Source organism: Somniosus microcephalus, chromosome 26 (assembly GCF_052327205.1).
Source record: "Somniosus microcephalus isolate GS21.2 chromosome 26, FLI_Smic_1.0, whole genome shotgun sequence".
In the NCBI taxonomy this organism is placed as follows: Eukaryota; Metazoa; Chordata; class Chondrichthyes; order Squaliformes; family Somniosidae; genus Somniosus; species Somniosus microcephalus.
Window position 1 is genome coordinate 18759151 of NC_141012.1, and position 72089 is coordinate 18831239.

Consider the following 72089-nt stretch of genomic DNA (forward strand, 5'->3'; position numbering starts at 1 on the left):
ATTACAGCCTCACTATCATCTTTCTCTGTGTCAACTAAACAAATCTTGCTTCAAAATAAAATACATTCCTTCCTTTTTCGTTTTATCACCCCACGTTCAATCTCTTCCCTTCTCTTCTTTCAGTCTTTTTTGAAATCCATTCTTTACCGCTCTTTATTTAAGCCTTCACTACTTTTGTTTCTTCCTTTCACTTTTTTATTTACACTGTCTGAGCTTTTCCTTCTTTCCCAGCTTTTTTCCTTTTTACCTACAGCTTTATAGATTCCTCCTGTATCTACATTGCTTTCCGTTTCATTCTAACTCGACTTCGGCCAATTTTAATTACGCCTCGATCATCAGCTCAACCCATTACAATCTGCCAGATATCTTCTCCCTTCCTATTTCGATCATCATGACTTGCAACTCTCAAGTCAGCTCTTCAATACAGAAACACATTGCTGATTGTATTATGAAAAAGAATGCCTCCATTTCCAATGCCCCTGGGTGACTTCTTCTGTTGACTTCAAAACTCAATTTGTTATTTTAACTGTGTTAGAAATGGCAACCACCAAAATCAACATTCAATTTCTACAAATGACCCACTTTGCCATGATGGACTCTTCAACTAAAGGTGTGATGCTTAGTCTGAAGCTCCAAGGAAGACAGTGCTAGGATAGTGTTGATAATCTATCAAGGATCACAACTCCAATTGAACACTTTTTTTGGAAAAAGGAAACAAATGCAATAGTAAATCATTTGTCTCTCTTACCTAAATAACAACAGAAAATGCTGGAAAAACTCAGCAGGTCAGGCAACATCCGTGGAGAGAAATATCGAGTTCAACAATTTCAGATCATAAGCTCGGCCCCCATTTCATTTTTTCTTGTAATTTTTCCACTCCTTTCCCCCCCCCCCCCCTTTCCTTTTGTTTCTCTCTCACACCTGGCAGCTATCTTTTGCCCTGCCAGTACACTTTACACCTAATCTCAGCCTATTACCATCTCGTCTAGCTTCGAATCTCTTTTACTTCTTTTGTTTCTTTTATTCTTTTGTCCGATCGCAGCCCTGCCTTCGATCTAGTTTCTTTTCTTTCCAGTTTTGAAGAAGGGTTCGACCCGAAACGTCAACTCAAATTTCTCTCCACCGATGCTGCCTGACCTGCTGAGTTTTTCCAGCATTTTCTGTTGTTATTTCGGATTTCCAACATCTGCAGTATTTTGCTATCGTACTAATGTCTCTCTTACCTAGTTGTGTTTGAAATATACCTTGAGTTTAACGTCTGACTGACAGTAACATCCATACATCCACTTTTATTGCAAGATAAATGATGGTTTCCTTTTCCTCACAGTAAGACATCATCAGAAGTCCCATTCTTCAAAGCTATTAGCCTGTGCAAGAAGCCAGGACATGTTACAGAAGAAAGCCTGTATACTTTGGCCACGATTTTGCCGGCACTCAGAGGATGGGCTCGGAGGTGGGTTCACTGTCAAAATTGAAATTATTGACAGTGGGTCGGGAACCCGCTCCGAACCCACCTCCATGTAAGTTTCCAAAGTGTCGGGTCTGCAATTTCAGAACAGACCCGACACCAAGCGGCGGGGAGGCATTTAAGATAGTTAAATGCTTGTTAATCGCTTGTTTACTACTATTTTGCCAGCCTATTTCTATTTTACCACTTTTTTAACGAGATTCACATCGTTCAGAGATCACGTCAGGTAAGTAGGTCGGGTTCTCTATCTCTCCCCATTGCTGTGAATAGGTGACAGCTGCAAAAGTGGTATGAAAGCTACCATTTTACAGCTGGTCACTTTCCAATGTCAGAAGCTTGAGCCTTGAGGACTTGGAATACACTTTTGAGCTGTATGCAGTTTGGAAGTGTTTGGAGTAAACGCTCTATCCACTGTCACCTCCTTGGAGCAAGCTCTCTCACCACTGACAGATCGCTTCTGTCATCGCAACTTCAGCTGCCATCTATTCCAGCAACATCGGTGCCCTTGAAAAAATCTCACCTTGATCCTCTGAATTCCTCCACGATCAGCCCCAACACCAACATCACCAGGCACACCAACATCATCAACAACAATACCAACCTGCTCCGCAATCACCTGATGCTGCACAGGACACAGGGCATCAGCACCCGACAACATTGCTAGCTGGGAGGCCAGGGATGGCATCACCATGGCCAGATTTACTTCACTTGACGCTGTACAACATCCTGGCTGCTACATGATGCGCCAGGTTAACACCACCCCACACCAACACCATAAAGCATCCCTACAATGTCCAAGCCATTCCTTTCACGATAATCACAATTGGGGGTGGGGGGTGGGGGGAAGTATGTCTCAACATTCACTGGAACTCACTATGACATTTCCAAAGGTGAGCACAGATTTGTCCAATAAGGTTAAGTGTTGAAAATATAGATTTCAATGTTTGACTACACATTAACGGAAACTCCACATGAACCTTGTCTAAACCATCCAAGTGCCTACCCTTGTGTGTTGTTAGTTCCTCTGTTTGCAGTAGGATGAGGGTGAATGTGAGGGGTGGCTAGTGAGATGGGGAAGTGATAATGCAGATAGAGAGGGATGGGTGGAGGTGAAAGGTAAGTTGGTGTGAGTAAGGATGTGCAGGGGTAGGGTAGGGAAGGCAGAGTGATGGGGATATGATGAGTGGCACAGCAGGATGTGGTTGAGTGTGGCTTGGCAGTAGCATTTCGTGATCTACTGAGATCATTGAAAGGTTTGCACCACTGCAGCCTGGTCCTCCTGACGACATCCCTGCTTGTGTCCTCCTGTGCAATGTACAACCAGCTGTGTTGCTCTCCTGGGGAGGTGTCTTCCACCCATGGGAAGGGAAGAGAACCACAGTATGTGCTGTGACTCCCTCCATATGGAGCGAGTCATGGGAGAGCCTGGGTGCAGTCGTGCACCTTTCTGCAGTGCTTGTCAGTGTTTGCAGCACCTCAATGCTGCAGAACACTGACAGCAGAACTGTCAAGGTCAATTTGGACATGGCCCCTTTAAGGAAACCGGCTAATGATGCGTCATCAAATGATGTCATCAGACCCGCTTCCTATTAATTGTCCAGGAACCTCGCAGAGCAGGCTTAACAAGCCCCATCAGTGGAAAATCACTTGGAGAGTGCGGGCTGCAGTAGGCAGCGGGCTGGGACCGTGACACCGACCCCGGCCGCCCCAGACCCGCCTCGGTCGATGAAATCTCGACCTTTATCTTTGCTCAAAATAAATTTGGCTTTGTGCAGAATAAGTAGGCTTTAAATAGATAGAACATACCAGCTGGAGGAGGGGAGGGGAGTAAAAATGTTTACTTCAGATAGGAATATCAAAATAGTAAGTGCGAGAAGGGGAACACCATTTGACTCCAGTAACCGACTGGTTTGTCTGCTTTGAAAACCAATTGGGGAAAAAATGAACAGTAAAGGTTTTTCAATTATAATTAGAAATGTTTTAAAGGCCATGAATAATAATTGAAAATGCTGTTTTGGCCATTTATATGGTAAAAGGGCATACATGATAGAGCAGTACAGTAATTAAGGAAGAAAGCACATCAGCTCCAGGTTATTTCTGTTTTCATTAAATCGCGGGTCTCTAATAAAGTTTCCACAGCTCAAAGCACGACACAAATAAACCCCACAGATGTGTCACCGGAGTGTAACACAATCTACTGCTTATTGACCAATAATTCCTGTTCCATAAATCAGTGCTTCACTTTGGACTACTTCTATTTAGACAAGGTCGTCGATATAGAGAAACATTTGAAAGGGCTGTTCAATAACTCCTCGGGGCAAAGGTTTGTTTCTGAAAAGCTAAAAGAGGCTGGGCACTGAAGTTTTTCTTTCTTGTACTGCATGAACACTAGCTCCACGACAAGGTAGGTTGCTGTAATTTCTTTTTAAACAAACGATTTAAGTTTAGGAACTCCAATGTTTATTCTGTCCAAAGCATGTCATAAATAAATGGAACAAGAGTGATATATTTGTTGAAACGGGAGGCACTTGTATCTCCGAGATTTACTGTGTAGCACTGAATACAATCATTTTTATGAATTTTCTGTGTTATTGTAACAGGCAGCTGATTGAGAACAAATAATATATTTTTCGCTCTGGCGGAACCCTTGACCCTTTCATGTTTTGTCAAGGCTATACCCAGACACAGAGGTAGCAAACTTTCTAATATGTAACTTAATATCTTAGTGAGAAAACCAACACATTTCAGAAAGAAGAAAGGAGCCTGAAAAGATCTCGCCCCTAAAACTTTCACCCAGGAAACAGGCAATTAAACTAATAGTCCTGTCATAATCTGACAATAATGGTACAGGAATCCCTCCCCAACCACAGAGGATACGTCCCTGAAAACCCCCATGGTTAGTAAAACCGCGGTTGGCAAATTCAGTATAAATATGTATAAACACAATAAAAAAGAATATAAACAGCCTATAAAAAGCATAAAAATCATGTTATTTACCTTATTCCTAAATCCTGCAAATCCATTGGCAGGATAGGCGCACCAACGTCAGTGTTCTTGCTCAGGCCAACATCCCCAGCATCGAAGCTTTGGCCACGCTCGATCAGCTCCGATGGACGGGTCACATTGTCTGCATGCCCGATACGAGACTCCCAAAACAAGCGCTCTACTCGGAGCTCCGGCACGGCAAGAGAGCCCCAGGTGGGCAGAGGAAATGCTTCAAGGACACCCTCAAAGCCTCCTTGAAAGGCGTAACATCCCCACCGACGCCTGGGAATCCCTGGCCCAAGACCGCACAAAGTGCAGGAGAAGCATCCGGGAAGGCGCCGAACACCTCGAGTCTCTTCGCCGGGAGCAAGCAGAAGCCAAGCGCAGGCAGCGCAAGAAGCGCACGTCAACCCAAGCACCCCACCCGCCCACCCCTTCAACCACCGTCTGCCCCACCTGTGACAGAGACTGTAGGTCCCGCATTGGACTCATCAGTCACCTGCGAGCTCATTTTTAATGTGGAAGCAAGTCATCTTCGGTTCCGAGGGACTGCCTAAGAAGGAGAAGAAATTAAAAACCGCGGATATGCGAATTTCACTGCCGTGGTTGGCGAAAATTGTCGCAGGGTGGAAACAGTGTATACGTGAAATCCGCGTATGGCAAAACCGCAGTTGGGGCGGGATTCCTGTATTCTATTCAGCAATAAATTTTGGGAGTTATTTTTACAACCCCGCATTACAAAAACACCCACTAAAAAGAACCCCAAGACCCAGATGGCATGGTGAAATCTTAGCAATCTATGGGCATGCTTTACTTTGGTCTTCAATTGAAATGATGCAACTAGACATCCATAAACAGGTGAGGGAAAGAGGTCAAAGGGGACAACACATTTTTCACATTATTACTGCTCTTCTGAACCTTAGTTCCTTTGCAAAACAGACAAAGGCAAATTTGAAACAAAAGAAGAAGAAAAAGGCTCATTAAGGCTTGAAAGGAGACATTTGAGCGGGGACCTTGCAGAGGAATATAAGATGGTAAGCGGTATAGAAAAAGCAAACCACGAACATTACCTCAGCCAAAACCATGACAGTCGTGCAAAAGTCATAGATTCAAACTGTTGGAAGGCAAATTTAGTAACAGGAATTCTTCACCCCGAGAGTGATGAACATTTGGAACGAACATCGGACAGAGTAGTCAAAGGAAAGCTATTTCGAATCTTTTAACAGCAGTTGGTTGCAGTAATGGGGGAAACTGTAGCTCTGTTCTGGTTGGATGGTCAAAAATGGACAAAATGGTCTTTCTCATCCATATACCTACATTTTAATCTTGTGACAATAAAACCTGCCTATCCTGAGAAAACTATGCAGAATTATAAAGAGGAAAGGGGAGGGTAGTGGTGTTCCACATGAATATCTACTTGGACCTTTTTGCTTTCTCATGTACACAAGTGGAGTTTGCGGATGATGCCAAATCAAGGGCATAAAAACAATAAGGAAGAATGAAGACATAGACAGCTTATTGGTGTGGGAAGATAGATGACTGATGTAGTTCAATGCAGAGAAATGTGAAGTAGCACAATTGGGTGAATTGAATAGCGAAACTAAACATGCCTTAATGGTAAGACTCTCGACAGAGGGGAGGAACAGAGGGGTGCAGATACAAAGATGTTTAAAGTTAGGGGGGCAAGTAGAAAAAGCCTAAATAAAGCATATGGAATTCTGGATTTTCAGCAGGGACATTCAATTTAAAAGCACGGAAGCAATGTTGAATTTGTGCAAGATGTTAGTTGGGGCATAGTTTGAGCATTACACACAGTGTTGGGCATATTAGAGCCATGAAAAGGGTACAGTGAATATTTACTGGAATACCAGCAACAAGAGATTACAGGTGTGAAGAAAGGTGCAAAGAAACAGGGCTTTTCCCACAGGAACGCTGAAGGTTAACAGAAAGAAGGACTTACATTTATATAGCACCTTTCACGACCACCAGACATCTCAAAGTGATTTACAGCCAACGAAATACTTTAGGAGTGTAGTCACTGGTGGGAAACACGGCCGCCAATTTGCACACAGCAAGCTCCCACAAACAGCAATGTGATAAAGACCTGATAATCTGTTTTTTGTTATGTTGATTGAGGGATAAATATTGGCCAGGACACTGGGGATAACTCCCCTTCTCTTCTTCGAAAATAGTGCCATGGGATCTCTTACATCCACCTGAGAGAGCAGACGGGGCCTCGGTTTAATGTCTCATCCAAAAGACGGCACTTCTGACAGCGCAGCACTCCCTCAGCACTGCACTAGAGTATCAGGCTAGATTTATGTGCTCAAGTCCCTGGAGTGGGACTTGAAACCCACAACCTTCTGACTCAGAGGCGAGTGTGCTACCCACTGAGCCATAGTTGACAGGGATCTAATAGAGGTTTTTAAAACTATGAAAGATTTTGAGAAAGTTAATGGCCCAGAAATTCGGGTCGGGGGCTTCCCGCGGGTGCAAGCCCCCGACCTGCACTTACCTACCGCGCCGGCCGTTGAGCTGTGGGCCCGTGTGGGATTCCGATCCTGGGCCTCCTCCAACTGCCGGCGCGCAGTACTTGCGTATCCCAGGGGCGCAGTTAGTTCAAAGCATCCCCTGGGATCACGTGGGCCATGGAGAGCCAAGAGTAGCAGGGAATGCTTCATTCATAAGTTTGACAGGAAGAGCTGTCAAACCTATAAACACTATAAGGCCCAAAACATCACTAAAACCTCAAATACATTTTTTTTTAAATCACATTTTTAAAATAAACTATAAATTACGTAAAATAACTATTTTAAACAATAATTTAAATTTTTGAAAAAATTAATTACATTTTCTAACAGGGCTAAAGATAAACTTACCTTTCTTTAAAGTATTTAAAAATAATAAACCTGTGGAAAAAATGTTTTAATTTTAATGAATTCACCACTTACCTTGTTAAAAGCAGGCCTTGCGCCTGCTTTTTACATGTGTAACTCCTGGAGACTTACCCTCCCGGGAAAACCTGCAAAAAAAACGTAAGTTCCAGGTGTACGCGCTGCCTCTCCGGCGCATGCGTTCCACCTCTGAACCATTTCCTTTAAGGGAACGGAAGTTCCGGTTTCCCACGCATGCGCAGTGCATGCACGAAACCGGCACTTCCATTGGGCTTATGGGTGAGTACCCCATGCGTACTCACCCGTGGAGACCCGAATTTCTGGGCCAACACTGAAAGACTGTGTCCACTGGTAGCAAAGAGGCATAGACTCAGGATTATTATTACAAGAATGAAGGGAGAAGTTAGAACTTTGTCACCCTGAACATGAACTACTCTAATAGCTTTTGAAGCAGAGACTAAACAGGATTGGATAAATATTTGAAAAGGAAGTATACACTCTTTAAGGGCCAGATTTTGCGGTAAAAGTAACGGTGGGACTATCAGCACTCACCGTTATTAAAGTGCAAATTGGACACCAACTTCCAGTGACCGCACATGGGCAGTTAAACATGGAAATCAGGAAGTTGCTGTCCATGTTGTCCTGCTCCTCCAGAAGCTGCGCTATACCGGTATCTCACTGAGAGACTCGGCATTGAAATACATGGAACGACGTGAAGTTGCTGTCCTTACATGATAGATGCCAGAAAAGGTTCGGGCTTGTCCATTCCAGGGTAAGTAAATTTTAATGGCGTGATAAGTCTCAATTCTGCCAAACAACCTCCCTGGTGCTGAAGATGAACTTTTATGAGTGTGGAATCTCATTCCTTCAGATTTTAATGATTGTTGGAGATTTTTTTTTAAATTAAGCAAAAAAACATTTTTGTAACTTTTTCTTTCTGTTTCTTTTATCTCTCTCTCTTAATCCCATCTTTCTTTCCCTCTTTATTTTGCTTTCTGTACATGATTTGGCATTGAATTAAATATTCTAATTTACACTTCCTGGTTCAGACTCTGCTCTGCTTATTAAAAATTCTGCCATCTGATTGGTTAAGGAGATACGCAGTTGCTTGTCCTGTTCACACGGGTCCGAGATCCCCTGTAGAGGGCGCTGCATCAAAATGACTTTCTAATCACAGCGGGCCAGTAATTCCGGTCCCAACGCGTGAGTACGGACGGGGTACTCACGCGTGGGCCCGTTGGAAGTGCCGGATTTCAGCATGCACAGCGCATGCGCGGGAAACCGGCATTTCCTGTCCTCTGAACCAAGGGGTTCAGAGGACAAACGCGTGCGCGCAGGAGTCTGCGCGTGCGCGCTGAAATTCCTTTTTTTCCACAGGTTTGCGCGTGTGTAAGGGCCGTAAAAAGGAGACGTAAGGACTTCATTCTTTAAGGTAAGTGGTCTATTGCTTAAAATTATAACATTTTTTCCACAGCTTTATTGTTTTTAAGGACTTTACAGTAAGGTAAGTGTAGTTTTAGACCCGATTTTTAAAAAAACTATTTTTTTCAAAAATTTGATTAATTGTTTAAAATAGTTTTTTTAAAGTTATTTATAGTTTATTTAATTATTGGGATGTTTTTTTTAATTTTATTTAAAGTTAAACTAGTCTTTTGGGCACCCGTAGTTTTCATGAGTTTGACAGTTCTTACTATCAAACTCATGAATGAAGTTTCCCCTCCCCTGATTGGCTGCACAGTGCTCACCTGATCCCAGCCGGCACATCGCACTAACTACGCCGCTGGATCAGGTAAGCACAGCGCGCCGACATCTGAACCGGGCCAGTGACAGGAATTCCAAGCAGGCCCAGGCTTCAGATGTCGGCGCGCCGGGTGAGTGCACATCGGGGGCTTGCACGCGCGGCAAGCCCCTGAACCTAATTTCTGGGCCATTAAGTTCCAGTGCAAGAGCCCATAGAAAGTCCATGGGAAGTGCAAGTGTAATGAACACCTTTGGGTGATGCTTGTTTATCTGGGTAGATTATAAAGGTTTTCTTATGAATGGTTTTGCAACAGAGCATGTGCAGATAAGCAGTGTCTGCAATTATTTGAGTTTTGGGTATTTGCACAATTATGTGTCAGTCTTAATTCATTCATACTCAGATCAACTGATCTTCTCAGACATTTGGTACAATTTCACTTGCCTTACAGATAAAAATGTATTGTTTATTTCTGTCTATGAATTTCTGTTTGGAACTGACCAATATATCTATATATATATATGGCAGAGCAAGGTTCCATTGAGATAACTGTGGAAAAGGATCGGCCCTTTTAAAAAAGAAAAATGGCACATTGAACAGTGAATATCCTGTTTGCCTCTATGTCCCCAGAACAACTATAACTGAATTCTACCCACTATCAACTGGATGACACATCGCCATTTTGTTTCATTCCTAATGTATGTGAGGTCTAAGGGAGCTGCAGGAAAAGCTTCGGATCTGAAAATAGATGTGAAACTTGACTCGCGGCACTGCTGTGTCATAAAGCAACTTTAAAATCAGGTTACACTCCACTGCACGTTTCTAAAATCAGATTAGACAAGATTGGTTGGTAAATTGGAAATGCCCACATTGATTGGGAAATTTATACTATTACATATCCAATTTTCTAATGTTTGCAAGTGTCAACAAAGAACGATGCACTAAGTAATGTCGTACCAGCAACAGTTGTAGGCAGCAGCTTGCGGACTGTTGAACCCGTTTGCTCTGTTCAGTGCAGGCTACCAGCATTACCATACTCCTGTCGATTCAGCAGTACACACTGAGACTGAACTTATAATCGTCTACCCCATGCTGTCAGACTCATGCTGGCAGATTGGCGAGCAAAACAATTTGATTTTAGGAGACTGTCAAAAATTATTTTAGCATAAACTAATCTGTTTGGTGTTGTGTATGTAATATGTGTGCTACTTTGAACCTATGGACAGGACTGCACTACTTGTTGGGCGTAGTGATACGCAGTACCACTCCTGGCCATAGGGGTATAAATAGTACTGTGGGTACTGATCCCCCTCAGTTCCCGCCTGTGGGCATGAAGTAAAGACCTATGTATAGTCCCTACCTCCAACCAGTAAAGACCTGTTTGAGTTATACGTTTAAGTCTTTGTGTTAATTGTTCAATACAATACACATACTTAACACTGGCGACGAGTCGGTTCGAACCCTGCGGCAGTTATTCCACGGCGGCTTCGTCCAAAGACAGGACGTTGAAGAGAGGTTCCAATCCTCAACACCCCACTGAAAACTGAAGGGCAGCAGAAATCCTGACAGCTTCCAGCGACTGGAAGCGACAGGCATTAGGACCCTGAAGCCTCCATAACCTCGTGGGTAAGCCAGAGCCCGGGAGGGCGCGAGCGGGTAAGCCAGAGCCCGGGAGGGAGCGAGCAAGAGCCGCCGAGCGGGTGAGCCAGAGGCTGGGAGCTGCTTCAAGCGGGAGGCGCTTAGCGGGCCAGCGATCGCACCGGTGATAAGGGCTGAGAACCGTTTCGGGCGGGCGGCGCACCAGCGATCGCACAGGAGATAAGAGCCGCAGTCGGGCTGAAAGTCAGCGACGAGAAGCGCGGGAAAACCGCCATTGAAGTGGGCGGGCAGAGCGAGAAGCGCGGGAAAGCCGCCATTTTTCGCGGGAAAACCGCTGGGGAAGAAGGCAGAAGCGGGAAAACCGCCATTTTGTGGGCGGAGGACGACGGCAAGAGCGGGAAGCCGCCATCTTGGATAACAGTAAAAAAAGAAAATCTGAGAAATTGCAAATCTGATAAAGTACTACAATGCCTAAACACGGGAATATTAGCAACTTTGATAGTGACATCGAAGATTGGGCCATATATGTTGAACGAGTTAAAAATTATTGTAAGGCCAATAAAATTCGTGAGGCTGATAAAGCACTAACATTATTAAATTTAATGGGTGCGAAGACATACGGGCAATTGAAACACCTGTTATCACCAGATGAACCGGCGGATAAGACGTTCGATGAGATTGTTACTGTCCTGAAAGATCATCTAAACCCCACGCCACTGATGCTAGCGGAACGATTTAAATTTTATGACAGAAGGCAGCTACAGCATGAAAGCAATGCTGATTATTTGCTGGAATTGCGTAAATTAGCGAAATATTGCCAGTTTGGAACGGGACTGACAGAGGCACTTCGAGACAAATTTGTGTGTGGTTTATTTAAACAGGATACACAAAAGCGACTGCTCGAGGAGAATGAGCTGACGCTTGAGAAGGCGGTCACTATGGCAGCAGCACACGAAGCCGCAGCGAGAGGCACGGCAGTAATGCAGCTACGGTCACCGGAGCTCAGTGCACACAAATTGGGTGTGAGTTCTGGCAAATGTTATCGTTGTGGAAAGACAACGCATGATCAGAACCAGTGTTGGTTTAAAAACCAAGAATGTAGAACTTGTGGTAGGCTTGGACATATAGCTAGAGTATGCAGGTCAGGGAAGAAGACCAGCAACAAGAAGTCACCGCAAGGAAAATACGCAAAGGTACACAAGGTGACCGAACAGGAGTCCGATTCAGACGTTAGCAGTAATGAACTGGCTAGCTTAAGCTGTAATGAACTGGCTAGCTTAAGAGTACTCAACGCTGGTAAGGGTGCAGACCTCCAGACAATTTGGGTCACTCTTCAGATAGAAGGAGTCCAAGTAAAACTGGAATTGGACACTGGATCGGCATTGACGGTCATAAATAAGAAAGATTACGGAAAGTTATTTCAACATATTCCCCTACAGGATACGGGGATTATATTGAAAACATACACGGGGCAAAGAGTGTACCCCATCGGGAAAATAGAGGTTGCAGTGGTCCACAAGGGCGAAGACAGTCAAATAATGGACTTATATGTGATATCTGAAGGAGGTCCTCCACTACTAGGACGGGAGTGGATTAGGAAAATGAATATGGACTGGCATTTCCTACAAACAATAACGAGTGAGAACTCGGTGAAGATAGTCGGCCCAGACTCTGGAACGGATGATGGTAAGCCCAACTCAGGTGCAAAAGACAAAGTTTCAGCACAGAATTCCACTGAGCAACAACAACATAGTTTAACTGTGGATTCTGAGTCTGGCAAGTCTACTGATGTGCCCATTTCTGAGGGACACCGGGCTCGAACTCAACTCCATTTCAAACTACAACAGCAATTAGAACAAATGCTTCGCCGTTTTGAGCAAGAGTTGAATGCAACGAAAGAGTTCTTTGATATAGAGTTGGAGAATCTGGAAAGACAACAGAAGCAGCTGATGGAGAAAATGGAGCAGGTGCACACAAAACGTCTGATGTCAGAGGAGTTAACGGTCAGCCAACTCCTGCATATGCTGAAGGACAGGACTCTGAAATGGGAAAAACTTGAACATGAACTTCAATATTCAAACGAAAGGGGTTCGGAGCTCTCAAAGGTTATTGGAAGAGCTGAGGTGGCAACACAGACTGAGATGACTGCAACAGAGCAGCCCTTGGATGCCAAAAGTACGCTGACTCACGTCAACGTAGAACAACAGACCGCTGAAACAGCTGCTCCGGTAGAGGGATTGCATAGTCCGATCAATCAATCTCCAAAGGAAGTTGAAGTATTAAAATCACAAATGAGGTCACTAGTAAACGACTTGCTGAAAGCCCAGAAAAAGCTGGATGCAGAGGTACACATGAAGAAGTCTCTTCAGGAAAGATGTCTGGATTTGGAACAAGAGCTGGCTAACGTCCAGCTGGGTATGGAGGAAATAGACGACCCTCTCACTGGTCTAGCTCAGGACGACACCGAATATTACGATGTCCTGTCCTGCCCAGCTTGTAACTTCGACTCCCAAAGTGCAGAAATCATGGAGGAGCACCAAAAGTCTACGGAACATCGGGAGAAGCTGGCTCTACGACGGAAACAGGAGGAAGAGAAGGAGGAACTGCGCATGCAGCTGGCAGCTGTGGCAGCTGACAATGGAGCCCAGAGAGTCTCCAAGAAGCAGAAAAGGAAAAGTAAAAACAGAAGATGACCCATCTGAACCATTATCACCTCTACCAGATCACACACGTGGTCCCTCCGAACGGAGCCAATTCAGTTCGGAAGTTCAAACTGTTAAATCCATGGAAGGACTATTGAATGAGTCACTCCAGCAACGTGAACCGACTACACCACAGAGATTGAATCTGTGAACTGTTTTCCGCAGAGACTGAATCTGTGATCTGTTTTGACATGAAGTTATCTATGTATCTATGTTATTCTGTTATGTAAACCTGAAGTTATATATGTATATATGTTATTACGTTATGTTAAATGGGGAGATGACTGTAAAGCTAGGAAGGGAGGAATGTTGTGTATGTAATATGTGTGCTACTTTGAACCTATGGACAGGATTGCACTACTTGTTGGGCGTAGTGATACGCAGTACCACTCCTGGCCATAGGGGTATAAATAGTACTGTGGGTACTGATCCCCCTCAGTTCCCGCCTGTGGGCATGAAGTAAAGACCTATGTATAGTCCCTACCTCCAACCAGTAAAGACCTGTTTGAGTTATACGTTTAAGTCTTTGTGTTAATTGTTCAATACAATACACATACTTAACATTTGGTATAAATAAGAACAAATGAAAACATTAATTTGATTATGTTTCAAATACACAACCGTGAAACGAAAGATAGGATGAAAAGTCAAAGGTGTGTAAATGCTGCAAATAAAAATCATGTAAAACATCCAAAAAAGTGTCAAACAAGCAAGTGGAAATCTTGCAGGAACCTATGGGTGAATCAGGATTTCTTTCTGTTTTTATGCACATATATAGTGCAGTCCACAAATGGCACAACTTTTTGCCATTTCTTGTGTGTGCTCATTTACTTATTTGCGAAGTGTGATGGAAGCATTGTTACAGGGGTATCCGCATTCTGTCGTCCCCACTAATGAAATTGTTTTCACAAAATCACTCGCAAGAAAATTATGCTCGGCTGCCATTTGGTTTGGCAGCTGGTAAATCTACAAAAAAAAGGGCATTTAACCCACACATCACGTAAAGAAAAAATATGACATGATGGGTGAACAGCTATTCCTACGTCTTAATCTTCTTAACCAAGATTGCATGTTTAGAGGATCTGAAATTTGTCAAGGAAAGAATGAACTTGCAATTATGTGGAGCCTTTCATATCCTCAGAACTTGGTAAGCACTTGATAACTAATGGATTACTTTTAAAATGCAATCACTGTTTTATGTAGGCAATTGAATATGGTATGATGGTCACAAGAAAACCTGTGAAGTGTGCTGTGGACTCCGCTGACATCCTGTGTAAGCTGACGAGAATTGCTAAGTGCCAAATGATTTTATGACTATAACAGGGACAATTTATTTCATGCTTCAATGCCAAGAATGCCTTGGTCGTGTTGGGGTGCAGAATGTGACTTAAAGAGCCTTTGCAAAATCCTTAAAACAGAATACGTTTTCCGAGTTGCCCACTCAGAAGATTGCAGGGATGCAATGCAACACAAACAGATCTCTTACGCAGATGAGACAAAGCAGCAAGTTGGACAAGCCCTTTGGCCCATCGTGCCTGTGCCGGCTCTTTGAAAGAGGTATGCAATTAGTCCCACTCGCCCTGCTCTTTCCCCATAGCCCTGTAAATATTTCCTTTTAAACTATTTATCCAATTCCCTTTTTTCTGCATTCCAGATCATAACAACTTGCTGCGTAATTTTTTTTCCTCATATCGCCTCTGGTTCTATTGCCAATTACCTTAAACGTTGTCTCCTCTGGTTACTGACTCTCCTGCTGCAGGAAACAGTTTCTCCTTATTTACTCTATAAAAACTCTTCAAGATTTTGAATACCTCTATCAAATCTCCCCTTAACCCTCTCTGCTCCAAGGAGAACAACCCCAGTTTCTCCAGTCTATTTATGTAACTGAAGTCTTTCATCTTTGGAATCATTCTCGTAAATCTCCTCCGCACCCTCTCTAAGGCCTTCGCATCCTTCCTAAAGTGCAGTGCCCAGAATTGAACACAATACTCCAGCTGAGGCCTAACCAGTGTTTTATTAAGGTTTAGCATAACTTCCTTGATTTTGTACTCTATGGGCTGGATTTTACCAGCTCTGAGGTGGTGGGTCTGGAGGCGGGACTGCTGGGAAAATCTCCAAATATGGGAACGGGTTCCAAACTCGCTCCCAACCCGCCTCCAACCAATCTTCCTGGGAGTCGGGTACCCGACTTTAACAAAACCGGCAGATGAAGCGTCATGCACTGACATCATCTGACACCGGCTTTCCCTTAATTGGCCGGCAAGCCCGCAGGGCGGACTTAACAAGGCCAATCAGGGCAAAATAGCGTCTGTTCATCAGACGTCACTGGGGGTGGGACTAGAACCCAGAAGGCAGCAGTCCCGCCCCCAACGCGTCTTGGTGAGTAAAATCCAGCCCTATGTCTCTGTTTATTAAACCAAGGATTCTGTATGTTTTTTTTTTAAACAGCCTTCTCAACTTGTCCTGCCGCCTACAAAGATTTGTGTACATGAACCCCAAGGTCTCCCTGTTACTGCACCCCTTTAAAATTGCACCATTTCGTTTATATTGCCTCTCCTTATTCTTCCTACCAAAATGAATCATTTCATACTTCTCTGTGTTAAATTTCATCTGCCACTCGTCTGCCCATTTCACCAGTCTGTCTAGGTCTTCTCGAAGACTTACTATTCTCCTCACTGTTTAATATTTTTCCGAGTTTCGTGTCATGGGCAAACTTTGAAATTATGCCCCATATACCCAAGTCCAGGTCATTATCACAAAGAGCAGTGGTCCCAACACCAACCTCTGGGGGACACCGCTGTACACTTCCCTCCAGTCTGAAAAAAACCAACCATTCACCGCTGCTCTCTGCTTTCTGTCCCTTAGCCAATTTCATATACATGCAGCCACTGCCCCTTTAATCCTATGGGCTTCAATTCTGCGAACAAGTCATTACATTACTGCATCACGGTTAGTCAAAATGCATCAATAAGGTTTAAACACTGATTTATAACACAACTCTTCTCATGTATTAAGGAAAAGAAATGAAATGCATTGACTAGACTCTGCTGGCAGTAATAAAACCTGACTTTGAAAATATTGGTGGTGTAAGTAAGTTAGAATATCAAAAAATGGCAGATTTAAATTAATGGGATCTGTTCACAATAACTGGCTAAAATTATTATTTATAGCTAGGGCGTAGCATGTGATTACCAAGTCTGAATATAGTGTGAAGTAAAATTATGAACACTCTGAGTATGCTTCTCCATCTGTCCATTCGTAAAATAATTCATGCAATATTTAATCCGATCTTATGTAGTTGTACTTTTGCCAATTCAATATCTTTCATCCATTCAGTCTCTTATTGGTTATATTTCCTGCAGGCATATAAATCAGGAACAGGTCTGAGTAGTTTAAGTGATAGAACATGTTATATCTATTAACAGTTTTAAGGTGTGATAGTCAAATAGTAACCTTTAAACTATTTGTAGAGTGAGTTTTTAATCCTACATTTGCAAACAACACCTTCGATTTCTTTTTCTACTTTGCATTTTTATTCATGGATTTGCAGCTTCCGTGAAAAATGAAATGGAATCACAGGATACAATCTTAAAATACCAGCAAGAATTTCAGAAGATCTTGTAATCCCAATGAATAAAAAAATTACATATTCAGTCACCATAAACCACTCAAACTCACTTAAATCGGAAGAATTGCAGAATGTGATCCTCAAAACACCGGTAAAAATCCTGGCATTCCCTGGAATAAATACGGAATTTGATTTATTAGGCACAAGCATGGCAGGATTAGCAGCTGCCTGACTAGAGAAGTGCTGACCTGACCGAGACTTCAGGGGCCAGCCTAGTTTTAAGGTCGCAAGCTACGAGCCCATATTGGACCCGATGCTCGGAGCTCACCAGAGACAGGGTGCGCCGCTGACAAAGAATAATGGGAGGCGGGCAGCATTTACCTTTAAAAGTCAGTGACTGCTCTGGGAGCAAAGAAAGGCTGTAGGTCATTGTAAAAAGTTTCACAAAGGCTGGGGGCAGAAGTGGTTGGTGATGACCAAAGGCTGGCATAATAAGTGCAGTAGCAGAAAACAGAGGCTGTGCATTAGTGATGGAGTGCAGCAGCAACACTTGAACTCTGTATTTGATGGATGGCGAAGTGAAGGTCTCTGCATGAGATGGGTATGAGGATGGTCGACCTGCATGCCGGGCAGGAGGTAATGGTCAGGTCCATTGCTGTGTGTACTACTTACATAGAATAGATGTGGACGATGATGGCACATCTTAAGTAGGGTGCCAAGATAAGTATTCCCAATGGTTCCACTTACTAGATACATGGCACATTTATTATTTTCTCATGCCAAGGTCTGAAGAACCTTACAGCTTCTTCATTGAATGGCTAGCATATTTCTTACAGCGTCACAGATAAAAGCACAACAACACAACCTAGCTGTATGAAGCATGGTCGCTTGACGGCACTAAGGATATATTTGGCACATGTCTAATCACTGTATATGCTCCTTCATCTTGCAGCATGTCAAGGGTACTTCTCCACATGCACAATAAGATGGTAACTACTACAGGGGAACAGGCCTAAACTGGAGGTGGGCTCAGAAATTACCAGCCTTTGATTCCTTTGGAGGTGGCCATTCTGGATGACTTTGCCAAAAAACCATTGAGGGGTTAAGAGAAGGTGAAGGTGCAGACACCCTCCATGCCATGGCCTAACATCATCCAGCTCTTATGATTTGCTCCTCCTTCCTTATGCACCCCCATGTACAGATGTACACATAACCGCGCACACAACTCTGTTGGAGGTACCTACTTGGAGACAGCGTAGCAACATTAATCATTTTTTTTCTGTTATGATAAACTTGCCAACATTACCAGGGGGACAGCACCTACTCACCAACCTTTGCAAGCACCAACCACTGCTGCACAGATCCTGGAGGATGCAGTTGGTGAGCTTGAGGAGGTAGCACCAGGGAGAGGAAAAGTGCACAACAGAGGAAGAACATGTGGTGATGGCAAAGAAGGAGCAGCATCCTGTTACCCAGATGGCAGTCAGCAATGACCGCCCGTACTTTGTGAAATGCGGCGGCGCAGTGAAGTTGCGAAACCAAGTCATGTCCTTGTTGCTCTTCAATGGGGAAAAGAGTTGAAAGTGCTGGCAGGCTGACTAACACTCGTGACCCATTTTATACATTAGCAGCTACAGCAGTGCTAGCTTGAGAAAAGCTGGAGGCTGAAAAGCTGAGGGTGGTGACGAGCTAGACTATGCTACAGGCTGGTTGCTGTTGTCCTTACAGCAGATGACAAAGCTCAGTGACTGGCTTCCTGCTAACCCAGTGCCTGTGGAGCAGGTTGGCCTTTGATTATTTTCAACTAGTTGTGCCAAGGTATGGATGGCGGCATACTGGCAGAGGGGGCCATGTTGCTTGCTGATTTGCCAGGCATGTCTTCTTTCATTTTGTGTCACTTCACTAATGAAATACTACATCTGGAGCACATTCAAAACAACCTCCTGTAAAGTAAAAAAATCCTGTAGAATTTTGCAGCCTGCATCTAAATGTCTCATCATTCCCGAGCTCATGTGAAAGTTGAAGAATTCCATTTTATGTGCCCCCTTTTTAAAACAAAACCTCTTCCTGTTCTGCTTAAGGCCTTTAAATAATTTATTGACAATTTGCTTTCTAGATACTTGGCCGGCAATGGACTAATGTTTAGGGGATGTTAAAACTGAACTTACCATAATAAGCCCACTGACTCCCACAGCTACCTGGACTACACTTCCTCCCACCCCTCTTCCTATAAGGACTCTATTCCATTATCCCAGTTTCGCCATCTCCGCTGCATCTGCTCGGACGGTGCCACCTTCCACACCAGTGCTTCCGACATGTCTTCCTTTTTCCTCAACCAAGGATTCCCCTCTACCATGGTTGACAGGGCCCTCAGCCGTGTCCGTTCCATTTCCCACACTTCTGCTCTCACCCCTTCCCCTCCCAGAACCACGATAGGGTTCCCCTTTCACCCCACCAGCCACCACATTCAACGAATCATCCTCCGCCATTTCCGCCACCTCCAGCGTGACCCCACCACCAAACGCATCTTTCCCTCCACTTCCCTTTCAGCATTCCTCCGCTCCCTCCGTGACACCCTGGTCCACTCCTCTATTACCCTCAACACCCCTTCCCCTTCCCACGGCACCTTCCCGTGCAATCACAGGAGATGCAACACCTGCCCTTTTACCTCCTCCCTTCCAAATGTCCAGGGCCCCAAAAACACCTTCCAGGTGAAAGAGCGATTTACTTGTACTTCTTGCTATTTAGCTTACTGTATTTGCTGCTGACGATGCAGTCTCCTCTACACTGGGGACCAAACATACATTGGGTGACCACTTTGCAGTTCAGTTTGTAAGGGTGACCCTGAGATTCCGGTCGCTTGTCACTTTAATTCTCTGCTCCACTCCCACTCTGAGCTCTGTCCTCAGCCTCTTACACTGTTCCAATGAAGCTCAACATAAGCTCGAGGAACAGCACCTCATCTTTCGATTAGGCACTTTACAGCCTTCTGGACTCAACATCGAGTTCAACAATTTCAGACCGTAATCTCTGCCCCTATTTTTCAGGCGGCAGGTGTTGATGATTCTGCCATCCCCATTTGCAACATTTAACCACTTCCTGACTTCCACCTGATCACAGACTGTCCCTTTTGTTCTTTCCTTCCCCTTCCGCTTTTCCCTGTCCCTGCACCTGCTTAAAATCTGTTACATCTCTAACTTTTTCCAGTTCTGATGAAGGGTCACAGACCTGAAACGTTAACTCCGTTTCTCTCTCTACGAATGCTACCTGACCTGCTGAGTGTTTCCAGCATTTTTTGTTGTTACCATAATAAGTAATTAAAATAGTGTGCCCCAAAAATAATTCCATCAATTAATATTAATAAAAACATTGAAAAATCTTTAATAAAGGCAACACAGTATTAAAAAGGTGCTGTAAACATTGAAAAATAGTTCCCAAACTTTTACGAGCTCCATGACATACCGAGCATTTCCTGGTTCCAATTCAAAATGGGCTTTGAAATGAAAAAATTTCGATCCCAGCACAAATGTTGAAAAATTGCCTCAGATATCCATTTTCTGTTTGCTTTCTAGGGTCTTAATGAGACTATGACATAAAATGTATGCAAGTACTCTCGTACACAAATTGAAGCCAGCGAAAATGTGTGGGCAGAAGGAATCGGGTGCAAAGCTTGTCCAAGGGATAGTCCCCTGATTTTCCAATCTCCCACTCTACATCTGCATCGCTGGTGCACGGGATCGGAGAGTCTACACCATTCAGTCAGTGGCTCCAAAAATTGTGTTTAAATAACTGCTTCAAAGTTCATTGTTTTGTTATTTTCTTTAATTAAAAGTAAACATAATTAAATTGAACGTGTACATTTTTGGTGTATTTGTGACATAAACTAATTTTCTAGTCTGCTGTATACATTTTAAAAGAATATGGGGGAAAAATTCAGTTGGTAGCGCCACCCATTAGCGCCTTAAGAGGGCGCTAAGTGGGGCGCAAACCAACTAGCGCCTGGGCGCAGCACTGCCCACGCCTCCCGCAAAATTCAACGGGAGGTTAGTGGTGGCGCTAACCGGTAGCACCTTGCAGCGCTGGCGATGACGTCATTGGTGTGCACAGCGTCCCGCTCACGCCCCAGCCACGATTTTTGGGAGCGCCCCCTGATTTACCAACAGACTCTATGTCTGACAGGGTCAGGGGGGCATACCTGCGGCCGGGGAGGCGCAATTTAAAGGCGAGGTGCGGGGCGGCCATTTTTGTTGCTGGCCGCCTGCCAGCACCTGCCTGCGCTCCCGTCCCCGGCCTCCTGAAACCACCCCCGCGGAGTGCCAGCTGCGCTCCAAGAGCCCGGCACTTCTCGAGTGCCGGGCTCTTTTGCCTGCACTCCCGATCCCCGGGGGCCCAGCTGGGCCCCAGGTCGCGCTGCACAAGGCCCCTCTCCTTTAAGAAGGGGAGGAAGGCCTGCAATACTGCGGCACGATGTGCCGCAGCGTGTGGCGCTGCGGCACATAACGCCGCAATATTGACTCACAGCGCCCCAAGAGGGATGCAGGGCGCTTCCAGTAGCGCCCCACTTCCCTCTTGGGGCGCAACCACTCAATTTCCGGCGCGGGGGCGCTAATTTTTCCAGGGCACTACTTTTAGCGCCCTGGCGAAGTTAGCACCTCAATTGGGGCGCTACTCAATTTTTAGCCCTATATTTCCTCTTCGAATTTCCGGCAGCAGATCTTTCACAGAGTGCTTGCAGTGGCTTAGATCCTCCTAAACAAGACTATGTAACTAGTACTGTGCCTTCACTCTCTGAGATTTTGTTTGAAGTACTTGTGGAATGTGTCTCTGAAGTTGATGTTTTAGTGATATTAATTTTGTTCTCAAGGCGAGAGATGTCAGCAGTCGGAGATGGAATATTTTTTCAGGTCGCCCGCTGTGTTACCATCCGCCACATCTAAGCCAGCACAGTCCAGCTCCTTCTACTCTGTCCCGCTAATGTGCTTTGACCCTTGCCTCACAAGAGCACAACTGATGAGATCAGTCAAAAACTCAGTTCACATAGGAAGCTTGAAACCAGCAAAAAGAGAAGGGCACCATTGTTATCAGTGTGAGCTGGATGCAAACTCAGGCCTGAAGAGAGCACTCAGATGTACAGCACCATTTAAGTCATTGATGTGCCTCAATAATTCCGAGACTCGAAGTTAGCAGAACAAAAACAAGGCTTTTATTAACTTAGAAAGTAACACGTAAGAGAGAGAGATGTCTTCCTTCTGGAGACTGAGGCCAGACTGAAGCTAGCTTACAAACGGGGCCAGGTATGGGCGGAGCCCTACACACAGCACATTCCAGCACATTCCAGTATACAATACAGCACATTCCAGTACACAATACAATGAGGTCTGGGGGAAGGGAAATGACACTGAAACCGATCTCAGTCACAGGCAGTGGTGAATGGAATATTTCATCACATTCACCCCTTCTATAGATTTAGTCTGTTCGGGGGTTTGATAGTCCTCTGCGACCGACGTGGCTGTTGCGGTGCCGCGGGTGTCGGCTGGGTGTCCCTGGTAGCCTCCTGGGTCTCTGCCGGGGGTGCCGCCAGGGTTGTTGGAGGGGTAGTTGGTGGGGGTGCCATTGGTCGGTGTTCTTCCGGGGGTGATGAAAGAGTAGTGGGTGGGTAAGAGTTGCTGTGATCGTCGTTGCCGCTATTGCCGTGGTTGTTGTCGATGCCGGCTGGGGCGACGTCTTTTATGGACACGGTGTCCTCCCTTCCGTCGGCGTGCCGGACATATGCGTATTGGGGGTTGGCGTGGAGTAGGTGTACTGGCTCCACAAGAGGGTCCGTCTTGTGGCCCCTCACATGCCTTCGCACGAGTACCGGACCTGGGGTGGAGAGCCATGACGGCATGGATACGCCTGAGGTGGATTTCCGGGGAAAGACAAACATTCGTTCATGAGGCGTGGTATTAGTGGCCGTACACAATAGCGACCGTATCGAATGGAGCACATCCGAGAGGACTTCCTGCCAGCGGGAGATAGGGAGGCCCTTGGTCCTTAGAGCTAGAGTGACTGCTTTCCATACTGTCCCGTTCTCTCGCTCCACTTGGCCGTTACCCCGGGGGTTGTAGCTGGTGGTACGGCTCGTGGCGATCCCCTTGGACAGCATGTACTGGCGTAGCTCTTCACTCATGAAGGACGCCCCCCTATCCGTATGGATGTAGCTCGGCATACCGAACAGGCAGAACAGGCTGTTGAGGCATTTAATGACCGTGGCGCTGGTCATGTCTGGGCAGGGGAAGGCGAATGGGAACCGGGAGTATTCGTCCACAATGTTCAGGAAGTAAACATTGCGGTCGACGGACGGGAGGGGGCCCTTGAAATCTAAGCTGAGCCGCTCAAAGGGCCGTGTAGCTTTGATTAAGTGGGCTCTATCTGGGCGGTAGAACCGAGGCTTGCACTCAGCGCAAGTGCGGCAGTTCCTGGTCAGGGACCGAACTTCCTCAATCGAGTAGGGTAAGTTACGGGACTTTATGAAGTGGAACAGCCGCGTGACCCCTGGGTGGCAGAGGTCGTTGTGGAGGGTCTGTAGCCGATCCCCGGTGGCGCTGGCACACATCCCTCGTGAGAGGGCGTCAGGGGATTCGTTAAGGGCCCCTGGCCGCTAAATGATGTCGTACTCAAAGGTGGAGAGCTCGATCCGCCACCTAAGAATCTTATCATTTTTAATCTTCCCCCTCTGTTTATTATTGAACATAAACGCTACTGACCGCTGGTCGGTAAGTAGGGTGAAGCGTTTGCCGGCTAGGTAGTGGCGCCAGTGGCGCACTGCCTCCACGATGGCTTGGGCCTCCTTTTCCACGGAGGAGTGTCTGATCTCGGGCCCTTGGAGGGTCCTCGAGAAGAAAGCTACGGGCCGCCCCGCCTGGTTGAGGGTGGCCGCCAAGGCGAAGTCAGATGCATCACTTTCCACTTGAAATGGAGTGTTCTCGTCCACTGCCTGTAGCGTGGCCCGCTCAATATCCTGCTTAATGCTTTTGAAGGCGGCGTGGGCCTCAGCAGAGAGCGGGAAAGAGGATGCTTTCAAGAGGGGGCGGGCTTTGTCGGAGTAGTTGGGGACCCATTGGGAATAATAAGAAAATAACCCCAGGCACCTTTTCAGGGCTTTGGGAGTGTTGGGCAGGGGCAGCTCCCGTAGGGGGCGCAATCGGTCGGGGTCTGGCCCGATTTCCCCATTCTCCACCACGCTGCCTAGTATGCAGAGGCGCGTGGTGTTGTAAACGCACTTGTCCTCGTTGTAGGTGAGGTTGAGTTTCTGTGCGGTTTTCAGGAACCTCTCGAGGTTCGAGTCGTGATCCTGCTGGTTGTGACCGCAGATGGTGACGTTGTCGAGGTAGGAGAAGGTTGCCTGCAAGTGGTGGTCATCGACCATGCGGTCCATTTCCCTCTGAAAGACCGAGACCCCATTCGTCACCCCAAAGGGGACTCTGAGGAATTGGTAGAGGCGTCCGTTCGCCTCGAAGGCGGTGTACGGGCGGTCCTCTGGTCTGATAGGGAGCTGGTGGTACGCTGACTTGAGGTCGATGGTGGAGAACACCCGGTATTGGGCGATTTGGTTCACCATTTCTGATATGCGGGGTAGCGGGTAGGCGTCTAGTAGGGTGTACCTGTTGATCGTTTGACTATAGTCGATCACCATCCGTTTCTTCTCGCTACCCCTTACCACTACCACTTGGGCGCGCCACGGGCTGTTGCTGCATTCAATAATGCGCTCTTTCAGGAGCCTGTCTACCTCGGTCGCGATAAACCGCCTGTCCTCCCAGCTGTACCTCCTGCTTTTGGTCGCTATTGGCCGGCAGTTAGGGGTAAGGTTCGCGAATAGCGAAGGCGGCTTTACCTTTAGGGTAGCCAGACCGCACACTGTGAGGGGCGGCTGGGACCCACCGTACTTGAGCGTGATGCTTTGGTGGTTGCACTGGAAATCCAGGCCCAAGATCACGCTCGCACATAGGTTCTTCATGATTAATACTTTAAAATTATCATATACAGTTCCGTTAACGCACAATTGTACCGTGCAGTAACCCAGAATGGTCGATGTCTGGGTTTTATCAGCCATAGAGATGGTACCCTGAGTAGGGACCACCTTTAGGGAGAGTTGTTGTGCCAGTTCTGGGTGGATAAAGCTCTCCGTGCTTCCACTGTCAATTAAGCATTTAACCCGGCACCCGTTTACCTCGATGTCCACCATTGATCTGGATAGCGGGTGCGGCCTGGTCTGGTCCACTGTGACCGATGCCACTGTAGGGCCCTGATCGATACAAGATGGCGTCCACGCTGTCTGCTCACAAGATGGCGGACCCCACAAGGTCGGGCAAGATGGCGTCCAAGATGGCCGCTCCCACGGCGCACACACGGCGGTGGCGGGTTTTCCGGCGGTTGGTTTTCCGGCGGGGTTCCCTCTGCACACCTTCCCGAAGTGCCCCTTCTTACCGCACTTAAAGCAGGTGGTGCCTTTCGCCGGGCACAGGTTTCTGGTATGCTTTGGCTGCCCGCAGAAGTAGCAGTTGGGTCCCTGACGCGTCGCGGCTGTCGTAGGGCTTCTGGGGGGAGAGCGGGGCCCAGCCGGTGTCGGGCTGTCGGGCGGGGAAGATGCCTTCCAAGGTGGCGGCGCCCTCGGTGCACACGTGGCGGCGTGGACGGCGCGGGCTGAAGAGTAGGCGTCCGAGTTTCTCTGGGCCACATCCAGGGATCGCGCGGTGTCCGCAGCCTGTTTCAGGTCCAACCCCGTTTTTTCCAGCAGTCTTTGCCGGATGTAAGTGGAGCTGAGGCCTGTGATGAAGGCATCGCGAACAAGCTCGTCAGTGTACATTGCGGCTTTTACATCTCGGCACTTGCAGTCTTTGCCAAGCATTTTCAGGGTGCTTAGGAACTCCTCCACCGATTCCCCAAGTCGCTGTGCGCGGGTAGCGAGCAGGTGCCTAGTATACACCTCATTCGTAGGCTGCTGGTAATGCGCCTTTAAGATGTCGCAGGCGGCCAGGTACGTCTCGGCGTCTTGGATGAGGGTGTAAACCCGGTGGCTTACCCAATTCCGCAGAATTCTGAGTCTCATCCTCGCAGCGTCCGTAGCGTCTTTGACGGCTGCGGAATTGTCCAGGAAGAATTCCATACACTCAAACCAGTGTCCGAAGCGTGCTGATGCGTCCGGAGCATGTTGATCCAAATCCAAACGTTCGGGTTTCAGGAGTTGATCCATAGTGTTGAAAAATAAGTTAATAAAATTGATGTGCCTCAATAATTCCGAGACTCGAAGTTAGCAGAACAAAAACAAGGCTTTTATTAACTTAGAAAGTAACACGTAAGAGAGAGAGATGTCTTCCTTCTGGAGACTGAGGCCAGACTGAAGCTAGCTTACAAACGGGGCCAGGTATGGGCGGAGCCCTACACACAGCACATTCCAGCACATTCCAGTATACAATACAGCACATTCCAGTACACAATACAATGAGGTCTGGGGGAAGGGAAATGACACTGAAACCGATCTCAGTCACAGGCAGTGGTGAATGGAATATTTCATCACAGTCATCCTTATACTTATGCCCTGAAGTGTGACGGAAGTTTAGTAAATCATTTATCTCATTCTATACGATTTAAAATGGTTGAGTATTCAACAATAGCACTAAACGTTTGACTTACAGATTGGATGGACAATCATCTCAATTAGGTAGGCTAATAGAACTGATACTTCTTAAATCCACTCAGCAAAATGACACAGTTCATAAAAGTAGAACAGTGTACTTTTGGAAAATGATAAACTTCATTTGTTACTCATGAGCAATGCCCCCCTGCCAAGCATTTGAAACAGCTACTATTAAATTCTGCATGATGACTAAATTGAATGTTTTTCAACAAAGCACAGATTCTCCTGCATCGAGTTCTTGCCTCAGTGGGGTGGTAAATACATAAATGTTTCCACGGCAAAGTCTTTCATTTCCCTCGCTAAATCCTTTTGTCAAAGGTTGTCGAAGAATTCCCTGCTTCACATTGGGACAATTTAAATTAGCGCCATCTGTGGGACACAGCCTCATCTGAGCTCAAGCGTTGACTGCCTCTTAAAGATTTATCAAAAATATAATTACATTTGTTTCAGTGAATAATCAGAAATTGTTTCAGAAAGTTTCAATGCCGAGAACAGGGATATTTAATGTCATTTAAAGAGCACGATGGAGGAATCAAGCTTGCAACACATTTTTTTCCGATGCTCTCCCCGACTCACCTGAAGGTATCGTCTCCTCATGGGATACGGCGCCATGACCGCAAGCAATCATTACATACAATTTACAGCACAGAAACAAGCCAATCGGCGCACTGGTAATAGCCAGTGTTTATGCTCCACATGAGCCTCCTCCCACTCTATTTACTTCATCTCACCCTATCAACGTAGCCTTCTATTCCTTTCTCCCTCATGTGCTTAACTTTCACCTTAATTGCATCTATGCTATTCACCTCAGTCACTCTATGTCGTAAGCGAGTTCCACATTCTAACCACTCTCTGAGTAAAATCAATTACTCACTTATGAGCCTAGGCAATGAGCGTTGGCAAACTATTTAATCATGGGAGGTGGGGGGACATAATAGTTGAGCCAGGTCCACTCTGCACTTTATAGCAGGGGTCACTGGTTATCGTTCAGGAAGTGTGCCCTTGACTGAATTTTCGCTTCGTATGAGAAATTAGGTCAATTGCAACCGAGATCAGCTAACTCAGCACACAACTGTGATCACATCTGGGACCATTCTGCTCTGTGTGGCAGAGCACAACATTCCCCATTGGCCCATTAGGGAACTCGCAAAGCATATTTTCACCACTGGGAATCACATCACCAATGAATGGCTCATGCTTTGCTGATTTGGTTTATGAGTTTCCACATAATTTGGACCCATAAAGGAAACGGTTTAATTTATGAGGTAACGCTGCAGCAAAAGTTATACGGTAGAGCCAAAAAGTAGAAACCGTACACATAAGTGCCGTATAGGAAGTGATTCTTCTTTTCCTCCTCAGTGGCAAACTCGACTGCCCAGCAGAAGACAATTCAATATACTTAACAAAGAATATGAAGAGACTTGGGGGGTCTGGAATGCTTATACAGTACACTGTAACTCCTATGTGACTATCACCATTACTTGCTTTGTTTATTCTGAGCAAACTATTGACACTTACCAATGTTAAACAGGATTCAAACGGAAAGAAAGAACTTGCATTTATATAATGGCTTATTGAGTCCTCTAGGTCCTCCAAAATGCTTTATTTTTGAAGTCATATCTGGTTGTCCTATGAGGAGAGAGAGAATGAGTAGATTGGGCCTATACTCTCTGGAATTTAGAAGAACGAGAGGAGATCTCATTGAAACATATAAGATTCTGAGGGGGATTGACAGAGCAGATGCTGAGGGGTTGTTTCCCCTGGCTGGAGAGTCTAGAACTAGGGGACATAGTCTCAGGATAAGAGGCCGGCCATTTAAGACTGAGATGCGGAGGAATTTCTTCACTCAAAGGGTTGTCAATCTTTGGAATTCTCTCCCCCAAAGGGCTGTGGATGCTGAGTCGTTGAGTATATTCAAGGCTGAGGTAGATCTTTGGAATCTAGGGGAATCACGGGATATGGGAACCAGGCTGGAAAGTGGAGTTGAGGTTGAAGATCAGCCGTGACCTTATTGAATACTGGCTTCCATGGAAGCGGCGAGGAGGAGGGTATCGGGAGCGTCTACTGAGAGGGAAAGAGAGAGGTCGCGACTTTCCTTGTGGGGCCCAGAGAAGCACTCTTGCTCCTCCTGACCGCACAAAGCAAAGTTTTAGACTCACCAGGACAGCTTCTTCTGTCTTCAGACCAGCTGCAGACCTGCTTCAGACTGCAATCCACGGCGATTCCCCGATTAGGATCCAGTTAAAATTGCAACGGTAATAAGATCCAGATTTGTATAAAATTTATGAGGCTCCAGCTTTGTGTAGGCCATTGCCTCATTCACCTTGCAAAACCCAGCAGGTTAACATTGCAAGTGGTGGGAAACGGTCAGGATCTAAGCGGGTAAGTAATCTCCTAATTTTTAAACTGCCTACAGCCCAGTTTCTTCCAGAAGGGTAGGATTAAAGTTGACCCTATTGTTTTATAGGCAAACATAGTAGTTAATTTGAAGACAGCAAGATCCCACCCAGCATTGGTTGAAAGCGACATTTTCGGATAGGGCACCAGGAGGACTCCCTCCTCTTCTTCAAATGGTGCCACGGGATCTTCTCTCTCTGCCTGGCCTGGCACTGGCAGTTTATATGAAAGATGGCATTTCTGACAATGCATCATTGCCTCAGCACTGCACTCAAATGTCAGCCCAGTTTCTGTGCTCAAGTCCATATTGGGAATAGAACCCACAACTTTCCATACTTAGATCTTCGAGGATCTGTGGGATTGCTACCGGCTGAGCCAATCTGACAGATTATGTTGCTTCAGCCATTCTTATAGTGATGCCGCTGTTCCAGGAGAGTGGTCTATGAATGCCCACCAAATGGCACACTTTCCTTTTTACTTTGCCAGTGTACTGCAGGTTCCGGTTTGGCCGCTTGGAGAACAAATAGTGAGTAGGCTGCATTTTACTTGCCTCCAACTACCATTAAGGGAATGAAGAATGGTTGGGTCTGGGACACCATCAAATACCTCCTTTATACTATAGAGTGCTGTCAAAGGCAGGCATCACTTCCATTAATGGTACACAATCAGCTAGGCTACTGGTTTTTGATTTTCACCGAAAAGTCATGAGCCCCAATTTAACTCTGGGTGAGAGGTCAGCATGGGGTTGGCCGGGCTCACCCCGACTCACCGGCGTGCAGCCGGGCCATTTTAGCTCCCAGGCTTCATTAACATAGTTCAGGCCAGAAGCCAGCCTTGAACCCAACAGGAATAGCGAGACGACCAGCAGGTGGGAGCGGGCAAGTGCGGCAGGAAATTATCAACCATACTGTTCTTCTTGTACGTTATTTGGAAGGTTCATTAGTTTCTTTGCGTGTTCTCTGCGATATCCTTGACAACTCCTGCAGGTTTTTGTGGAGGTGCATGGAAACGGTCCCCAGCTGTCAGGTAAGTGGATCTAGGAGGGGGGTGGGAAGACTGGGGTGGGGCGGGGGGACTTAAGGTTTCCTTTGAGGCCTGGAGGAGCACTCTTGCTCCTCCTGGTCCACAAGGAAATCCTATAAAATTAAAAAATTAAAACATCTTAAAGCCTTAGCATTCCGGCCTTCTTCTTAAGCCGGATGCTCCTCGGTGCCCGGTGTCCCTGTGAGGCAGGCACTAGCGACGAACACATGACAGAAAACAAAAATAGTGTCAAGGTCTGAGTAACATCATCAGACTCCAACTTTTGAATCTCAATGAGGCCCTCGCCTGCCTGGGGGGAGGGCCTTACAAGCTGACCAAAACGTGCCTGTTACAATGGCGCCTGGTGCAAAGTTGCTGAGAAGACAGTGAGTGACACACTGCCACAATTTTAACCCTGCACGCCCATTCTCTTAGGACGTGTGGGGGGGGGGGGGGTTAAAATCGGGGCTCTGGAATGCAATCCCCTCATAAAGAAAGAGGGCCTGAAATTTGGCACCTTGGCGCCGGCTGTTAAGGCCGGTTTCGTGAAAAAATGGCATCCGCCTCGCTTCCGCCCACTTGGCGAGGTCAAAAAAAAGGCGTTGTTTCCCTTCGTCTGAAGCAGGCTATCCATTAAGATATTTAAATACTGGGCCTAACGCCTGCTTCTGCTACCTCTGACAAATTTGGCTTGCGGCTGCGGCAGCCAGCGCCAGCTCTGGCTGCCTCCGGGAAAACAAACGCTAAACAGCGATGAATTTTTAAAAAAACAAGTGCTTACCATTATCATCTCTGACCTCACTCCCAACTCCGACCTCCAGGCCCGCTCCGATCTCCCCCCCCTCCCGATCCTGGCCCCGACCTCCAGGACCTCTCCCAGAGTCCTTGTTGGGCGTTCAGCGCCGGGCTGAACGCCACAATAATGCTAATCAGCAGGCAGCGCCAAAATAACGCCTGCGATCTTTATATGGACGTGAGAAAATCTCGCCCCGCGGATGCGCCACCCATTTTTGGGCCTTTATCGAATTTCCAGGCCGGAGTAAATAAATCCTGGAATGGCTTGCAACAAAAACAGAGATTGACTCATTTTATCACCAAGAACCAATGGCCCGGCCTACTGCATTTCTTTCGTCACTGCCTTGTAGGAATGCTTCGAACTGGAGGTACCTCAACAAGACGCAAGCTCAGCCTGCAATGCAGTTCAGCATTTCTAACTTGTAAACTGCAGTGATTTTTCAGCTTCCACCTGCTATCCTTCTGTCACCTGCAGTACATCATCTCAACAATGTAGCCCAGGCAATCCTGCTGCTGAACAATAAAACCTGCAGGAGTTGTCAAGGATACCACAGAGAACATTCAGAGAAACTAATGAACCTTTCAAATAACACACAGAAAGAACAATATGGTTGATAATTGACAATTTGAATTTTATTTAACAAAATGTGCACAATTTCCACACAATTAATTTTTACAGCGCTGGCTTGTGTAAACAGAATGAACTGGCCAAAATTGCTTCTAATACAACGATGCTCTGAAAATGAACCATTGATACATTGTCTACATGTCTTTTTGTAATTAGTTACCAAGCTGTCCATCTCCTGCATAGAAAAAGGAAGGAAGACTTGCATTTATACAGCACATTTCACGACCACCAGACTTTGCAGCCAATTAAGTGCTTTTGGAGTGTAGTCACTGTTGTAATGTAGGAAACGCAGCAGCCAAGTTGCGCACAGCAAGCTCCCACAAACAGCAATGTGATAATGACTAAATAATCTGGTTTTTTTTTGGTGATGTTGATTGAGGGATAAATATTGGCCAGGGATAACTCCCCTGCTCTTCTTCGAAATAGTGCCACAGGATCTTTTACATCCACCTCAGAGAGCAGACGGGGCCTCGGTTTTAACATCTCATCCGAAAGACGGCGCCTCAGACAGTTGCAGCACTCCCTCAGCACTGCACTGGAGTGTCAACCTAGATTTTGAGTAGGGATTTGAACCCACAACCTGTTGATTCAGAGGGGGAGAGTGTTACCCACTGAGCCACAGCTGACACTTGGAGGATGAGAGGAACTTTTACTCACTGCCCTTTTGGTTTGATCTGTGATTCTAAATCCTGGTAAATAAGGATTTGCAGTTGCAGCTTTGGACTGAATTCCCAAAGGGTCTACTGTCTTGTACAGACATTTTGTAATCTCTCAACGCCAGGATTAGCGCCAAAGGTCAAACATTGTCAGCATAAATAGTAATTTCACACTTCTCTGTACTGATATGATCCTCTTAGACTAAATTGTCCAGCGAAAGAAACCCACTTATTTCAAACCAGGTTTACACTTATTTTTAAGATGTCCATTTGTTCGCCCAGTTTCTCCTCTTCTCTACAGTTTTTACTGGAGTGTTATTTTACAAGCGTTGGTCGCTCTTCAGTAATGAATCCATGTGATTATTATTTCAGTCGAGCTAAGGCGGTAAATGGTTACTTGACCAAGGAGACCAAGGAGAGCCAAGCCCAACCCTGCCCTCGCTCAATGCCCGCGCACTTTCCAATAAAGTCACTGGATAGTGATGAGGCCTCGGGTCGCTGCCGGGTCCTCCAAGTTCACTGGGGTCTTTATTAAAAGCTAAGAGGGAGAAAGGCAGAAACCGGGTGGCCAAAAGGACCAATTCCGCGGGCTATGTCCTGTGACTCAGGAACAGCAGAAAGACATCCGACCCCATATCGGGTCGAACAATTTTTCAGGTATCCATGGTAGCCGACTAAAACAAGCCCCTTGCATATATTAATGAGGGGCCCCTCGCATATATTAATGAAGGGGCCCTCACATATATTAATGAGGGGTCCCTTGCATATATTAATGAGGGGGCCCTCGCATATATTAATGAGGGGGCCCTCGCATATATTAATGAGGGGGCCCTCACATATATTAATGAGGGGTCCCTTGCATATATTAATGAGGGGGCCCTCGCATATATTAATGAGGGAGCCCTCGCATATAATAATGAGGGGGCCCTCGCATATATTAATGAGGAGCCCCTCGCATATATTAATGAGGGACCTTGCACATATATTAATGAGGGCCCCCTCGCATATATTAATGTGGGAGCCCTCGCATATATTAATGAGGGGCCCCTCGCATATATTAATGAGGGGCCCCTCGCATATATTAATGAGGGGCCCCTCACATATATTAATGAGGGGCCCCTCGCATATATTAATGAGGGACCTTGCACATATATTAATGAGGGAGCCCTCGCATATATTAATGAGGGAGCCCTCGCATATATTAATGAGGGGCCCCTCGCATATATTAATGAGGGGCCCCTCGCATATATTAATGAGGGGCCCCTCGCATATATTAATGAGGGGCCCCTCGCATATATTAATGAGGGGGCCCTCGCATATATTAATGAGGTGCCCCTCGCATATATTAATGAGGGGCCCCTCGCATATATTAATGAGGGGCCCCTCGCATATATTAATGAGGGGGCCCTTGCATATATTAATGAGGGGCCCCTCGCATATATTAATGAGGGTGCCCTCGCATATATTAATGAGGGGCCCCTTGCATATATTAATGAGGGGGCCCTCGCATATATTAATGAGGGGCCCCTTGCATATATTAATGAGGGGCCTTGCGCATATATTAATGAGGGGCCCCTCGCATATATTAATGAGGGGCCCCTCGCATATATTAATGAGGGGGCCCTCGCATATATTAATGAGGTGCCCCTCGCATATATTAATGAGGGGCCCCTCGCATATATTAATGAGGGGCCCCTCGCATATATTAATGAGGGGGCCCTTGCATATATTAATGAGGGGCCCCTCGCATATATTAATGAGGGTGCCCTCGCATATATTAATGAGGGGCCCCTTGCATATATTAATGAGGGGGCCCTCGCATATATTAATGAGGGGCCCCTTGCATATATTAATGAGGGGCCTTGCGCATATATTAATGAGGGGCCCCTCGCATATATTAATGAGGGAGCCCTCGCATATATTAATGAGGGGCCCCTTGCATATATTAACGAGGGGCCGCGTATATTAATGAGGGGGCCCTCGCATATATTAATAAGGGGCCCCTCGCATATATTAATGAGGGGCCCCTCGCATATATTAATGAGGGGCCCCTCGCATTTATTAATGAGGGGCCCCTCACATATATTAATGAGGGGCCCCTCGCATATATTAATGAGGGGCCCCTCGCATATATTAATGAGGGGCCCTTTGCATATATTAATGCGGGGCCTAACGTTTTAGGACCTATTCCAGAAAGCCTTCTGGCCTGACTAGATCAGGCCCCAGGCCCCAGGCCTGTTGCGCTCAGGATTACTTGATCTACACGTAGCCTAACCAGAGGTCCTTAAACACCGCTGGAGGCCGTCACCCATGTTCTTGAAATACGTACCTTAATGTGGAGCCTGGAAGAGCAGCAATGATCCTCCCAGCTCCTCAGCACAACATCGGGCTGCTGCCAGCCCACCATCGACCAACACCCACCCCTGTCCTGCCCCCAGGGCCTACCATAGGAAGTAGTAAACAGCTCTATTACATTATAATAACTAGTATAATGGGTCATTTTAATGAGGGAGTGCAGGACAAAAATCAAGCTGCTAAGGGAGGGAAGCTATAAATTATCCCGTCTTACAAACAAGGTGAGGCGCACTTGGAAAAGTGATTACCAAGTAGATGGCTCTAGTAGCTTGAATTGACAGCTATCTGTGTTAACAGTTTAGACCTCGTTCTTGCTCTTTTTCTCCCTCTGCTCTGTCCCCTCCAGGACAGAGTCTCTCTCTGATTCATAACTGTTGTGTAGTCATGTTAGAATATATGGCTGTAAATTGTACTTGTCTGTCTTGTGCTGCAACTAGGATTCTTGTTGGGCTGAGTGAGCCCTACCCTGCTGCTTTAGACACAGTACAGTTTTACTTTGCTAGAATGAGTTTATTTTCTCTCACCATACGAACTTAATAAATGGAGGTCCAACCATGTCCTGGGAGGCAGCATCGGGGGAGGGAAGCTGAGGACCCCATTATAATTGGCATTAGTGATAGACTTTCATATTACCGTACTACATCAACCACTCAAATAGTGCCAAAGTGCTCCCTGCCATTTGATTCCTTCACAACACGATGCATAAAATGGAGCAATAGCGTCGACTCATTCATTTTGTACATTGTGATTTGTAAAGTGGCAATTAGCGGAGAGAGTATAAATTGGGACACTCTACTGGCTATACTGAAAAAGACCCTTTTTTAATCCCTCTATCTTTGTCTGGTACCGGTGGAATAATAGCTGTGGGAGAAGATGGTGTAAAGTTGGAAATTACTAGACAAGTTCTGTTGAAATGTGAAGGAATAAGCCATATTTCAGAAAAATACACCATCATATGAACAGAATTCTGATTTTATTATTACATGATATACTGGGTTTAAAAATCTAGAGTCTCAACGACACAAGCTGTGCAAACAGCCTTCTGAGATAAGATGAAGTGTTAACACACAAGCTTTTGAAATGGGAATTGGTTAAAAATACTAAAACAATGGCCCTATTGAAATAGCAGTTTGGCGCTTCCAGAAGGTCTGGAGTTTGGGAAAAACACAATGGAATGACCCAAGTAAAGTGTTAAAAACTAACACTTCAAACAGGAACACAGAATATTAAAAAACCATGTGCCTTTGTAAAAGTAACATCAAATGAAACAGGAAACATGATTAATATGCAACCAATTGAAGCAGTTAAGAAATGCATGAAACACCCTGGTTGAAGTGTTTTCAATTTACATGTTGTAAAAGATAGCTACAGAACACTTTGAAAATATGACTTCAACAGATGACACCAAGCAATCACATTGTGTTTGTGTTGAACTTGGAACACATAGGAGTCACGACGTCTGCTAATAACCAGTTAAGCCAATATTAAGAATTGAATGGAAGCCCTTCGATATGAATGGCATCAAATAAACACTGCTGTCATATTGTGTTTTATGATAAGTTTTGGAACACCTAAACAACAGACAGAAGTCTGCAAGCTAACAGTTGAATTGGCAGTAAGTATAGAGAAAAGTCAACAGAAAAAATGAATTGAGATAATTAGCTTACATCAGCAGAAAACTTCAAAGGATAAACCACTAAAAAAGGTATAAAAATAGAAACTTTTCAGATAGACAGTCAGAAGTTGCTGGAAAGGGGCAAAGCGATTCTCTCACTCTTCAGAGGCATCGCTGTAAGTTTTTAATTATTTGAGTCTCGGGAATCAGAGGTACTTTTAATTTGATTTTGGTGGATAATCTGGATTAGAATTAAGAATAAGAAATGTAAAAATCTATGAAGTTAAGATTTGAGAATAAGGATCTCTGAGGATAAGAAATGTAAGCTATTTGTTTTTGAACTGTTAATGTTGCGACTGATTCAACAGCTGTTAACGGTATGTCGACTCTTAAATAAATCTATATATTTTTAGAATTGTCTCAAGTAGTATTTCTGTATCAATTTTGCAAACTCAATTTCTGTACACTCTTTTGTGAGGAGTTGCAGAATTCTGGGGGGTATTCCGGACCGTCATAATATCCGGAAGGTTACAGTCTAGTTAAACTAATTAAAAGTGCTAGCCGGAGGATGGTAACATCTTCACGTTGTTCTTTTCCTTTAGGGAGAGATAGCCTGAACCTGTAGACCCAATTAAGTGTCTTATAGAATTCGGCTATCTTTAACTTTAGTTGAAGGTGAACGTCTGGGGAAAACGCCTGATCTGGGGTAGCCCGAAAAGTGCTAGGACTAGTAATTATCTCTTCAGAAATCATCCGCCTATTAACTCATGCATCAATGCACACTTCCATGCTGTTTGTCACTTGGGTTGAGTTTTTTTTTTAAACTGTGGTCATAAGGAGTTTCATTAATTCTTCCAGTGATAGTGAAACATTATCAGTAGGGTATTTACTATCCCATATATATTAATGCAGTAACCATGTTGAGAGCGACAACATCCAATTTGACTTTTGTCATCCTAAACACTCTCTCAACAGATGCACTTCACTTAAGTAGGTTATTCCCTCTATTTACACACTCACCTCTTCATCTTAATGTTTCTGTCCATTACTTGACAGAAGTGGTCTGTTTCTTCATTCTGCTTATGATTGTTGAAATGTTAACTTGCTTGTTCTCTCCATAGATCCTGACTGACCTGCCGAGTGTTTCGGTCATTTTCTGTTCCATGTTTCAGATTTCCAAACACCTGTGATATTTGGCTTCTGGTCTGTTATTAAGCTTAAGGCTCCCATTATTTTTGTCCCCTTCCCTGGTCTATCTGCAACATGGCCAGGAATGGGCAAGCGTCCTACATCAACACATTTGGGAATTCCACTCAGGCACACAGTAATAACCAGGGAAGATTGTCCCTTCGCTTTCCCCTCTGTGCTGCAGGGAAATCCTGATCTTCCTCATGATAATGCAACAGAGATTAGGAACTTAGTGATGGTGGGACTGAGGATGGAATAGCAACTCACAATTACAAATTCAAGCTATCAGTCTGGAGCACTATATATGCTGTGCAATGCTGCACTCTGAACAACTTGGAGTACATGCATTTCAATCAATAATATAGAAGAATCCCGCATTACCTTCTGCAGCCAGAAAGACTAAACATGCATCATGACGTAAGAAAACTACTAGGCACTTGGTCTAAGCGTTAAACAAAGCTTTAATCAACTGTTTTACAACATGGAGGTCTAGTTGTGTCCTTCACTAGTTCCTGTTAAGAATGTCCTGCGCAAGCTGGGCCCGTGCCCGAGTATTTATACTCTCCCTGGACAGTGCCGTCTGCAGGCCGCTCAGTATTATTTCATGTCTTTCTTTCATGAATGACTGATTCATGTCACATCATCACACACTCAGCTTGTGGGTGGACTTGCATATCCTTTGTAGAGTAATATAGATACATGACTTGCATTAGGATAGATACAGTGAGGGTTTAGAATCTGAACCGGGGTGGGGGAAACACACACACATTGGGTAATCGCACTACACAGATAGATGAAAATGTCCCTGTACTAAGGAAATTCCACTGCTAAAGAAAACTCTTAAAAATTTCCTTTCAATTAATGGTTATTTGGGTGCCTTGTGGTCAGGTGAGACGTGTTTTATAACAAAACTGCGATGTGACAGGTAATTCACTATAAACAGTCACACTGTACGCTAGCTTTTGTGCCCTCATTCCAAAAGTTTTTTTTTTAACTTTCTAAAGTTTGAACTCATTCCTGTTTGGAAATGTTGAACATTTTAATCAGTTGCTCACAGTCAAAATCCTCTTCCAGGTGTCCTGAACCATATCCTGCTGTGCTGTCAAGCAGCTCAATTGATATCATTTTATTTTATCACTGTCAGTAAGAGTCCATTGTTTCTGCCTTGACATTGTCACCAACTTGTTTTTGCACACAGATAATGGCTAATATAATGGAAATGGAAGGATTGTTGTTTTGTGAAAAACTATCTTTTGTTAAGCTGGCTCTCAAAAACAACTGAACATACTGACAGTAATGATAGGCGGAATGGTGTTCCATTCAGCTATCCTCCCCAAATATGTTCACCTCACTGTTTCACTCATGGGGTCAAGCTCTTGCAGGTCTTCACAGAAGAGCCCATTGAACAAAAATGTTTTAAAGGCAGATTTTTGTACATAATAAGCAACTACCTGGGAGTTATTGAAGAGTTAAGTACTTCTCACTCATAGCTATCCGACAAAATGGAAAATTGCCCAAGTATGTCCTGTCCACAAAAAGGACACATCCAATCCAGCCAATTACCACCCCATCAGCCTACTCTCAATTATTAGCAAAGTGATGGAAGGTGTTGTCGACAATGCTATCAAGCAGCAGTTAGTCACCAATAACCTGCTCACTGATGCCCAGTTTGGGTTCCACCTGGATCACTCGGCTCCTGACCTCATTACAGCCTTGGTCCAAACATGGACAAAGGAGCTGAATTCCAGAGGTGAGGTGAGAGTGACTGCCATGCACATCAAGGCTGCATTTGACCAAGTGTGGTACCAAGGAGCCCCAGTAAAACTGGAGTCAATGGGGATCAGAGGGAAAACTCTTCAGTGGCTGGAGTTATACCTAGCACAAAGGAAGATGGTTGTGTTTTTTGCAGGCCAATCATCTCAGCCCCAGGACATCACTGCAGGAGTTCCTCAGGGCAGTGTCCTCGGCCCAACCATCTTCAGGTGCTTCATCAATGGCCTTCCTTCCATCATAAGGTTAGAAGTGGGGGATGTTTGCTGATGATTGCACAGTGTTCAGTTCCATTCGCAACTCCTCAGATAATGAAGCAGTCCATGCCCACATGCAGCAAAACGTGGACAACATTACCATCATCGAATCTCCCACCACCAACATCCTGGGGGTCACCATTGACCAGAAACTTAACTGGACCAGCCACATAAATACTGTGGCCACAAAAGCAGGTCAGAGGATAGGTATTCTGTGGCGAGTGACTCTACTCCTGACTCCCCAAAGTCTTTCCACCACTTATAAGGCACAAGTAAAGAGTGTGATGGAATACTCTCCACTTGCCTGGATGAGTGCAGCGCCAACAATACTCAAGAAACTTGACACCATCCAGGACAAAGCAGCCTTCTTGATTGGCACCCCATCCACCACCTTAAACATTCACTTCCTTCACCACCAGCATACCGTGGCTGCAGTGTGTACCATCTACAAGATGCACTGCAGCAACTCGCTAAGGCTTCTTCAACAGCACCTCCCAAACCTGCGACCTCTACCACCTAGAAGGACAAGGGCAGCACGCACATGGGAACATCACCACCTCCAAGTCACATACCACCCTGACTTGGAAATATATCGCCGTTCCTTCATCGTCACTGGGTCAAAATCGTGGCACTCCCTCCCTAGCAGCACTGTGGGAGGACCTTCACCACATGGACTGCAGCGGTTCAAGGCGGCAGCTTACCACCACCTTCTCAAGGGCAATTAGGGATGGGCAATAAATGCTGGCCTTGCCAGTGACGCTCACATCCCATGAATGAATTAAAAGAATGTTTTTTAAATTACCCTAGAGTTACCTGGTCCTGTATTAATAACGTACATGATTACAATCTGCAGTAAATGAATGCAAGGATACTGCTAATACCTGTTTGAAGAAAACACTGAGAAGGCAGAGTTCCAACACAGACAAGTTGGCATTAAACCAAGTTTTAAAAATCATGCCCCAAGGTAGAAAAACAGCAAAAAACTGGCAAGTGCCAACTGTTCTTCCAGCTGCAACACTGAACATTTGTTTAACTTTAAAATGCCAAGAAAGTCCTGGTAGTATAGTTCTGTGAGTAGCTTGTTTGCCTTATCAGGCACTTCAGCATATCCAGCTCTACATTCTTCAACACATTCAGAGCTCCTCATTTTTATGTTTTTACATCAGTGTGGAGGAGAATGAGGCAACGTGACAAGAGTTCTGTGAGATCTTGCGAGTACAGAAAAATTTGGATGCAGAAAAAATATTTTGTTGGCACAGGGTTGGAGGGCTGGGGGATTTGTTTTAAAGGGAAAAAAAGGAATTTAGGATCCAGACGTGATATATTCACAAGGGAATTAAAAATAAGAAAGACTTACATTTTTATAGCGCCTTTCACTATCTCAGGATGACTCAAAGCGCTTTACAACCAAAGAAGTACTTTGTAAACAGTGGCTATACTTCCAATGTAGGAAATGCGGCAGCTGATTTGCGCACAGCAAGCTCCCACAAACAGCCATGAAATAAATGGCCCTAAGTCACGCCAATTGCAGCAGAGAAATTATGGCCCCAAATCCTGCTCTGCCACAGGTTGCGCCCTTGACTGCATACGGCTTCTTGGGATCGGAGACATATAAATATTTGGGGTGGATGATGTTTACGGCACAGATGGGGAGCACTGTGGCACTTTGCTGCAGCATACATTGACTGAGTATACTGGCCAAAGATTTTTTCTGAAATAAACTCTGCCAGATTCGGAACTTGGTGGTTTCCCATTGCAAACAAGTTAGCTTGTGACCAGTTGTAGAAGAATGTCCTTCCAGCTATTTAACCTTTATAGCATAGAAGCATTTAAGGGGAATTTAGATAAGTACATGAAGGATAAAGGAATAGTAGGATATTCTGATAGGGTGAGATGAAGAGGGATGTGAGGAGGCTCGAGTGGAGCATAAACACCGGCATTGACCAGTTGGGCCGAATGGCCTGTTTCTGTGCTGTATGTTCTACGTAACCCCCACCCCCCAAGCCTCTTTAATGCTAAATGGTGGGGACACACATGCCTTTCTTATACTCAGCATTGCTAGGTGCCAATGATGGGAAATATGCCCTATGATATATTTTTCTCATTTGCATGGCTTGCCCTTATTTCAAAAGGAAATTTAGACTTTGCAGAAACAAAAAATGGGTTGGTACGGGACATAATCAGATTCAGCCCAAATTCTTCCCCCACCGAGCAAGGTTAGTGTTTTTATGCCGATTTAACTGAGAAATTTAGGACCTATTTCCCCATCAGAATATTACATTCACGCCCATTTCCATTCATAATAATGTGGAAATGTAATAGATGCAACTAGGGTTCGTTGCACTGTGCACCAGTGCGGGGGAAAACTCATCAGTATTGGTAAATAAAGGGGGGAAAAATTCAGTTGGTTTGCACCTCCTGTTAGCGCCTTAAGAGGGCGCTAGTGGGGCACAAAGCAACTAGCGCCTGTGCATGGTGATATTTGCGCCGCTCACGAAATTAACCAGACATTTTGCGGCGGCGCTAAACACTACCACCACAATCTCCTGCACCGGCAGATCGTGACATCAGTCGAGTGCGCAGCGCCCCAGTAGCGCCCCGGACCGGATACTAAGTGGCGCCCCCTGCCTTACCGTTTGCCGCTAGCAACGACAGGTTGAGGCGAGTGTTTTGCAGTCAGGACGGAACCGGGAGAGTGCTATTTAAAGGCGACCGCTTCCTGCCTTTTTTTGTTGGTGACATTTTTGCACCATGCATTCTGAGAGAGAGAGAGACACTTCTGGAGAGATTCAACGCTGTGTGAAGGAGTTTTGGGTACTGAGCAGCACTTTGCAGGTTCATTTTGATTTGCCCTTCCTTATATCAATTTAGAAGAGACTGTGGGGGCTGCACTCTGAGCTCTTTCCCATGGTCTCTCCATTGTTCTTTCCAGCAGATTTGATGTACAGGTCTCTCCAGGCTGAGATTCAAGGCTGCAATGAGCAGGATGTGGATGAAGAGCAAGATCAACCCTCCCCTTTAAGAACTGGCCGGCGCCAGTGTGTCTGTGTTCCATTGCTGACTGACATCACATGAGTTTCGCCAGCGCTCTGAGGTAACGCCTCGCTCCTCAGCCTTTGCGCCTTAAGACAGGTGTGCAGCGCCTGATTTAGCGCTCCAATCACCTCCAGCCAAGTTTGCCATCGGAGACGATAATTAGCGGCAGGCGCTAATCTTTGCACCTGGCCGATAATTACGCCCCAAATGGGGCGATACTGAATTTCTCCCCCAATGTTTCCATGTACATTTGCATGATCGAGCACAATAATTTTACCTAACACATTCTGTCAAATCGCGAGAAAGCAACTTGAATTGTATTGCCTTCAATCTACAGATAGTTTACAGACTGGTTATAATGCACGACGCCACAATTTGGAATATGAAGCATGACTGAAGTTAATTGCATCAACCCCAACTACTTATAATTGACTCAGTTGAGGTTTTATGTCCGCTGCCTTGAATGATTTCCACTCTGTTAAACCTGTATGGAAATACACAAACTGGCATTAACACTAGCCAAATTCGCCTTAATGCTTGGTCTGTCATTTTGCGGTTAAATTGGCAGAAAATTTATTGACACTGAAAAAGACGCTGCCTCAGAGTTTACAGGTCCACTTTAAACCAAGTATTTCTGGGCTGCCCAGCAAACAGGAAGAGATCACCACTTTCATCCAAGTCTTAAAAGGAGGAACAAGTCGGGTATTAATGTGGATGGCGAGAGGTAAAGATTTGTTTGTGTTGTTGGACCATTAGGTGTTGTCGTGAGTACAGTGCAATAAATCTAAGAGCTGAAGCACCAGGTTAACTGTGGTGCAATGTTTAATTAATGAGACAGCATGAGACCTCATCTATTGTGCGGCATCAACTCAAACACCACAGCAGTTGTTCTACAGCCCTGTCAGAGAATACAGTTTTTAAAAATGGCATTCAGCACTATTACTGCAATTAACTTTAAACTCATTTATTCCAAGATGACTTATTCAAGCACGTAAAACAGCACAATAACTGTTGTCTTCATGCGGTAGATTGTACGGAAGCATATTTAAACCGTCTAGACTGACATTTTTTTGTAAATCTTGGCATAGTTGTGTGATTCTTAGCACATGGCAATTGATCATTTAACTGAACTTTGCTGAATTAGATGGGTATAGTTTTGGTTTAAATAAAGCTAGGCTGACACTCCAGTGCAGTGCTGAGAGAGTGCCGTCTTTCGGATGAAACATTAAATTGAGGCCCTGTCTGCCCTCTCAGGTGGACGTAAAAGTTCCCATGGCACTATTTTGAAGAAGAGCAGTGGAGTTATCCCCTGTGTCCTGGCCAATGTTTATCCCTGAACCAACATAACAAAAACAGATTATCACATTGCTGTTTGTGGGAGCTTGCTGAGTACAAATTGGCTGCCACATTTCCCACATTACAACAGTGACTACACTTCAAAAAGTATCTCATTGGTTGTAAAGCGCTTTGAGACGTCCGGTGGTCGTGAAAGGCGCTATATAAATGCAAGTCTTTCTTTATTTCTTTCTTTAATATATTTTTGCTCAATTTATGTTAGCTTTCATTTCTCCTCAACTTTTTTCAAAGATCAGGGTTGAACTAGTAGGATAGGATAGAATCGGATAGGATGGGATGGGATGGGATCAGGTGGGTTAGGAGAGGAAAAATTGGCCCCCATTAAATGTAGAAATTCACGGTACCTGTCAAGGGATGTTGTGGCCTGCCAAATCACTTGTGCTAATGGTCGAAAACCAGCAGTATAATGCTGGAATGGCATTTGAGTACTTATGAACAAGCCTTGACACACAAGACATTGAGCAAAACTTTAACTGCAATACTCCACTCAAATGGCAGAGCTGGTAGGAAGGTAGAAGTTTCTCCATGACTGCTGTAAAAACAGAATTAAAGCTGATGCAGTTACCATAGTGAAAGAGACACAGCTAAATGTTTCTAATTATTTTCTTTCAAATTACTATCACATTCCAGACTGCGATTGGAGAGGAATGCTCCTTTGAGCATGAGGCATATGTGGTGTCGGATATACACCCTTAGGTGTGGACAATAATTTAACGGTCTCACCATTTGATAATCCCCCCATCACTTAACTATTTCATATCACAACACATTTTTAAAAATTATAAATGGCTCGCCATTAGAACGAATAGCAGCAGCACTGATAAGATAAGGGTCTTTGACATTTAAAAGCTTTGGGAATGTGTAGTTGCTGGTGCATCAGCTAATGCTTAAAGACAAAAATTACATTGAAGCTTATTTGTGACAACATTTGGGACTCATTTCAGGTGATCTACAATGAAAGGTTGTCTCCCAATATACTTTCCAGCGAGAATCATTAATCATGATCTCTGAATGCACAGCACAGATTTCTCCAAGACACATGCAAGGAACAACAATTAGAGTGTAGGCAGGGGAGTGAATTTACAAATTCAATCCTTGGCTTCAAATTCAAAATACCTGAATTTCAGACCCAAACAAATCCAAATTTAAATTTGCACAAGTGTTCATCTCGACAGTATGCTTTGCAGTCTTAGCTTCCCAAATATATACGATCTTCACTTGGTTCGCTATCCAAAGATGCAATTAACACTTCCCTCAGAAAATGAATACACTTTCAGGGAGAATGTGACTGTCTCAGCTGTGAACCTGATTCAGCTCCAGATAATGCTCTGCACAAGTATAATGCTGAAATTTATAAAGCGTATGTAAACAATATAGAGTATGTTTTGAATAAATGTCAATCATTAAAAAAACTCTGTTTATATAGCTTTTTATCATGTCTTTCAGAAACGACTCAAAGTGGTTTATATGCATTGAATTATCTGGAAATATGGTCACTGTCATTAGGTAGGTAAACATGGCAGACAATGTGTGCACAACAAGATCTCACAAATAGCAATGGGATGAACAACAGCTCATACAGTAGAGAACCAAGCTGAATATGGAAAGTACAGAGGAGATCTACAAAAAGGGGACAAGAGGGGCAAAGAGAGAGTATGAGAATAGATTAGCGGCTAACATAAAAGGGAACCCAAAATACTTTTATAAAGATTATCTGTATCTTTGTTGGTGGTTGAGGGACAAATGCTGGGTAGGATTGGAATCAAAAATTGGTAGGCAAAAGAGCAGTTGAACAATGGGAGGCTTTCAAAGAGGAGATGGTTCGGGTACAGAGTAGACACATTCCTATGAGGGCGTAAAGGAAGGACATCCAAAGCTAGAGCTCCTGGATGACTAAAGATATAGAGATTTAAATGAGACAGCAAAAGGAGGCATGGGACAATTGTAAGGTTCACAGTAGAGAATCAAGCCTAATATGGAAAGTACAGAGGAGATCTAAAAAATGGAATAAGAGGGGCAAAGAGAGAATCTGAGAATAGATTAGCGGCTAACATAAAAGGGAACCCAAAAGTCTTTTATAAGCACATTAAATGTGTAGTCCTGTGGGGCTAAATTCAGGCCAAGAAGGATATATTCCTGTGGAGGCAGCGGGCATGGCTGAGGTACTAAATGAAGACTTTGCATCTGTCTTCACTAGAGAAGAGAATGCTGCCAATGTAGCAGTAAAGGAGGAGGCAGTAGTGATATTGCACAGAATAAAAATAGATAAAGCTGATGTACTTAAAAGGTTGGCAGTCCTCAAAGTAGAAAAGTCACCTGGTCTGGATGGGATGCATCCTCAGTTACTGAGGGAAGTAAGGGTAGAAATTGCAGAGGCTCTGGCCACAATCTTCTAATCCTCTTTGGATATGGGGGTGATGGTGCCAGAGGACTGCAAGTGTTACACCCCTGTTTAAAAACTGGGAGAGGGATAAACCCGACAACTACAGCCCAGTCACCCCAACGTCGGTGGTGGGGAAACATTTAGAGACAATAATCTGGGACAAAATTAACTGATATTTGGAAAAATATGGGCTAATAAGTGAAAGTCAGCATGGATTTATTAAAAGCAAATCGTGTTTGACTAACTTGATAGAGTTCTTTGATGAAGTGAGGGAGAGGGTTGATGAGCGTAGTACGGTTGATGTTGTGTATATGAACTTTCAAAAGGCGTTTGGCAAAGTACCACATTATAGACTTGTAGCAAAATTGAAGCCCATGGGATTAAAGGGACAGTGGCAGCATGGGGGGCGATTTTCCCACTGGAGACGAGATGGAGGCGGGTTTCGGTTTGGGTGGGTTTGAAACCCGCCTCCACTGATAGTTTTCAAAAAATTGAGATTTTCCCCTGATTGGCCACTTGATTTCAGAGGTCTGGGATGCCCATGGTCAATTAATGTTTTGGGACTGAAACCGGCCTCTGTTGACATCACTTTTCCAGTCTGATTTTATGGCTTCTTGTTCCCTTGGCTTATTCCACAGGATTTCTGACTATCCTGCACCACCTGCAACGTATTGTGAGAAACAACTATGTCCAATTCCAAGGCAAGGACCTCCCTGAGGCTCTCGGATGAGTCGCTGCAAATGTTGTTTGAGGGGTTGACAGCTAGCAGGGAGGTGCTCTTCCACTCATCTCGGAGGAAGATGCCTGCCAAAGAAACCAAGGCTGTGTGGGTACAGCTGGCAAGGGATATAACCTCCAGATCTGTGTGCAGATTGGGAGATTGTTTCTGTGTATTGATGAAATGCCATCCCTGTTGGAAAGCATTAAAATGATTTGATGCCAAAATGTTGGTGTTATGGCATCTGTTCTTTCGCCTTAGGCAGCTCCACATTGCAGGCACCGCCACACTTGCGTTGTCAGGTTCGTGGCCTGAGTGAAAGGAGGCCAAAGAGTCATGTCCATTGTCAATGATGTCTTAGGATGGAGCCAAGGACATGTGCCAACTTGGGCAACCTATGCAAATCTCGCCATGATAAATTCAACCCTTGCATCCCAGGCAGCCATGTGCTCGCGTGTTGCTGCTACTGTTGGTCGATACACCGGCGCTCTGACCTCCTCCTGCTCCTCCTCTTCCTCCTCCTCCAGATCCTCCTCCTCCTCATCATTTGAGGAGGGCTGGAACTGAGCCACCTGCTCCTCAGGAAGCTGCAAGCCACGACACTGTGCAATGTTGTGCAGTGCACAGCAGACCACGACCATTCTGGAGACCCTGTATGGTGTATACTGCAGGGCTTCACCTGATCAGTCAAGGCAACGGAAGCGCATCTTCAACAACCCAATGGTTTGCTCTATGATGGACCTGGTCAAAGTGTGGCTGGCGTTGTAGTACTCTTCAGCCTCGTTAGCTGGCCTCCTGATCGGCGTCATTAGCCACTTCTTCAGGGGGTAGCCTTTGTCACCAAGGAGCCATCTGTTATGTTGGTTTGGCGGATTGAAAACCGGAGGAACACTAGAGTGCCACAGGATGAAAGAGTCATGGCAACTACCACAGAACTTGGCGCAAACATGCAAGAACTCCTTCTTGTGGTTACACATCAGCTTTACGTGAGGGAGTGGAAGCCCTTGCAGTTGACAAAGATAGCTGGGTTGTGATGGGGTGCCCTAAGGGCCACATGTGTGCAGTCTATGACATCCTGCACCATTGGCATGCCTGCCATATTTGCAAAGCCAACTAAATGGGCGGTTATACTTGCTTGATCCCTTGAGAACTGGATGTAATTGTGGGCCTTAGCAAAAAGGGCATCAGTAACCTGCGTGATGCAACTGTGGACGGCCGACTGGGAGGTGCTGCTGATGTCTACTGATGATCCCTGGAAGGAGCCTGAAGCAAAGTTGAGTGCGGTGGTGACTTTGACAGTCACTGGTCAGGGGTGTCCACCCGTTCCTCTGGGCACCAGGTCATTCTGCAGCAGTCCGCAGATCTCTTGGACAACCTCTCGCGAAAGTCTCAGCCTCCTTTGGCACTGCTGCTCACTCATGTTGAGGTAGCTCATCCTTTGTCTGTAAACCATCTGTCGGGGGTATCTCCTGCGGCGAGGTGCCTCGATACGTTGGCGCCTTCTGCCCTGTGCAGCATTAGATGGCTGAGCAGGAGGTTGGGGCTCCTGCTGCTGTTGCTCCTGAGCTGCCTGGTTCTGCTGCTGCCGTGGATGTTCCTCATCCTCATCTGAGGTCCATGGAGAAAGAAAGCGAATGATTCCCATGCTGCTTGTAGATGCCTCCATTGGGAAAGCGCTCATTGCAAGCGGGGAGAGGATCTTCCAAGGAGGTCACACAGTTGATAGATTCAAGCGGCAGCACCTCTGACTTCGGAAGGCCTTCTAAAAGTACTCAAAGACCTTTTAAAGCTAAGTTCTGGCACCTGCAAGTAATCCTTGATGAAATAAACAATGTCTTGTTAGACATGCAGCTGTGAGGAGACCACCCACGAGTCAACCCGCCAGGTTTACCTGGCGTGGTTTAGGAGGCTCGTGGAGCACGCCGAAATGCTGGAAAAATCACGAGGGCCTCTCAAAATAGGCTCAGAGAGGCCCTTAATGAGCATTTAATGATGTTAACTAGCGCTATGGCCAGCTGGAGGTGGAACCGTTTCCCGACCTCCAAAACCGGCACCGGCAAAATCCCACGGAGGCGGGTTGAAGGCAGGTTCCAAACCCGATCTCATTGATTCTGATTTTCCCGCCTTTCCTACCTCCAAACCTGCCTCCTCCAACGTCAGAAAATCGCCCCCATGGCTACAAAATTGGCTAAGGGACAGAATGCTGAGAGTAATGGTGAATGGTTGTTTTTCAGACTGGAGGCAAGTATACAGTGGTGTTCCCCAGGGCTCAGTATTAGGTCCACTCTTCTCTTTGATATATATTAATGAACTGGACTTGGGTATAATTTCAAAGTTTGCAGATGATACAAAACTTGGAAATGTAGTACACAATGAGGAAGATAGTAACAGACTTTAGGAGGACATAGACAGACTGGGAAAAATGGGCAGATACATGGCAGATGAAATTTAACAGAGAGAAGAATGAAGTGATACGTTTTGGTGGAAGAATAAGGAGAAGCAATATGAACTAATTTTAAAGGGGGTGCAGGAACATAGAGACCTGGGGGTGAATGCACACAAATCTTTGAAGGCGGCAGAACAAGTTGAGATGGCTGTTAAAATAGCATATGGGATCCTTGGCTTTATTAATAAAGGCATAGGGGATGATTTTGCCATTGGAGGCAGGACTGCTGCTTGTCAGGTTTCAGTCCCGCCTCCATCGACTTGTGGCCAACCCACACTATTTTCCCTTGATTGACCTTGTTAAGCCCGCCCAGCTTAAAAAAATTTGACAGATGAATTGTCATCGTTTGCCAGCTCTGTGAAGCTGTCAAACATTGACATTCTCTGTTGTTTGATGAGTCCTTGTATTCAAGACTCACCAAACCTCTTTTGTGAGCAGAAATCAGATGGCTGTTGCACCGGAGAATGCAGCAGTCATCTGTCATCTCTGCCGCGGAGATGTGGGACTCTCCGGTTCCCCAACGGTTGAAGTTTGCAGGAATAAACAAAAAGGTAAGTAAAAATTTTCTAACACTTTTCACTCACTTCACATACTTACCTCTCCACACTTGCACCCATCACTTACCTCCACAGCGCACTTTTGCACCCCTCCGACCGCCGCAGATCCACTGCCCGCCTCGCTGGCCCTGCCGGTGTTTCCCAGATGTCGGAAAGCCCACAGCTCTGGTGGAAAAATGGGGATAATCCTCTTAACTGTCTGTTAACTACCTATTAACAGGCAGTTAAGTGGCTGTAATCCCCTTCCCGCCTCCAGGAGTCGGGACCCGGCGCGGGTTGGCTACCCGCCTCCTGGGAAGATGGCATGGAGGCGGGTTGGGGGCGGGATGGGCACCCGCCCCCAGGTTCTGCCATTTTCCCGGCAGTTCCGCCGCCAAACCCGCCTCCCCAGGGCTGGCAAAATCCAGCCCATAGAGAAAAAAATCAAGGAAGTTATGCTAAAGCTTTAGGTTAGGCTTCAGCTAGAGTATTGTGTTCAATTCTGGACATCATACTTTAGGAAGGATGTCAAGACCTTGGAGAGGGTGCAGAAGAGATTTATTAGAATGGTACCATGGATGAGGGACTTCAGTTATGTAGAGAGACTGGAGAAACTGGAGTTGTTCTCCTTAGAGCAGAGAAGATTAAGAGGAGATTTGATAGACGTATTCAAAATTATGAATGGTTGAGTAAATAAGAAGAAACTGTTTCCAGTGGCGGAAGGGTCTGGTAACCAGAGGACACAGAATTACGTTAATTTATCTGGATTTTCAAAAGGCCTTTGATAAGTGTTGTATCCGTGTGTTAATGAAGACACGGAATGCAGGAGTTGGTTTACAGGTGTTTACTGGACAAAGTCTGGAGGTGAACTAACAGACACAAGACACTATACAGGCTTATATAGCCCGAGTGGCCACTACCGGCATTACAGTACACAGGGGCTCTTAAAGGCACATACACCACAATTCCTCCCCTTTTAGACAACCAGTACATAACATTTTAAGTAATTGTTATTAACATGTGTACAAGAACAATAATCTAAACATTTGCTGCAGTTAATCAATTATAAGTCAGTCTCTCTGGAGGCTTCCTGACTCGGTCCGGATAACGCCTCGGTGGTGTAATAGTTTTCGGTGGTGTAGTAGTTTCTCTGGTAAGGTCGATTCGGCTTGAATGCCAGTGTCGGGTTCATCTGGTTCCAGTATCACCGGATTGGAGGTAGATGCTATGGGTATCTCTACTTCATCATTAGGCGTATAGAGTGGTGGTGTAGGTTGTCCCTTTTCGGATGACTCTATGATCTGGTCAGCATGGCGCCTTATTATGCTTTCTCCAATGTCCATGGTATACATCAGTGGTCCTAGTCGTGTACAAATAGTTCCAGGCTGCCATTTCTCGGTACGGTAGTCCCGGGCCAAAACTTGTTGACCTATCTGGAAGGTTCTAGTTGGCCTTTCATTCATGCCTTGAAATTGCCGGTTCTCTACGTCCCTTCTGATGTTTGGCTTGATCAAATCCAGCCGGCATCTTAGTCTTCTATTGAAAAACATCATGGCGGGAGTTTGGTTTGTAACCATATGTGTTGCATTCCTGTAGGCAAATAAGAAGTTATCTAGCTTATGCTGTAGATTGATGCCTTCATTACCCATAGCCTTTATGGCCTTCTTGAAGGTCTGGACAAACCTTTCAGCCAATCCATTGGTGGCGGGATGGTATGGGGCGGATGTATAGTGCTTAACCCCATTGTTTTTTAAGAACTTTCTGAATTCTTCGGACACAAATTGTGGTCCATTATCAGAACAGATCTGTTCAGGCAGCCCATTCCTGGCAAATATGGTCCTTAATACTGTGATGGTTTTTTCCGTGGTGGTGGAGGACATCTTTATTACCTCCGGCCACTTGGAGTGTGCGTCAACCGCGATTAAGAACATTGAGCCCATAAATGGACCAGCAAAGTCGATGTGTACCCTTTGCCATGGAGATGAGGGCCATTCCCATGGATGTAGAGGGGCTTGTGGCGGGGCGTTTTGGACCTTCTGGCATCCTAGACAGCCCTTGGTCATTTCTTTGATGTCTCCATCGATACCTGGCCACCACACAAATGCTCTGGCTAGGTTCTTCATTTTCACTCCACCCAGATGCCCCTCGTGAAGCTCCTTTAGCACTTTATCCTGGAGTTTGGGTGGAATCACCACTCTGGATCCACACATCAAGGTTCCTCGGCACACTGACAGCTGTTCTCTTCTTTGCGAGAATGCTGGCAACAGTGGTTCGCCATGTGCTGGCCATCCCTTCACCGTTAAATCGTAGACTCGTGAGAGAGTCGGGTCATTTCTCGTTTCCTTTTCAATGGCAGCATTTGTTACTGGTAGACAATCTACTATGGTAGAGTGGAACATTTCCACTGGGTCCACTGTAGGTGCTTCTTCTACCGTTGGTAACGGTAGACGCGATAAACCATCAGCATTTCCATGCTGTTTTGATCCTTTGTATTCTATGTCATATCGGTGTGCCCCTAGGAAAAGGGACCACCTCTGTAGCCTTTGTGCTGTCATAATGGGAACGCCCTTTTTAGGGTTGAATATGGAGACGAGGGGTTGATGGTCAGTCAACAAGGTAAATTTTTGTCCATGTAGGTAATAGTTGAATTTCTTCACTCCCCATACCAGGCTGAGTGCTTCCCTGTCGATCTGGGCATAGTTACGCTCAGCTGAGTTCAATGAGCGTGACGCAAAAGCTATCGGCCGCTCCGAGCCATCAGGGAATCTATGCAATAATACCGCTCCTACGCCGTAAGGGGATGCATCGCATGCCAGTCTGATTGGCAGTGATGGGTTGTAATGAGCCAAAACTTCCTTGGACGTGATCAAGCCTTTACATTTATGGAAGGCACGTTTACAGTCCTCGCTCCATTCCCAAATTACTCCCGTTTGTAGTAGTTCGTTAAGAGGGTGCAGAACAGTTGACAAGTTTGGTAAAAATTTATGATAGTAATTTATCCATCCCAGGAACGACCGTAATTGTGAGACATTTTCAGGTGCTGGGGCTTTTATGACCGCTTCAATTTTTTCAGGGGACTTATGCAACCCTTCTTCGTTAATTATGTGGCCACAATATGATATTTGTTTCTGGAAAAATTCACACTTGGGGCGGTTTGCTCGTAGGCCCCGTTCTCTCAGCCTAGTGAGCACCTGCTCCAAATTGGCAAGGTGCTCGTTGTCATTTTCTCCTGTTACAAGGATGTTGTCTAGGTAGCATTGAGTCCCAGGAATTCCTTGCAGGACTTGTTCCATAGCCCTTTGCCAGATAGCTGGAGCTGATGCTACTCCGAAAACCAGTCGATTGTACTGGTACAGGCCTTTGTGTGTGTTTATTGTGAGATACTTTTTAGAGGCCTCCTCAACCTCCATCTGTAGATATGCCTGTGCCAAGTCAATTTTTGTGAAACATTTCCCTCCGGATAGTGAGGCGAAAATATCTTCTATCCTCGGAAGAGGATACTGTACCGTGTGAAGGACCGGGTTTACAGTCACCTTGAAGTCCCCACAGATGCGAATTTTTCTCTGTTCTTCAGATTTATCATTATTCAAAGTTTTCTTCATGACCGGGACGATGGGTGTTGCCCATTCGCTCCAATCTATCTTGGATAACATGGCTGTCCTTTCCAAATTCTCCAGCTCTGCCTCGACTGCTGGACGAATTGCGTATGGCACCGGCCTTGCCTTAAAAAACTTGGGAATTGCCGCATCTTCCACCTTTATTGAGGCGGTGACGCTTTTCAAGGTTCCTAGTTCCTGTTGGAACACTTCTTTGGCATTGGCCAAGATGTCTTTTAATCGTTCAGGTATGACGTCATCATCATTTTTTTTCTTACTGGTCACCGTCAGTGCCTGAATGGAGTGCCAGTCTAAACGTATCTTTCTGATCCATTCACGTCCCAACAGCGGTGGACCACCATTTTGCAGAACGTATGAATACAACTTCTGTATTTCCTTGCCGTTGTATACAACAGGCACCCTTATTTTCCCTCTGGGGTATACTTTCTGCCCCGTATATGTTTTTAAGATAATGGATGTGTCTTTCAAGGGTATATGCGGAAATAGCCGCTCGTAATCCTGTCGACTTATGACGGTCAGAGCTGATCCTGTATCTAGCTCCATTTTAACTGGGGACCCTGCTATCATGAGGGTAACCCAAATGGTCTGGTAATCTTCTTTGGCAATTACATTATGTAATTTGAGACAGCTTAGTCTCTTGTTTCCGGAGTCGCTATTGCTCTTCTGGTCTTCGGAGCTACTGTCCGTCATCATTTGTACCTTTTTGTACTTTTCTTTATTGATTTTTTTTTTGTCAGTGGATTTTTTGTTTCCAGATCGGCATACACGTGCAATGTTTCCCATCTTTCCGCATTGCCTGCATGCTTTGTCCTTGAACCAGCAGTCCCTCTGGTCATGGGTGGATCTGCCGCACCGATAACATCTCTCGAAACCCTGTGTCATTTCATGGGTGCCGAAATCCTGTGGCTTGTGCTGTATCTCTGCAGCTCCTCTCGCTGTTGCTTCGTATGATACAGCCATACTGAAAGCCTTGTCCAGTGTTAAATCTTTCTCAGAAAGTAGCCTTTTCTGTGTTCCTTCACTTAGGAGACCGCAGACGAATTTGTCTCAAAGAGAATCTGCCAGTCCTGCTCCGAATTGGCAGTGCTTTGATAGCTTCCTGAATTCGGTGAGGTAATCAGCGTTACTTTCATTCTTGTGCTGATTCCTCCTTAAGAATTTGAACCGTTCCGCTATCAGCAGCGGTGTTGGGTTTAAGTGCTCCTGTAGGGTATCAACAATTTCCTTAAAATTCTTGTCCGTCGGTTTGGCTGGAGTGATTAAGTTTCGTAACAGCCCGTATGTCTTTGTGCCCATTAGATTCAGGAGTATCGATGCTTTTTTATCATCCTCTATTTCATTTGCTGTGCAATATACCTCCACTCTTTCTACATATGTGGTCCAATCCTCCACATCACCATCGAAAGCAGTAATATTGCCAGTCTTAGGCATCCTGAAAAGAAAATGGCGCCTCCCGCGCTTTCCCTTCCTCCTTGCTGAAAAAAAATGGCGCCTCCCGCGCTTTCCCGCCACTGTTGCTGCTGACAACGCCGTTCTCTGCGGTTTTAATTATACAAATATTTTTAATAGTCGGAGACTTGTTCCCGCCGGACTCTCTGGGACTTTCCCTCCCTCCGCGTCCGAACGCCGACCTGCTTTGCAGAGCTGGCCATCTCCCGAGTGCTCCACCCTTCGTCTCTGTTTGCCTGCGCCTTCACTGCTTGGCCCCGCTGTAGAGCCAGCCGATCGAGCCCCAGCCCGCCGCCCAGGAAGGATTATTGCAGTACCTGCCACCAGCCCGGCTAGCTGGTGAAACCACAGTTTTTTCTTTTTTTTTTCTTTTCTTCTTCCTTCGTCTGAGGAATCGATCTCCTTGAGGTGCTGCCGAATTGCAGGTAAGTCCGTTTCCAATTGGCCGCCACTGTTGTATCCGTGTGTTAATGAAGACACGGAATGCAGGAGTTGGTTTACAGGTGTTTACTGGACAAAGTCTGGAGGTGAACTAACCCACACAAGACACTATACAGGCTTATATAGCCCGAGTGGCCACTACCGGCATTACAGTACACAGGGGCTCTTAAAGGCACATACACCACAATAAGGTACCCCATAATAGACTGATGAACAAGGTCAGAGAATGCGGAGTCAGGGGACAAGTAGCAGAATGGATTGCTGGCTGGCTTCAGGACAGAAAGCAGAGAGTAGGAGTAAAGGCTAGCTATTGACAGTGGCAGACGGTGTTCCACAAGGATCAGTGCTGGGACCACTGCTGTTCACAATGTACATCAACGATTTCGACTTTGGAATCAAAAACACAATTTCTAAATTTGTGGATGACACCAAATTAGGGGGATAGTCAATACTGAGGAGGACTGCAACAAATTACAGGAGGACATTAATAAACTTGCAGAATGGGCATATAATTGGCAAATGAAGTTCAACACAGATAAATGTGAGGTATTACATTTTAGTAAGAAGAATAGGAGGTCACTTAATATGTGGAGGGTGCAAGTCTAGTGGGGTAGAGGAACAAAGGGATCTCGGAGTACAACTACAAAAATCACTAAAAGTAGCGACACAGGTTAGCAAGGCCATAAAAAAAGCAAACCAAGCACTAGGGTTTATTTCTAGAGGTATAAAATTGAAAAGTAGGGAAGTTGTGCTAAACCTGTATCGAACCTTGGCTGGAGTACTGCATACAGTTCTGGTCGCCATATTGTAAAAAGGACATAGAGGCACTGGAGAGGGTGCAGAGAGGATTTACAAGGATGATACCAGAAATGCAAGGGTATACATATCAGGAAAGGATAAACAGGCTGGGTCTCTTTTCTCTTGAAAAAAGAATGGCCTAATAGAGGTCTTTAAAATTATGAAAGGTTTTGATAGAGTGAATACAGAGAGAATGTTTCCACTTGTGAGGAAGAGCATAATTAGAGGCCGTCAATATAAGATAGTCACCAAGAAATCCAATAGGGAATTCAGAAGAAACTTCTTTACCCAGAGAGTGGTGAGAATGTGGAACTCACTACCACAGGGAGTGGTTGAGGCGAATAGTATAGATGCATATAAGGGGAGACTAGACAAGCATATGAGGGAGAAGGGAATAGAGGGTTATGCTGATAGATTCAGATGAGGAAAGAGGGGAGGAGGCTCGAGTGGAGCATAAATGCCGGCATGGACTGGTTGGGCCGAATGGCCTGTTTCTGTGCCGTATATCCTATGTCATCCTATGCAATTGGCAAAAGAACCCGAGGCAACAGGAGGAAACTTTTTTTTTTACATAGTTGTTGTGATTTAGAATGCACGGTAATGAAAGGGCGGTGGAAGCAAATTCAACAGTAGCATTCAAAAGAGAATTGGATAAATACATTTGGAAAAAAATTTACAGGGCTATGGGGAAAGAGCAGGGGAGTGGAATTAATTGGACAGCTCTACCAAAGAGCCAGCCCAGGCACGATGGGCCAAATGGCCTCCTTCTGTGCTGTATCATTCTGTGATTCTATGTCACCTGGTGAAATCTCTGCTCTTCTTTAAACGGTGCCATGGGATCTGCAACTTTCATCTGAACCACTCAAGCTGTCAGATTGTTCCTCCAGAGCTGCTAATTGATAGCATCAGGAGTTAGGCAGCTCTTTCTCATGAGAATAAAACTCTATCCAATAGCAGCACTAACTGTTCCTCTTTTATATTGCTTTTTTAGTGGTTTTCAAGCGAAACATTCATGGACTTCAAAAATGTTATTACTTAAGTTTAATAAAGATAATTATGAATACAGTGTTTAACTACTAACACACCAGATCACTATTAATTTTTGAGGAGGTTGCCACATTAGAAATTCTTTGTGGGGATGTTTTTTTAAAAAAGAAATGGAGTTGTCACAGCCCGTAACAGAGCATTGTTTTATAGCTGGTCACAAGCTCGTTCCAATACTTAGCTCCAGGGGTTAATAGAAATTGGGTGGGGTGGGGAGGATCCATATTTGCTTTTTCCTCGTGTGGGCTGGTACACGTTTTGTGCAATGCACTGCCTGCCACTGATTCTAAGTGGATCTTCTGACCCATATTTTTCTCTTCTCTTCATCACAGTGTGCATTGCTGGTTTTGTAGACTGTTAGTCAGGCTTTTTTGTGCATATATTAGTGATACCACAGTGCATAGATGATAGGAGAGGGGCTTTGGAAAAGACTGCTGCGCAATCAAGCAGATTGTGCTTCTTCAGAGTACGAAACCTATTATTTGTTGTCCATTAATGAAACGGCTTAGCACACTAATGCTCTTCCGGACACTTCAACCCCATAGACACACATACATCAGCGTTGTGATTTCCAAAGAAATGCCATTTATTTGCACTTAGGAGGAAATTCTTGAGGGATCCACTCAGTTGGTAACAGGTCCAGAGCATTGATACATTGCCAATTCTGCCTTTCTGCAGTACAAGTAATGAGAAAGAGTGGATTCGATTATAGCTATACTGATAATTTGCCAAAACAGAGTCAGTTGTATTAAACTAACCCCACACTTACCCTGCACATCATTTTTTTTTTACACAAGGCCCCAACCCTTCAGCTGACTGCTGGCTGTAGGATAAATCAAATCCCCTGTGCAGTTTTCTCTTTGCTATCAACGGCTGTACATAGTACCATCAAGGATAAACAGGATATACAAAAAGTATTGGTTTGTGATTGTTTATTTGTTAATTCTCTTTGGATTGCCATAGTGTTTTCTGGTACTGTATATTTAATGTTGCATTCCTTAACTATACATGACATTTTATTAGCACTGACATACCCCATAACATCTAACTGCTTTTAATTAAAATCTGTTATTGATGAACATAATTTTGAGCAAAAAGGTATTGAAGAAAAAATAATTAAAGCACAACTAGGTAATTTAATATTTAGGTACTTCAGGCTGAGAGAGAGAGAGAAAGTAAAGAAAAGCAAGAAAAGAAAGATTTACATTTATATAGCGCCTTTCACAACCTCAGGATATTCCGAAGCGCTTTACATCCAATGAAGTATTTTGAAGTGTAGACACTGTTGTAATGTCCTTTCCCCACTGGAGCAGAAAGTGAAAAGGAACAGTGAGCTTTGTAAAGCTAAAATGTACACTAATAGTGAAAAAAGCTATTAACCACGTTGAAAATTGCATCAGTTCAATCGAAAGATAAATGTCCGATTGTTGGACTGGAACATTATTTTTTCGTCATTAAGCAACCAACTATGAAACTGTTTTGATCACACCACTGATTCAAAACTTTACATGAGGGTCATGTTTTGTATTAAAGTTGACTAACAACAAACCATTCAAGTAATTCAATCAGCACAACAAATATACTTCCCTATCTCCATGATAACTCCTTATAGGCTTTCTCCCTTACATAAAACCTATCCCTCCTCAGTGAAAACTCTCCAACATTAACCAGTTGTGCCAGTCCATGGGGCCTTCACTGCTGATTTTGATCTGATTTAACTCACAAGTTCTTTGTTTCGTTCATTTTTATTTTAGACCAGTACTGCTCAATTAATTCAATTTAACTTGAGGATAGACTAGAACTGCTTGGAGGCTTCAGGATGTGAATGGCCATTGGAGTGAGGGTGGAGGCTTACATTTTATGCTGGCCCAATGCTTCTTCTTAAACCTCAGAAATAAAATGAGCATATTCAGTCACTGAAGGTAGTAACCCATTGATGTCCCAAATGTAGAAGAATAAGGAAGAGCAGCATGTAGTCATTTAGTTGGGATACCAATGCCCTGAGCTATGCACTGTGGTATAATGTGGATTTGTGCCCATATGGAGGGTTCCTGACCTCCGTTGTGCCATTGTGAACGCACCAAGCACATCCTAGGAACCTTCCATAAGGAAGGATAGTAACTAAGAATGGGAGTTACTCTAGGCCATGTTGATGGACTTTCTGGTTAGCAGTTTCAATACAGCTTTTACAATGAGTTAGGGACGCCAAGACAGCCTATTTCCACCTGTGTAATATCGCCCGTCTCCACCCTAACCTCAACTTATCTGCTGCTGAAACACTCATCCTTGCCTTTATCACCACTAGACTTGACTATTCCAAAGCAGTCCTGGCTGGCCTCCCTAGTTCTACCCTCAATAAACTTGAAGCCACCAAAACTCTGCCACCCGTGTGCTAACTCACACCAAGTTCTACTCATCCACCTCCCCTGTGCTTGCTGACCTACTTTGGCTCCCAGTTAAGCAACGTCTTGATTTTAAAGTTCTCAACCTTCTTTTCAAATCCCTCCATGGCCTCACCCCTCCCTATCTCCGTAATCTCATCCAGCCCTATAATCCCCCTAGACCTTTGCGCTCCGCCTATTCTGGCCTTTTGAACACCTCCGGTTTTAATCGCTCCACCATTGGCGGTCATGCCTTCAGCTGCCTAGGTCCTAAGCTCTGGAATTCCCTCCCTAAATCTCTCCACCTCACTACCTCTCTTTCCTCCTTTAAGACGCTCCTTATACCTACCTCTTTGACCAAGCTTTTGATCATCTGCCCTAACATCTCCTTTTATGGCTCGGTGTCAAATTTTGTTGTCTTTATTTGATAACACTCCTGTGAAGCACCTTGGGGCGTTTTATTACGTTAAAGGCGCCATATAAATACAAGTTGTTGTTGTTGTTGACAGATCATTGCCTTATTCAGCAGGGAATATGCTGTAGCACAAGATGACTCGAGTAAGAAAAGGGAATAAAATGTCAAGTACTAATGAAAATAATTGCATTAGTACCATAGGTATTGATGATCAGAACCAACAGTTTGGCAGTGAATCCGTGGCAAGAAATGAAGCTGCATCAGTGACACAGAAATGTAATTAATTTTCATTTGTGCATTTGTTATTTTACAAGTATACAGTGGTTCTTTTCTTGCCTCCCAGGGTGAGGAACTAGATCCCAACTAGTATTAAGGATGATCTACGTAATTAATTTCATTGCAGTCCATTTTTCCCCTCCTTTATTAAAGGCGCTACCTCACGCTGAGGCACGGTTCACTCGGCACCAGTTTCCTTCCAGTGCCTCGCCCCATGTGACCGTTCTTCATATGTGACCCCAGACAGAGCACATTGAAAGAAAGAAGAAAGACTGACTTGCATTTATATAGCGCCTTTCACAACCACCAGACGTCTCAATGCGCATTACAGTCAATGAAGTACTTTTTGAAGTGGAGTCACTGTTGTAATGTGGGAAGTGCGGCAGTCAATTTGCGCACAGCAAGGTCCCAGAAACAGCAATGCGATAATGACCAGATAATCTGGCAGGTTATTCCTTCACGAGGGCATCATGGCCAACTCTGGTCCTGTCCCCACCCATTGTCCACACGCACACATTCTAGTAGGAGTCACTGTACAGTGGTCAGGACCCTGGCTGACTTGCCCCTCTCCAGCCCAGGGATGCCCAGGCCAATTGCACTTCAATGGCCACTCTGGCAGCACTGATTCAGTACTGGAAACTGAACGCGAGACCTTCTGGTGTACGCGCACTGGCTTCACCAGTTGAACCATGAGGAAACCTGTTGATCTCCGCCATTGTATGTCACGCACTGTAGCTTTAGCAATTCACCCATCTGCCCAGAAAATTCAACTGCATCATGTTGAGTCTGTGTTTCCAAATGTAGTTATGCTGAATAACTGGACACAGACTACAGAAATAATTAAACAGGTCTTTAGTAATTGAGGGTCAGGGCTGAACTGGAATACACTTTGCTCCACAGGGTTTATATACCGGTGTGGTCACCACCGGTACTACAATGTACAGGAGCCATCAAAAAGTAGTCCATCACCTTAAGGTATCCTCTTAAGGTGGTACAGGTTACATACACTACAATTCCTCCCCTTTTAGCTCAACAGTGTACACCCCAATTTAAACATTACATGGATAACATATATACAACTTTCACACAAAACTGTTCAAAGATTCAGTCTCTGAGGAGGCCTCCTGATCCGGGCCAGATAACGCCTTTCAGGGGTCTCTGGTTCTCGTTGCTGGGGTGACTCATCCATTTGATCTCCTATGGATTGAACATCATCGTGTACGTTCGAGTCCGAGGTAGATGCTACAGGCTCAATAACTTCTTCAACTGGTGTCTCTGCCGTAGACATGGGGTCGACCCTTGTTCTCGATTCCACAAGTTGGTCAGCATGACGTCGTATTACGTTCTCTCCAACGTCTACCGTGTACATCAAGGGTCCTTGTCGGGCACGAATTGTTCCAGATTGCCATTTATCATTCCTATAGTCCCTGGCCAACACTGGTTGTCCTATTTCGAAACTCCGAGTGGCCTTGTTATTTACGTGCTGGAATTGCTTGTTTTCGACTTCCCTACGCACATTGGGTTTTAACAAATCCAACCGGGACCGCAACCTCCTGTTATAGAACATTATGGCAGGGCTTTGATTTGTCACTGCATGCGTGGCGTTTCGATATGCCATCAGGAAATTGTCCACCTTGTGTTGTAGTGGAATATGGTCTTCGCTCATGGCCTTTATCGCCTTTTTGAACGTTTGTACAAATCTCTCGGCCAACCCATTTGTAGCCGGATGATATGGGGCAGATGTATAGTGTTTCACCCCATTCTTTTTCATGAATTTCTGGAATTCTTCTGACACGAACTGTGGTCCGTTGTCTGAACATATTTGTTCCGGCAACCCATTCCTTGCAAATATGGTTCTTAGAACTGCAATCGTCTTTTCAGAGGTAGTGGTCGACATCTTAATCACTTCTGGCCATTTAGAATGTGCGTCTACTGCTATCAAAAACATGGAATCCATGAATGGACCTGCAAAGTCGATATGCACACGTTGCCATGGGGTTGAAGGCCATTCCCACGGATGCAGCGGTGCAATTGGAGGTGCGTTTTGAACTTCTTGACACCCTGAGCAGCTTTTAGTCAGATCCTCTATTTGTTTGTCGATACCTGGCCACCACACATAAGCCCTAGCAAGGCTTTTCATCTTGACTCCCCCCAGATGACCTTCATGCAATTCCTTCAGAACTCTCTCCCTTAATTTAGGAGGAATAATCACCCTTGTTCCATACATCAATGTTCCTTGACAGACGGACAGCTGTTCTCGTCTGGCTGAGAATGCTGGTAACAGTGGGTCGCCATGTGCTGGCCACCCCTTCACTGTCAAATCGTAGACCCGAGACAGTGTCGGGTCGTTTCGGGTCTCTCTCTCAATACCCGCATTGGTGACTGGTAAGCATTCGATGATGATCGAGTGAAATATCTCGACAGGGTCAACTGCCGGTGCCTCTTCCGCTGTAGGTAGTGGCAGGCGCGACAGCCCATCAGCATTATCATGTTGCTTTGTACCTTTGAATTCGATATCATATTGATGTGCCCCTAGGAAAAGGGACCATCTCTGAAGCCTCTGCGCCGTCATAACCGGAACACCCTTCTTAGGGTTAAAAATGGAAACCAACGGCTGGTGATCTGTCAGCAGCGTAAACTTTTGGCCTTGCAGGTAATGGTTAAATTTCTTAACTCCCCACACGAGGCTGAGAGCCTCCCTATCTATCTGAGCATAGTTGCGCTCTGCAGAGGTCAATGATCTGGATGCGAACGCAACTGGCCTTTCCAAGCCATTTGGAAACTTATGTGAGAGCACTGCCCCGATACCATATGGAGAAGCATCACAAGCTAAGCGAATAGGCAGCGTTGGGTTAAAGTGAGCAAACATTTCCTTAGAGGTGATCAGTGCCTTGCTTTTTTGAAAAGCCCGCTTACAATCATCGCTCCACTTCCATGGTATTCCCATTTGCAAAAGAGTGTTCAGCGGGTGTAACACCGTGGATAAATTTGGAAGAAACTTGTGGTAATAGTTAACCAACCCAAGGAACAACCTCAACTGGGATACATTTTCCGGAGCGGGAGCTTTCACAACAACTTCGATCTTGTCAGGTGACTTATGGAGCCCCTCCTGGTCAATGACGTGACCGCAGTACGAGATTCGCTTTTGAAAGAACTCACATTTCTGGCGATTAACTCTGAGCCTATATTCTTTCAATCTGGTGAGCACCTGCTCCAAATTCGCGAGGTGATCCTTATCATCATCTCCTGTAATCAGAATGTCATCCAGGTAGCATTGTGTGCCTGGAATTCCCTGCAATACCTGCTCCATGGCCCTTTGCCAAATCGCTGGAGCCGATGCCACTCCAAAAACCAGTCTATTATACCGATATAAGCCCTTATGTGTGTTGATCGTGAGATACTGGCGTGACGCTTCATCAACTTCCATCTGTAGGTATGCCTGCGCCAGGTCTATCTTGGTGAAGTGTTTCCCGCCAGACAGCGAAGCGAAGATATCTTCAATCTGCAGAAGCGGATATTGCACCGTGTGAAGAACCGGATTAACAGTGATCTTGAAATCGCCACAGATGCGAACCTTCCCAGGTTCCCCCGGCTTGTTGCTCAACGAACGCTTCATGACAGGAATAATGGGTGTGGCCCATTTGCTCCAGTCCACCTTTGACAGTACTCCTGAACGTTCTAGCCCTTCCAGCTCTGCTTCCACAGCAGGTCGTATCGCATAAGGTACCGGTCTGGCTTTGAAAAATTTTGGGTTTGCATGTTCTTCGACCTTGATGTTTGCCGTAATTCCTTTCAGTGTTCCAAGTCCCTGTTGGAACAGCTCCTTAGCATCGTCCAATATTTTGGACAGTCGTTTAGGTTTGACGTCGTCCTCTTTACAGGAATCTACAGTCAGTGCTTGTATGGAATGCCAGTCCACATTTATTCTCCGGATCCATTCCCGTCCCAGTAGTGGCGGACCTCCATCAGGTAACACATACAAGTCCATTTCCTGACTTTCTTTACCATTGTAGACCACATTTACTTTTATCTTTCCGATGGGGTATACTATTTGCCCCGTGTATGTTTTCAATACAATCTCCGTATCCCTCAGGGGAATGTGCGAGAATAACCTTTTGTAATCTTGCTTATTCATGACCGTCAATGCCGATCCAGTGTCCAATTACATCTTCACTTGGACTCCTGCTATCCGAAGCATGACCCAGATAGTTTGGTGGTCTGCTGTGTTACCCACATTATGTATTTTTAGACAACCCAGTTCCTTACTGCTGGAGTCTGAATCCATCTTCTGTTCATCCGAACTGTTCCCTGTCACCTTGTGTACTTTTTTGTACTTCTCCTGCGGCGACTTTTTGCTGCTGGTCTTCTTTCCTGACCGGCATACTCTCGCTATGTGACCAAGTTTGCCACATTGCCTGCATTCTTTATCTTTGAACCAGCACTGGTTCTGGTCACGCGTTGTTCTTCCGTAACGATAGCACTTTACTGCGCCCAATGCCATTTCATTGGTGCTGAATTCCAATGGCCTTTGCTGTATCACTGCAGCGCCTCGTGCTGCTGCCTCATGCAATGCTGCAATGCTGAAAACTTTGTCCAGCGTAAGATCCTTTTCCTCTAGCAGTCGCTTCTGGGTTCCTTCCCTTAGGAGCCCACACACAAACTTATCTCTCAGTGCGTCTGCTAGTCCTGTACCGAGCTGACAGTACTTTGATAACTTGCGTAGTTCGATTAAGAATTCAGCGTTGCTTTCCTCTTTAAGTTGAATTCTTTTGTAGAATTTAAATCGTTCCGCTATCAGCAGCGGCGTGGGGTTTAAATGCTCTTGCAGGATAGTAACAATATCCGCGAAACTCTTCCCTACCGGTTTACCTGGTGTTACAAGGTTCCTTAATAACCCATACATCTTCGCACCCATCGAGTTTAATAGGGTTAGTGCTTTCTTATCCTCCGGTACCTCATTCGTTGTACAGTAAACTTCGACGCGTTCCACATAAGTGGCCCAATCTTCCACATCGCTATCAAAAGCAGTGATGTTACCCGTTTTTGGCATCCTTGTTGAGTTTCCTTTCCTTCGGATATGATTATTATTTTATTTTATTTTTTTCAAAATGGCGGCTTCCCGCACTTGGCGGCTTTTCCCGCGCTTGTCTTCTTCCCCCGCCGACTCAAAATGGCGATTACCGCGCTGTTGCTGTTCTCGCCTCCCAGCGGTCCTTTATTTTCCCCTACCCTGCTGCTCTTGTTCCCCGCCGCTCCCGCAGTCCTTGTGGACATAAACGCTTTTCTGGCTGCTGCGCGTCTCTGCCCCGATTGCAGTCCGGCCCCTGACATCGGCTGCGGTCGTGTTCGCCGCCCTTTTCGTCGTTTCCCTCCCCTTCTCTTACTGACAACTCGGCCGACTTCCCCCCCGTGCCGCTCGATCGGGCTTACCCGCCGCTGTCGCCGAAGGGATGTTCACTGATGTTTGACTTCGTGGCCAGAAACCAACCCGGGTTCCCGATTGCCTCCCGTGCTATGCAGTGCCCAGCAGGATGTTGAGGGTGGATGTCCTTGATCGACGCCCGTTTCAGAGGCGAAGCTTCCTTTGATGCAACTGCCGCTAGGTAAGATCAGACTCGTCGCCACTGTTGAGTCTGTGTTTCCAAATGTAGTTATGCTGAATAACTGGACACAGACTACAGAAATAATTAAACAGGTCTTTAGTAATTGAGGGTCAGGGCTGAACTGGAATACACTTTGCTCCACAGGGTTTATATACCGGTGTGGTCACCACCAGTACTACAATGTACAGGAGCCATCAAAAAGTAGTCCATCACCTTAAGGTATCCTCTTAAGGTGGTACAGGTTACATACACTACACATCACTTGCCATGTTTCATGTTGTTATGTGGCAATAATTTATTCCTTCCATTTTAACAACTGATTGTTGAAATCACAAATCAACAAAACTGAAAGAATTTTTTTCCATCCCAATTTTTCCATTTGTGAAATTCCAAAAGGGAGTGAGGAAATGGTACCTCCTGTGCAAATTTGACTGACCACCACCGTTCACTGTGGTTTGTCCACCGTTAGGGCTGTGGTCGGATATCCTTCACCAAAAAATAGATAGCAACATTTTAGGGGTGTGTGTGTCCCCTTATTCATTGTTGCAATGTGGGCATTGCTGGCAGGGCCGGCATTTATTGCCCAACTCTAGTTGCCCAATAGCGGTTTGCTACAACTGAATGGCTTGCTAGGGCATTAATAGGGCAGTTAAGAGTCAACGATTTTTGTGTGGGACTGAAGGCACAGATGGGCTTTTCCAGGAATGGACGGTAGGGTTTGCTTCCCCAAAGGACATTAGTGAACCAGTTGGTATATTAATGAACCTCAGTGTATGCAATTGGTACATTTATTGGTAAAAACTGCAAATTCCAAGCAAATACTAAACACTACACTTCCCATTTATAACTATCATTTGCTCATTTTCCCCACAAATTAATGCCCTGAAATATTTAATAAGCTTACCTGAAACACTCATTTGTCCACTATTTTAACGTCGGCATTACCATTGCCGAATCCCCCACCATCAACATCCTGGGGGTCATCATTGACCAGAAACTTAACTGGACCAGCCAGATAAATACTGTGGCTACAAGAGCAGGTCACAGGCTAGGTATTCTGTGGCGAGTGTCTCACCTCCTGACTCCCCAAAGCCTTTCCACTATCTACAAGGCACAAGTCAGGGGTATGATGGAATACTCTCCACTTGCCTGGATGAGTGCCGCTCCAACAACACTCAAGAAGCTCAACACCATCCAGGACAAAGCAGCCCACTTGATTGGCACCCCATCCACCACCTTAAACATTCACTCCCTCCACCATCGGTAAATCGTGGCTGTAGTGTGTGCTATCTACAAGGTGCAACTCGCCATGGTACTTGCCAAACCCGCGGCCTCTACCACCTAGAAGGACAAGGGCAGCAGGCGCATGGGAACACCATCACCTCCAAGTTCCCCGCCAAGTCACACACCATCCTGACTTGGAAGTATATCGCCGATCCTTCATCATCGCTGGGTCAAAATCCTGGAACTCCCTCCCGAACAGCACTGTGGGAGTACCTTCGCCACACGGACTGCAGCGGTTCAAGAAGGCGGCTCAGCACCACCTTCTCGAGGGCAATTGGGGATGGGCAATAAATGCTGGCCTTGCTAGTGACGCCCACATCCCATAAACAAATAAAAATAAATATTTAACTGGGTTAAAATAAATGCATAACTCCTCCACTAGAATAGCAGACAAAGGAATTTGATATGAGTGCATTAAATGAATGCATTAAATGTTTATACACTAATATTTGAAGTGTTCAGTTTCAAGGCATCAGATGCATAATTCAGTGGCAAAATATCACCAGAAGGAAACCTGATCATTTTAATCCAACGTATGTTTTACAGGTGATTTACTTTCATTTTTCAAAGAGAAATAGTTTTGATTTTTAAATTAACTGATACTTCCATTCCAGAAGGATTACTTTGAATGGGTTTGATGGGATCACCCTTGAGCTGGTCTACCAGGATTTCCCATTCGCAGTGTGTTCATATGAATTACATTTGCAGGTGAAAGGTTTAAGTGAATGCAATGATATGTGAATATTTTGGTAAATAGAAACTAAAATTTGCCTCTCACGTCTCCATGAACTGAATTTGTTTTTCATGGGAAGTGATGCTGGTCTTCTATTTTGACCTTAAATATCTCAAAAACATTTACAGAAACACAGCTCAAAATTAAGAGGTTAAAATGGAATTCACACTGCGCTTTTATGGTTTAATGATCTCACAATGTGGAGAAATATGTGCGAGGCATAGTTAATAAAATGTGTGCAGATCTTAGCAAATACTACCAATTACAGAGAATTATTAAAGCAAATAGATTGAGAGATTTATACAATAAAATCCAAACATTAGATAGGCCATGCTTAAGAAATAAGGGGTTCGGAATGTTCTGGAATCACCAGGTATGATTTCTCAAGCCTGCACAAAGCGAAATGTAAGGTCTCATCTACAGATAGTGGGTTCATGGCAAGACTAGGACAAAGCCATGAATATGTCTGAGGCAGTCAAGCAGTGAAGCAAAACTGAGCAAATCTGAGCATAGAAATAGAATTGAAAAGGCATAAACGAAAGTTAAATTGGCAATATTTATAAGATGAATTGAAAATCAGCGAGACATGTAATGCCAGACAGAGTTTTGTAAACAAAAATTTGAATGTGAGCCATAGCACAGTTAGAGCAGTGTGGCATAATGCATAATTCATAATTTGAGTCTGCTTGTATTAGCTGTTTTGAAGGCCACGATTTCGCCGGCCGAGGTGGGTTCAGGCCGGGAGAGGTTGTTGTCAGGATACGGTCCCGCTGCCTACTGAAACCCATTGAAATAAAGAATTTTACGTTAATGGGCCTTGTTACGCCCGCCCATCGCGTTCCCCGACCCTATTAGAAAGTGCGGGTCAGGTGACGTCCGCGCTGACGCTTCTCGTACCGGTTTATTTAAAGGGCCCCACTTCATTCCACTTCCTGAATTTGAAATGACCATTGCTGAGATAACTTGTTCAATTCCAAAACTGAGCACACAAAGGCAGAGGGCTGCACCTCGATTCAGTGATGACTCCCTCCATGTTCTTGTGGAGGGAGTCCGAGCACGCAGGGAGGTTCTCTTCCCTGCCCGTGGGCAGAAGAAACCTCCCCAGGAGACCAAGGCAGCCTGGCGACAAATAGCTGAGGAGGTACGGGCAGGTGTGTGGTGATGAGGAGCTGGCTTCAGTGCCGCAAGCATTTTCATGATCTGGAAAAGTGAGTATAAAGCCACACTTACCTTCATGCTGCTGTGTCTGTTATCGCTTCCCCATCACTCAGCATCCCCAACCCTACTCCTGCACAGCACAACACAATGCAACATCCCTTACACCTTCAGCCATCCCTCTCTATCTAGCTACATTATTGCATCCCCATCTTACTATACATCCCAAACACTCACCCTCATCCTAATGTAATGACACCAACTAGCAACACTAAAGGAGGCAACTTGTTACATGCACCCCACTCCATTACAGTCTCCCTATAAAGATCTAACAATTCCATTCGTTACACTCATTCCATCACTCTCACTCAACCTTCTCTTCTTTCCCTCCTTGCAGGAGAAGAGAGCTCATAACAAGAGGGAGTGGGGGAGAATGGCCATTCTGACTTTTGCAGAGGAGGCTGTGTAAAGTCTGTGGGTTGTGCAGTTAATAAATACACAGACTTCAGAAGTAACAAACAAACAGGTCTTTACTATTCGAAGGTCCGGGCGAATCTGCCCCAGTTATCCTGTCACAACACTTATATACTGGTGTGGTCACTGTCGGTATTACAGTATACAGATGCCAAACAAGTAGTGCCACACTTAAAGTAGTTCCCTTAAAGGTGAATGGTTACATACAATAATTTCCTTAAGGGTAGACGGGTACATACACTACAATCCTCCCTTTTTAGCTTTCAACATACTGAGTCCATAGTGAACATACATTATCACATATATATATACAGATTTATTTAAGACAGTTCATAGATTCAGTCTTTCTGGAGGTTTCCGGATTCTGTCCTGGTAACGCCGCAGTGGTGTCGTCATTCCAAGCGGGCTAGTAGGTGTTTCTGGTAAAGTTGAATCGGCTCGAAGCACAGTGTCAGGTTCCTCTGACTCCAGAACTATCAGATCGGACGTAGGTGTTCTGGGTAACTCAGTCTCAACCTTATCCGGGTAAGGTGGTGAAGTCGGGGGCCCATTTGTGGCGGACCCTATGATCTGGTCAACATGGCGCCTTATTATATTGTCTCCAATGTCCACAGTGTACATCAACGGGCCTAGCCTTTTTCCAATCATTCCAGGCTGCCATTTCTCAGTACGATAGTCCCGGGCCAAAACTCGTTGACCGGTCTGGAAGGATCTAGTGGCCCTTTCGTTCATGCCCTGGAATTGCCGGTTCTCTACGTCCCTTCTGATGTTTGGTTTGAGTAAATCCAGCCGACATCGTAGGCGTCTATTACAAAACATCATCGTGGGAGTTTGATTTGTGACCGCATGGGTTGCATTTCGGTATGCCAACAAAAAACTATCCACCTTATGCTGTAAACTTATGTCTTCATTACTCATGGCCTTTACGGCCTTCTTGAAGGTCTGGACAAACCTTTCAGCCAATCCATTGGAGGCGGGATGGTATGGGGCTGACGTGTAATGTTTAACCCCATTGCTCTTTAAGAATTTCTTAAATTCCTCAGATACAAATTGCGGTCCATTGTCAGAACAGATCTGTTCTGGCAGGCCATTCCGAGCAAACATAGTCCTTAACACCGTGATGGTTTTTTCCGTCGTGGTGGTGGTCATCTTAATTACTTCTGGCCACTTGGAGTGGGCATCTACCGCTATTAGGAACATCGAGTCCATAAATGGACCAGCAAAGTCGATGTGTACTCTTTGCCAGGGAGATGAGGGCCACTCCCATGGGTGCAGAGGAGCCTGTGGTGGCGCATTCTGAACCCTCTGACATCCTAGGCAATTCTTCGTGATCTCCTCTATGTCCCCATCGATGCCTGGCCACCACACAAACGCCCTTGCTAGATTCTTCATCTTTACGCCACCCAGGTGTCCTTCGTGCAGCTCCTTGAGTACCTTCTTTTGGAGTTTGGGTGGAATCACCACTCTAGACCCACACATCAGGGTTCCTCGACACACTGACAGTTGTTCTTTCCTCTGTGAGAATGCTTGCAGTGTTGGTTCGCACTGTGCTGGCCATCCCTCCACCGTTAAATCATGGACTCGTGAAAGAGTCGGGTCATTCCTTGTCTCATTCTCAATCATTGAGCTTGTTATCGGCAGACACTCCACTATTGATGAGTGGAACAACTCTACTGGGTCCACTGTCCTCGCTTCTTCTACCATCGGCAATGGCAAGCGTGACAGCCCATCAGCGTTTCCATGCTGTTTGGACCGTTTGTATTCAATATCATACTGGTGTGCCCCAAGTAAAACAGACCATCTTTGTAACCTTTGTGCCGTCATGGTAGAAACGGCCTTGTTTGGGTTGAATATGGACACCAACGGCTGGTGGTCCGTCAGCAATGTGAACCTCTTACACTGCAGGTAATGGTTGAATTTCCTCACGCCCCACACAAGACTGAGGGCCTCCCTATCTATCTGGGCGTAATTTCGTTCCGCTGGTGTCAATGATCGGGACGCGAATGCCACTGGCCTTTCCGAGCCATTTGGTAGTCTGTGCGAAAGTACTGCCCCAATTCCGTACGGGGAAGCATCACAAGCTAGCCGAAGGGGTAATGCTGGGTTGAAATGAGCCAACACTTCTTCAGAGGTAATCAACTCCTTGCTCCTGCGAAAAGCCTTTTTGCATTCTTCACTCCACCTCCATGTTGTTTCTTTCCGCAACAGCTCATTTAGCGGATGCAGCACCGTAGATAAATTTGGCAGAAACTTGTGATAATAATTAATCAACCCCAAGAATGACCTTAGCTGTGACACGTTTCCTGGAGCGGGGGCCTTCACGACCGCTTCTATCTTTTCCGGTGACTTATGTAGTTCCTCTCGGTCAATGACATGACCGCAGTATGAGATCCGTTTTTGGAAGAACTCACACTTCTTGCGATTAACCCGAAGGCCATACTCCTTCAACCTGGTGAGTACCAGTTTCAAATTCGTGAGGTGTTCTTCCTCATCTTTTCCCGTGATTAGAATATCATCTAAGTAGCACTGCGTGCTTGGAATTCCTTGTAACACCTGTTCCATGGCCCTCTGCCAAATTGCTGGCGCCGAAGCTACTCCAAAGATCAGTCTATTATAGCGATACAAGCCTC

The 72089-nt window shown here is 45.3% G+C and overlaps 1 long non-coding RNA gene across 2 annotated transcripts; it reads left to right on the plus strand.

Annotated features, from left to right (window-relative positions):
- Positions 1 to 3629: 3629 nt before the first annotated feature.
- LOC147100330 (uncharacterized) lies at positions 3630 to 47027 on the plus strand. Of its 2 annotated transcripts, none has more exons than XR_015073710.1 (3): positions 3630 to 3872; positions 45153 to 45212; positions 46728 to 47027. It is a non-coding gene; the product is annotated as an uncharacterized LOC147100330 (long non-coding RNA). The 2 variants fall into 2 exon arrangements; XR_015073711.1 differs by lacking the exon at positions 3630 to 3872 and adding an exon at positions 42924 to 43074.
- Positions 47028 to 72089: the final 25062 nt, after the last annotated feature.